The sequence below is a fragment of the Aegilops tauschii genome, chromosome 6, assembly GCF_002575655.3.
Source record: "Aegilops tauschii subsp. strangulata cultivar AL8/78 chromosome 6, Aet v6.0, whole genome shotgun sequence".
NCBI lineage: Eukaryota > Viridiplantae > Streptophyta > Magnoliopsida > Poales > Poaceae > Aegilops > Aegilops tauschii.
In genome coordinates this window covers 110,629,499-110,690,446 of record NC_053040.3, presented here as the reverse complement: position 1 = coordinate 110,690,446, position 60,948 = coordinate 110,629,499, and the positions used below count along the sequence as shown (strand labels likewise).

The 60,948-nt window shown below is 46.0% G+C and overlaps 3 protein-coding genes and 1 long non-coding RNA gene across 8 annotated transcripts; 2 read left to right on the top strand and 2 right to left on the bottom strand.

Annotated features, from left to right (window-relative positions):
* Positions 1–623: 623 nt before the first annotated feature.
* LOC120966237 (uncharacterized) lies at positions 624–9,626 on the top strand. Of its 5 annotated transcripts, XM_040392110.2 has the most exons (20): positions 624–778; positions 2,693–2,827; positions 2,926–2,985; positions 3,080–3,130; positions 3,490–4,139; positions 4,239–4,412; positions 4,502–4,609; positions 4,685–5,187; positions 5,273–5,354; positions 5,467–5,529; positions 5,615–5,817; positions 5,927–5,997; positions 6,100–6,177; positions 7,072–7,224; positions 7,348–7,613; positions 7,785–7,953; positions 8,078–8,167; positions 8,282–8,413; positions 8,509–8,621; positions 8,699–9,626. In XM_040392110.2, the coding sequence occupies exons 13-20, from the start codon at positions 6,112–6,114 to the stop codon at positions 8,937–8,939; spliced, it is 1,230 nt and encodes a 409-aa protein (XP_040248044.1). In that variant the 5' UTR covers positions 624–778; positions 2,693–2,827; positions 2,926–2,985; positions 3,080–3,130; positions 3,490–4,139; positions 4,239–4,412; positions 4,502–4,609; positions 4,685–5,187; positions 5,273–5,354; positions 5,467–5,529; positions 5,615–5,817; positions 5,927–5,997; positions 6,100–6,111; the 3' UTR covers positions 8,940–9,626. The 5 variants fall into 5 exon arrangements, with proteins under 5 accessions (XP_040248044.1, XP_040248052.1, XP_040248045.1 ...); XM_040392118.2 differs by having other exon boundaries at positions 2,693–4,139; positions 8,699–8,876; positions 8,970–9,626; XM_040392111.2 differs by having other exon boundaries at positions 2,693–4,139; positions 4,685–5,175.
* Positions 9,627–12,367: 2,741 nt separating this feature from the next.
* Positions 12,368–15,206, top strand: LOC123493475 (uncharacterized). Its single transcript, XR_006665120.2, has 3 exons — positions 12,368–13,374; positions 14,656–14,774; positions 14,911–15,206. It is a non-coding gene; the product is annotated as an uncharacterized lncRNA (long non-coding RNA).
* Positions 15,207–17,268: 2,062 nt separating this feature from the next.
* Positions 17,269–19,697, bottom strand: LOC109733858 (MADS-box transcription factor 16). The gene is made up of 7 exons (XM_020293069.3): positions 19,270–19,697; positions 19,068–19,134; positions 18,898–18,959; positions 18,667–18,766; positions 18,382–18,423; positions 17,757–17,801; positions 17,269–17,671 (listed from the first exon to the last, which is right to left on the bottom strand). Exons 1-7 carry the CDS (start codon positions 19,458–19,460, stop codon positions 17,459–17,461), a joined length of 720 nt encoding a protein of 239 aa, XP_020148658.1. The 5' UTR covers positions 19,461–19,697; the 3' UTR covers positions 17,269–17,458.
* Positions 19,698–23,274: 3,577 nt separating this feature from the next.
* LOC109733860 (uncharacterized) lies at positions 23,275–27,588 on the bottom strand. The gene is made up of 4 exons (XM_073501799.1): positions 27,381–27,588; positions 26,110–26,177; positions 25,902–25,991; positions 23,275–24,837 (listed from the first exon to the last, which is right to left on the bottom strand). Exons 1-4 carry the CDS (start codon positions 27,586–27,588, stop codon positions 23,368–23,370), a joined length of 1,836 nt encoding a protein of 611 aa, XP_073357900.1. The 3' UTR covers positions 23,275–23,367.
* Positions 27,589–60,948: the final 33,360 nt, after the last annotated feature.

Here is a 60,948-nt window from a genome sequence, read left to right as displayed (position 1 = left end):
AGAAGAGCAAAGTTGCGGCCGCGAGAAGGAGGAGAAGGCTAGGAGATGGCCGCGGTTGCAATGGTGATGGAAGAGGGGAAGGAGCACGGCGGCGGCTTTGCATTGGACGAGAGGGGCGGCGGTTTTGCATTGGAGGAGAGGGGCGGCGGTTTTGCATTGGACGAGAGGGCCCCACCTTGTCATATATTTCCTAGGACTAAAATGCCCCTAGACTAATAGTACTTTCGAGTACTTTCATCCGCGTACTTTCGAGTACTACGTATGTATGCACCGTTAGATCGAGACAAACGAACGGCTCCAAAAAATGCCAACTACTGTGAAAGTTTTTTTTTGCAGGGAAACTACTGTAAAAGTTGTATAAAAGAACGGATTTGCTAATTTACAGTCGGCTGTTTTGTAATTCGTTGACGTTCGAATTTCTGTCCGTTTGATCTCGCGTCGAGATTCGTGCTCGGTCCTGCTTTTTTTGCGCTGGTTTTCGGGTCGGTTTTGTTTATCGGGCGCGGTTTTCTGGATCCGCCCGTTTTTCCTCGACCTGGCCGAACCGGTGGGCACTGTTGGTCTTTGTCGCTTTTGAATTTGGAGCGGGGTGGGCACTGCGGCGGATGAACCGTTCCCCTTTCTCATTTGGATAAGGCAGAGGGAGTGAGAGGTCGAGCGGCGGCGGAGGGCGTGGCGATTCCTGGAGGCGATTCCCCATTTTCATGGCGATTTGGAGCTCATCCGCCATAGGATTTTGACGGCACCCTCTTCGTTCACGTCGGCCACAGCTGTGCTGGTTTGTTGCCTTGCCTTCTCGCCCGTTTGCCCTTGCTTTTTGTGCCCTGTAGCTTCAGATCTAGGTGATTTTTGGGTTTCGCGGGATGTGTATGTTGCTGCCGTGGTGTTCTAGTTCGCCGTGGGCGCGCGCGTGATATCTGGTAGGATCTAGTTGCTGCGCTGGTTTGTTGCCTTGCCTTCTCGGCCGTTTTGCCCTTGCTTTTTGTGGCCGTGTAGCTTCAGATCTAGGTGATTTTTGGGTTTCGCAGGATGTGTATGTTGCTGCCGTGGTGTTCTAGTTCGCCATGGGCGCGCGCGTGATATCTGGTAGGATCTAGTTGTGTCACCCGTAGTTTTGTACGCGCGTGATCTGTGTGTTCCTGCAGTTTTTGTGCAGGAGCGCCCGTCATGCGTTCTAGTTGTTGTTGTATAGGTAGGCGCAGAGGTTAGTTTTCTGTAGATGTTGTGGATGTACGTGTAGTTGTTGTTAGTTTTCAGCGGCGGATCCTGTAGCTTGTGGCTGTAGATCGAGTTGTGGTTATAGCGCCTGAATTTTGTCTAGTTTTGTGTTGTTTTTGTCCCATGTTGTTCATCCCGGTGGTTTATTAAGTCGTCCCTATGTATTTTTGTTCCTGTTTGCTGTGTACTTTTCATGTATTTTTGATGATTGTTTTTATGTTTTTTCCACCATTATATGAGTGTATCTAAGATGAAGGGGCTGCAGTATGCGCATGAAGTTCTGCTCTCCACTTTTTCTCACTGCATCTTGTCCTGCGGATATATGTTTTTGCAACCTATTAGTTGGCATTTTTTTGTTCACTGCATCTTTGTCCTGTAGAGTTTCATTGCTACCGTTTTGCGCCATGCCGTTGTCTTATGTTTTTGTTGTGGACCCAGCCCAAATGTTATGCCCCTCCCAAGTACGTTTTTGTCGTCGTTGATGTGTATTTTTTTATGCGGCCTATAGTTGATGTGGAAGTAGGCGTGGTAGGCAATAGGTTTCAGCGATGGATCCTAAAGCTGATGTTTCTGAAGACACTATAATATTTTTCTGAAGATCCTAAAGCTGATGCCAGCCTATAATTTTTGAATGTTGTTGTTTTGTTCTGTAGTTCATGTCATAGTTTCAGTATATCCACTTTAGTGTAATTATAGTGTATTTCTCTGACTTTATGTGTCCTTTTTGTTCCAGTATTATAATGTAATGTCTCTTAGGTTTTACAGTGTTCTTTTTATGGTAGTTTTGCAGTGTAAATGCACTCATTTACAGTATAATGGTTCTAGCCTTTTACAGTGTAAATTCTGGTAGTTTTTACAATGTAATTGTGCTAGTTTGTACAGGTGTAATCTCAGTGTATTTATTTGTTCTATTACAGTGTAGTTGTGCTTAGGTTTACACTGTAATTTATGTGCATTTTTTGTCCAATACTCACAGTGTAGTTGTGCTAGTTTTGCATTGCAAACCCACTCATTTACAGTATAATGGTGCTAGTCTTACAGTGTAATTTCTGTTAGTTTTTACACTGTAATTGTGGTAGTTTTTACTGTATAATCTCAGTGTGTTTTATTGTTCAATTACAGTGTAGTTGTGCTAGTTTTTACACTGTAATTACAGTGTAGTTGTGCTAGTTTTACACTGTAATTACAGTGTATTTTTTGTCCAATACGCAGTGTAGTTGTGCTAGTCTTACAATGTAATTTCTGTTTTTGTTCAATGCAATCACAGTGTAATTTTGTTCAATACTTACAATGCAGTTGTGCTAGGTTTATACTGTAATTACAGTATATTTTTTGTCCAATGCTTATAATGTAGTTGTGCTAGTTTTTACAATGTAATGACAGTGCATTATGTTGTATACTTACATTTGTATTTTTGAGTTTTAGTTGGATGCTTTTTCACTGTTACTTATGTTTTTGTTTTTTCCTTTTTTAGGTTTAAATGGGCAAGCTACAGAAAGTTTGCCATTGGGATGTTCCTGTAGTATCATCTTTAGATAGTGCTGATTCTGGAGGTGGAGCATTTGTGCCTGATGATTTTGCAGGAGATGGTTCTTTGCCTGTGTCTATGGTATTTATTTATTTTCTGCTTCTTTTTTATTTTGTCTATGATTTTTGCAGAAGATGGTTCTTTTTCCCTGTGCCTAATGATTTTCCTTTTTTCTGCAGGAATTATCTGGTGACGAAGGAGGGTTTGACAAAGCTCTTCTGAAGTTCTATCTTAACCGAGTATGTTTTATTTTATCTAGGACTTTTCATTCTTGTTTCATTTTTTTTACATTTTTTCTGATGCGTGATAGTTGTGTTTTTGTTACGTTTTCAGAAAGTAAAATGCCTCAAGAGGAAATTATCATCTGCTTCAAGGAGGAATTCGGTTAGTTCCTATTTTCTTTTTTGTTTTCAGCAGTTTTTACTTTCTGAAAGAAAAATGGTTGAAGTTCTATCTTAATGAATTTTTTTTGTAGTGTTAGTCCAATTATTAGTAACTGCATTTTTTCAATGTATTGCAATGTTCATTTTGTACTAAGTAATAGTAATCTGAAGCTATTTTTTGACTGGTTTGATATGTGTTTTCACTCATGTTGTTTTTGCTATTTTCTAGTGTAAGTCCAATTATTTTAGTAGCTGTATTTTTTGATGTATCTGTAAAGTATTTTCTGTACTTAGTAATAGTAATGCGAAGTAATTATTTTGAGTGGTTGATATGGTGTTTCTCTTTTGTTGTTTTTGTAGAGGCAGAAACGCTCTAGCGATTACCCTACTTGTGCTACTTTCACTAGATATTCTGGGAAGTTCTTCTCTGGTGTTGTTGATGGTGTTCTAGGTATCGAGATGTTGTCCAGACATATGGCATGGGCTGTCTCTTAGAGTTTTTTAGGACCGAGGTGCCCCTTAGGTTAGTGAAGTGGCTCGCCAGTAGGTTTGATGTCCTTTCATCTGAATTCCAGCTCAAAAAGAAATTTATCCCAATGACCAAGTATGATATTCATGACATCCTCGACCTTCCAGTAGATGGTGAGCCACTTGTGTGTGATGTTGAATCCGGCCGTGATTTTATCCTCTCTCACTTCAACTTGACCAGTATTCCTCCCGTGTCCGTCTTTGCTAACAAGCTAAAATCAACCACGGTCGAGTTGCCTGATGAAGATGTCTTTATCTGTTTCATGATTGTTGCTTTTTCATCATTCCTTTGTCCCAACTCTAGCCTCAGTCCTAGCCCAAAGTACCTTCACATCTTCCGGGATTGTCCTTCTGTGCGTAACTATGATCTGTCAAAATTTGTTTATGAGTGGCTGTTGAGTTGCATAAAAAAGTTCAAGGATTCCACTAAAGTTGCTTCCAAAAGATCAGTGACGTTTGGCGGTTGTCACTACGCTTTTGCTGTAAGTCTTGTTATTGTTCTTCTCTTTTTCCTTTTTTTTAGTTTGATTTTGTGATGTTATAGTCATTTTAATCTTTTTATTTTGTTCTTATGTTTCTAGGTTTGTTACCTCGACCAACTTAATTTTGGTATTCACTCTGTCTCTGATGTAAAGCCTCGGATCCTAGCCTGGAGAGGCAACAAAGTTAAGCAATTTTCAGAGCTCGATAGAAACAATAGCCGTTCTTTTGGTAAGAGGCCTCTAAAGCAGCTGTGTGCTTCAGTTCATCCGAAGGTTGGTTTTTTGCTTTTCTCCTTTTTGTTGTTTTTGATGTTAGTTTCTCTGTATGTTGTGATGACAACTTTTTTTTGTCATTGTAGCAGTCTATCGAGAAATCTTCAGCAAGCAAGGATGGTGATGTTCCCTTTTGCAATGCCAAACTTTTCGAAATGAATGTCCATAAATCATTTGGTGCTCGTTTTGGGTTAGAGGTTAGCATAGTTATGATTATGCTCTTTTTTGCCTTTTCTAACTTGTGGGTTTACTCAATTCTTTTTCTTTTTCAGGCTGCTCAGGTAGTTATAGACCTTGTTAAAGCTAGTAACAAAGACAAGCCTAAGCTATTTGTAGAATGGTCAGAATCTCTTGTAATTGATGTTCTTGATTGCATAGCAAACTCACCTTTGATTGCGAATTCTATTGCTACACCAAAATTTTCTCCAAGTGAATTTCAATCTCTGAGCAACTTCTCTTTTGGTTAGTTTCTTTTCTTAATGTTTCTCTTTGATTTTGTCTTTATTTTCTATTTTTTATGTAATTTTTTTATTGTATGATTTGTTTTGTTTTTTGCTCATGTTAGTGTTTGTTTCTTTATCCTTTTGAAAGGCAAAAAGTCTGTTTCTATTCACTCTTTCATTGCTGAAAAAACTTTGAAAATGTTGTCGAAAAGCCGTCTTCTCAAGCCCAGCCCCCAATCCCCAATCTGAATGAAAATGTTATTTCGGATGGGGATTTCGTCAATCCAGTAGTATTATCTAGCTCATCTCCAGCTCCTAAGGTGTGTGTTGAGGTATTTGTCTAGTAACAATAGTTTATGTTTTTTTATTTGTTTGATGCATTTTGCACTAATCATTTTTTGTGTTTTTGTTTGACAGAGTGTGGTGAATGAAGCTAATGCTGAAGGTGCAATTCCAATGGCTCCTCTATCTTGTGCAAAAAGTGCTTCTGATGCTATAGGTTTGATTTTTCCACTTCTTTTTCTTTTTTGTATTTTTTGCGTTCTCCCGTGGGTTCTTCTTTTTAGATTTTCTCTTGTTGTTCATGTGTTCCTGTTTTTTTCATTTTGTAGGTGTATCCCCTTCAACAATGCACTGTCCACTTCCTGCTGTAGGTTCTTCTTTGATGCAATCAGGTAATTGTTTGTTTAATTATTTCCAGGGCATAGTTTTCATTTTCTTTTTGTTTGTAGCTGACCATCTTTTGTGTTTTTTGTGCAGCCGGTCTTGATAAGAAGCGTGAGCGCAAGGTTGTTGTCACTGATTTTCGAAAACCAAGTTTTGCCGATTTCAGTCGCTCTCTTGGTGTCCAATCGCATCCTGAAGATTCCATTGAACAACCCAAAGTTAAAGAGGGTATCTCTTCTGTTGGTGGACTGTCGCCTCTGGTTCCTACTCGTTTGACGCAGCGGTTCCGTAATGTGGTTAGCATCTACCTCTTTTGTTTGTCGTTTTATGCTATTTTTTTGTTTCATTCGATTTTCCATGTTTTTTTCAGTATTGATTTTGTATGTTTCATTTGTTTTATATCAGGTGATGACGTTGAGTGCTCTCAGTATGTTGTTCAAAGATTCTTGAGTTCGATTGATCATGCGAATGATGAGGTAATTATTTCTGAACTTTAAGTCTTGTCTTCTCGTTTAGTAGATGTTTTTTTGTTTTTTATTTCTGATTTTCTGTTTGTCCCTTCTTTTTTTTGTTAACAGGATTGCATTGAAATGGTGAAGTTGCCTCCGTATGAAGTTTCAAAGTCATATTTCTCCTCAAGCCACATTAATGATCAGGTTTGGTGTTTTTTCTTTATGATTTTTGTTTATTGATTCTTTTTTGCCATGTTTTTTTGTATGCTTTTGGTCTATGATTCTCAGTTTATCTCTGTTTTAAATTGTATCCCCCATAGTTTGAGTGTTTTTTTGCATGATGACTCTGTATTTGTATGTGTGAAGTTCACTGTAAGCATGCTTCACTTTGCATTTGTGTGGTTGACTTAGCTCGATGGAGTTTTATACTGCAGTTAGCATGATATTGAATGACTGCTATTTGTTGACTGTAAATCTCCAGAATTTTTGTAATGTAATCTAATATAGTTTTTCCTTGCAATGTATGGTTTGGGGGTTGTTTGTTTTGCATTACTTTCTATGTAATTATCCATAAATTTACAGTGTAAGTTGTGTGTTTAGTACTGTAATTTGAGTGTGGCTGACAATATAATTTTTCAGAATTTTACACTGTAATTAAGTAGAGTTTTACACTGTAAGTTGTGTGTTTGAATGCTGTAACTCTGCAATGTAATTCCTGAGGCTTTTACATTGTAGTTTGGTAGAGGTTTGCACTGTATTTTTGAACTGTAATTATCCCTAGGGCTTACAGTGTAAAAATCAGCAGAGTTTGTGCCCTGTTTTTTGTGTGGACTGTATTTTGGTGGGGATTACAGTGTATTTTTCCTAGACTTCTTGACAGTGCATTTTCTTGGAGTTTTGCACTGTAATTCAGCATAGGGTTTATGCTGTAATTGTGTAGAGTTCTACACCGTAATTTTTGTGAGCTTATAGTAATTGAGTAGAGTTTTTTACACTATAGTCTTATGGTGTCTCTGTTGGTAGTTGCAGCATAGTTAGTTATTGCATCTCTTAATCTAATGGTATTTCTTCCATGTTTTTCTCAATGTATGTTTTTAGAAGGCAGTAGACGATGTTCAAATTGTTGGGAGTTCCAGTTTTGTTGATAGATGCAAAGACCTTTCAAGATCTAATGATGCTGCTTACAACAAGCTTAACAACTTCAACTTGGTAGAAGCTCAGTCAATTAGTCGTTTCCCTAAGAATCAAAAAGTAATTGCAATTTCTCTTCCTTTTTCTATTGTTTTCATCTTTTTTATAATTTAGTCATCCTATTTCCTTTTATTTTCATCCTTTTTTTATTTTTCCTTCTGCTACTTTTTGTGATGTTTTCAGGCTGCTGCTAGTCCAGAAGTAGAAATCTTGTCTTTCGGCAATGCCTCTAGAGATCTCTCTCCTGCTCAAGTTCCAAAAGCTGATGGCGCATCTTTCATTTTTCCTAGTGGTTCATCTGGTGGTCATCAACCTCGCAGGATGGTTTTACCAGGTAGATTTAACTCGGATCCTTATGTTGCTCAGGGTAACAAGTTTCCTGTTACTGCTAAAGAAAGGCGACACCACCTCGCAATGGTGCAAATTGGAAATCATGCAAGTTGGTGCAAGTACGTTTTGCTGGCCTTGTGTATTTTTCCTTTTTTCTATATGATTTATCAAATGCTAATGTTTGAATTTCTTTTTAGATTGGTAGTGTTTGTAGCTGTCATTTTAGTAGGTTCTAATTTTTACCTCCTTTCCCAGTGTGAATATATTTCTTCTTTGGGTTTTTTTCACAGGTATGAAGCAATTCGATATGACCGAGCCTACTGTAGCTATCGTAATCTTGCAACTTTGAAGTCAAGAGAACATGTGGATAATTTCTTGATTTTGTGCGTTTGTCGTTATCTGTTCAAACAAGCTCACCCGTCAGTATCAAAGAAACATTTCTTTTTCTCTTATGTCGGGGTATGTTGTAGTATGTCATTCTTTTGTTATTTTGTGGCATTTTTTATTTAAGCATTTTAACTGTGGTTTTATCTTCCTTTTCGTTTTTCAGATTTGTAGTTATAATCTCTTCTCTTTTTTTCAGGAAACCATCCTGAGAGGCACTGATGTTGATATTGTAGGCAACGCTTTTACTGGTGCTAACAGTGCTTTCCCAATGTGGAGAAGTGATCTGGTTAGTTCTTTTATGCTTCATTTTTTAGTTTGTGTGTCTCGTTATTGTTTTTTGTTCTTTTTAGTTATTTTTTTCACTGTTGAAGTCTAATTTGTTCTGGATTTTGGTCTGCAGTTATTCTTTCCCATTGGACAGGAGAACCATTGGTTTACCTTTGTTGTTTGCTTGAAGGAGAGGGCTTTTGCATTTCTTGATTCTCTGTACGGGGCAAAGAATCATTTTCATCTGGGAATCCGTGACAAATTGGTAATCAAACGTATTTTTCCCTTTTAGTTATTCATGAGTTTTTACTTTTCCCCTTGTGTTGTTGCACTCATTATTATTCCATCCTTTCAATCTAGATTGCAAATTTCATAACAATCTGGGATCAGTTTGTGACTCCTATACTGCGTAAGCGCATCGACTTTGAGAATTTTGACATTGTGTATCCTACTCTTCCTCAGCAAAATAATTGGTATGTATTTTTCCATTTTTCCATTTTGGGTGTGTCTTTTGTCCATTTATCTTCACGGGTTTCTTTTTCTTTTCCAGGGATGATTGTGGTGTTTTTACGATCATGTACCTGAAGCACTGGACTCCTAGGACCCCAATTGGCAATATGTTCGGCGCATCTGATGTTGACAACATAAGAATCAGATTGGCAAATGAGTTGTATTTCAGTGGTTTCAACAGTGTCGACAAGACTTTTGTCACACACTTCTTTGATGATGTGAGTTTTTTTTGGTATGCTTTTCTTTTGATTTTTGGTTTGATGTGTTTTATTCTTTGTTGAAGTAGTTTAAAGTCTGTTTTTTTTGTACAGGCCAAGGCTTAGGTGTTCCTGGAAGATGCATTTCCGGCATTTGAAGGCTTTGCTTAAAACTAGGCATTTCGAGAGATTTTTAGATAGTAGTACTGTTGGCATTGTTTTTTTTTCAATAGTGTGATTAAATGCGACAATTTTGTACACTTTGTCCTACATGTCATGTATGGTGTATTGGACGGCTGTTTTGATTTTTAATGTTGTGAATTAGTGACCTTTTTTACAGAGTAGTATGAGGAGGATGGTTTCATTGTCTCTTTTTTGTTCTATCTGTTGTTTTTTTGTTCCTTTTAGTGGTTGTTTGATTTTATTTTTTATTTTTTAATGTATTATTAAGCATGGTTGCTTCAGCGGCAGTTGGACGTTCTTGGGTTATCAAGGTTAATTTCCTCCCAACAAATTCTTTTATCTTTGTTTTTTCCTTTTTGGGGTGTTTAGTATATTCTAATCATTTTTTGTCTTTTTGTTTGTTATTGCAGGGTTGGTTTAATTCTTTTCTAAAGCCCCCCAATAATTAAATTCAGATTGTTAAAGTTACAAGTTCAATTTTTTTCAGGTAAAAGAATGCTTGCTAGGCTTTTTCATTTTTTCCTTTGTGTTTAAGTTTGGGCGTGCCTTTTTGTCCTACTAGCTAGTTTCTTTTGTTTTGCAGTGTAATTTTGGTTCTTTGTTACTGTATTTTTTTAGTAGTGTAGTTTACCGCAGATTTTTCTATGTTTATTCCCATGAATTTATGTAGGTTTTCCATCTTCTTATGCTTCTTTCCCACACTGTAAATTCAGAGGCTTGCTAGGACTTACACTGTAAACTTTTGGAAGTTACAGTGTAAGTCCTAGGAAATTTACACTGTAAGTTCATGCGTTTTTAGAGTGTAAGCATTAACAAAGTTTTAGAGTGTAAGTTCATGCATAAATTAATGTAAATTCCATTTGTCTTTTGTACATTGATTTCCACTGTATTTTCAATGTATTTAACAATCACTACAAAGTCAATGGATTTCAAAGTGTTACTAATGTTTTGGTGTCCACACTATATTTACCCCATATTTTACAGTGGAACCACTTCGGAATTTGAGTGTAATATCATTGTTCATGTCTTTGTAGTCATTGTATGTAGGATGTAAAGTTTATGTAATTTCCCTAATTTTCACAGTTTTTGACGTTGATATGTGTTTTGTAGGCGAAGAATCTGCATCCTCATTTGTTCTTTTATTGATCATCTCGTCGATTTTAACTCACCATCTTTGTTCTCTTCAGTCTTTGTCAGGTACATTCCCCTCTCCCACATATTTCTGAAATGTACTATAGGCTTCTTTTACATTTTTGTTGAAATGTATGTATTGTAGTTTAATTCGGTCAAAACAGATCGAAATTAGGTAGCAACACTCCTCTCAATTACAGTAAAACAACGAAATTAGGTAGCAACACTGATAATCGTTGATGACCAACAATGAATTCAAAAATAGGTAGCAACACTGCTTTTCCATCACAGTACATTCCTTGTTCACTACTAGTTTTTCCTAACACTTTATCCCTACTACTCATCTTCACTTTCTTGCCTTGTCATCTTGTCTTTTCACATTTCCCTCATGTCATGGTCAATTGTTTTCTTCACTTCCTCCGGAGGGTTGTGCTCCAGGGTTGTGTTGTGTTGTTGGTGTGCTCTTCTTCTTGCCGTTGCTGCTCTGGCTACTTCGTTTGTTTTCTCCACCTGTATCCAATGAGTGGTATTAAATTATATACTTGCAATCAAGTAGAGCTCATTTCAATTTTTTGTACTTACCTTTCTTGACATTCCTTGGGTTTGACTGCTTAGGTTGTTTCCCTTTAGGCTTGTTGTACACCTTGTCAAGGTTCGTGCAATTCTTTACTGTGTGTTTTTGCGATCCACAGTGTGAACATTTGTAGAACTTGTTCTGCTTTATTGCTTCACGAATAGTTAGCATCCTTGGTCTGCCTTTTGTCTTTGCTACATCTGGGTCTTGAATTGTGAATGTTGATGTTGTTCCTTCTCCCTCTCCCGCTGTTGGCACAAATGTAACTGTTCTTGTTGCTGCACTTTGCCCCTCATCCATTGTTTCTTCTTCATCATCCATTTCCCGTAACCTTTTCTGTATCCTGTCTAATTCTCCCAACAGATACTCATATTTCCTCTTCTTCCTCGAAGCTATTGATGCCACATGCACCAATTTCCTTGCTAACACATTGTACCTTAGTGTGGAGTTCTCAGCTGCAACAGCTGGTGTCTTTGTAATATCAAGCTTGTAGTCATTTTTCCTCCATCTGTCAATGATGTACTTTTCTGGTATCTTCTCGATGTTGAGATGGATCATCACTCGAAGTATGTGCGAGCACAGCAGGCCATCTTTTTGGAATGCGCAACAGATGCAAGAGTATTCTTCTTATTTTATTCCAACTTGCACTAGGTACAACCTTTTACGGATTTCCTTTTGGGGGTAGTTTTCAGCTTGTGTCACAATGTAGTATTTGTCCTTTTCTTGCTCAAAGACATGCAGCCTTATTGTGTCTGCCATTTTAAACTGCAATTTCCTGAATATTCCAATGTTGTATAGCTCATGTGCTTGCCTTTCTATGCTGTATTTTGACCAAAATGCTTTATGTGCAACTTTCTTGTTTCTACTAACATGGTCGCATTCTTCTTCCCTGTCATGCACAACATCAAGTATCCGGTCATACTCTCTCAAAAAGCTAGTAGCACTAAATTTAGCTCCAACCCCTTTTTTGAAAAGGGAATTCATCCCTTCGCTTCTTGATGTAGTTTGTACGAATGGGAAGAATTTGTCCTTGAAGTACACTGGGATGAACTTTTTCCTGTTTTCCCACATGTCGTTGAAGTACTTGATGTGATGAACTTGGTATTTTTCTATCATTTCTTGCCATTGTGTTTCAAATTCTTCAACTGTCAAGGAGTTGTCCACAATGTCCTGGAAATCTTCATAGAGTCCCTCATTAGCTTGGAAGCAGGGCCCGACTTTTTCCTCTGCCTTCTTCTTTATGTGGAAGAGGCAGCTCCTATGGGTAGCATTAGGAAAGACTTTTTCAATTGCTGCTTGCATTGCCTTGTCCTGGTCTGTAATGATTGATATAGGATGCTTTCCTCCCATAGCCATCAGGAATTGTTCGAACAACCAAGCAAATGTTTCTTTTGTCTCATTGACGATGAATGCACAAGCAAACAAGTATGTGTTGCCATGTGGGGATATGCCAACAAAGGGTCCAAATGGCAAGTTGTACTTGTTTGTTAGGAATGTAGTGTCAAAACTGATGCAATCTCCACATATGTCATACATCATTCTTGACCTCACATCTGTCCAGAATAAGCTCCTCACTTTATTCTCTCCATCTAGCTCAAACGAGTAGCAAAAGCCAGGATTTTCTGTTTGTTTCTTGTTGAACATTTGCACTACTTCCATCATGTCAGAGTTTGTGATGTCTCTGTTAATTGTTGCTGCATAGTTTGTGACATGTTTCTTTGTGTAGGGCAGATGAGCCATTCCTCCTCTCAAGTAAGCCAAGACAGCTACAATCCTTCTTGTTTCCAGGTTTGTATGCTTCAACACCCTTATCAAGCACTTCTCTTCATCCGACATGTACTTATGTGACCTGAAGAATCTACTGTTTGGTGTTAACTCATGGTTGTGTTCTAGTTGTTGTCTTGTGATTTCCCACATGCCTCCTTTTTCTGATATGACCATGACGACTTTACAATCTGTTTTAGCTATGACTGTAGATTTTCTCATGGGCACTATGCATTCCTTATCTATTTCTTTTGTCTTGCCCCACTTGTTGCACTTCACAGTGATCCTTGTCACCTCATTGTTCCTTTTTTTGCTTGATGTTCTTGAGATTGCTACTGTAGCCACTGAAAATCCTGCCACTTTCGAGTAGAAATTGAAATATTCCTGAGCTTCTTCCTTCGTTTTGAACTGCATGCCTAATCGAGGCTTGAAATTACTGCTAGTGTTCATCAGGTTTCCCTCTGACGCAGCTTCTTGTTCATTTTGCAGGAATCTTTCAACGTCTTCTTCGTCGAGGAATTCATCTTCTCCCTCTTGTTCTAGTGAGTGTTCTGGTTCTTTTCTTTCTCCTTCTTCATTGCTACAGCCTGTGCTTGAGTTTGTTTTAGCTGCTGCTCTTCTTATGTCAACATCCTCAGGCTCCTGCAACTTTAGGTTTTTGTGTTAGTTTTTTTCCTGATGTAATGTCTCAACTTTCTCATATGTTCATCGTTTGTTCTTTCTGAAGTTTTTGTAGTATGTACCTGTTGCAGATTCATGTTGTAGAACAGGTCTGTGTCCCATGGATTAGATTCTCCTCCACCATCTTCACTTGCTGCCACTTCGTGATGCAAGTCTCCCTCAAATGTCTGCAAAGTTTTTGAACAGGTTAGTATAATGAATGTTACTGCGTTTCCTTTGGTATTTTCTTGTAATTCTCATTCAGCAGATATCCTTGTTTACATTGGTGTCTATTGTTGTGGTGAAACTATCATCTGCTTTGGTCCTGGAGTTCTGCTCAATAGTTCCCATAATTTTCGTCGATGCATCTCCTGAATGTACCTGCATGGTTCATCCCAACTTATAATTCAGACTTTTTGGGTATCATTTTGTGCAGTAGTTGATTTTTTGTATTTCTTTGATTTTTTTTTACCTTGTATATAATGTCTGACTGAAGGAGGGCAGTGAATGAAAATGTGTCCTGCAGCATAATCATGTTAGCATTTTTTTTAAACTTAATGAACAAGCTCATGCAGCATAAACGAAGGGGGAAAGTTTAGCTACTGTATATTACATTGAGTATCAGTTCTTCCTGTGATAGTCTCAGTAGGTCATCTTCAGCTAGTGCCCTCATCGTGCTCCTGTCCTGAACCCATTTTTAAAAAGAAGAATGTCAGTGTTAGCGTAATCATGAGCAACCAAGCATTTTTTTTTTGGAATAGAATGTGAGATGCAGGTACTTTTCAATGTTCCGTGTCTTTTTTCGTTTGTGATTTGATTATTTACTCTGGAAGATCCTAGTTTCCCTTTTTGGAAGTACATGCATTTTGCAGTAGTTTTTTCACTGGAAATTTCCTGGAAATTACAAGTTACTTACAGCAGTTTTTACTGTGGGATTTTACAGGAATTTTGCATTGTAAAACATTGTAATTACATTGGAAAGTACTTACAGTAGTTTTTTACTGTTGGATTTACAATGTGAAAACATGGTTTTACACTGGAATTGCATTGGAATTTACAATAGAATTTACTAGGGTCTTACACTGGAATTTGTGATATTTTCACTGTAAATTGTTTATTTTCCCACAGTAATTTACTAGGGATTTACACTGGTAATTGTGTTATTTTCCCACTGTAAATATCTGTGGGATTTTACACTGTAAATCATGTTTTCACAGTGGAAAATTACACTAGAATTAGTAGGGATTTTTCTCTGGAAATTGTTTATTTTCCCACTGTAATCTTCTGTGGGATTTACATCTGCTTACAGTACAATGTAAATTATCAGCTACTTACACTAAAATGTTCTAGGGATTTTATACTGCAATTTTGTTTTTACTGTTCCAATGTTTTCAATGTTAATTTCCAGCTACTTGCAATTGATCACAAATTTGATGTAATTTTCTAGGAGAACAGCAGATGTTAATCTATCTTTTTTTGTTGATGAAGGAAATTCCTCCATGATCTGTTCATGTGAGAGGTGGAGAGAGAAGTTGGGACTTTTTTGCTGACCTGTGGATCCTGTTGTGGATTCCTCTCTGATGATCTTCTTTCTTGCTGCTCGTCAGGTACAACGTCTTCTTCAACTCTTTTCTGATTTGTGTTTGACCTCCCTTCTTCTTCTACCCCATCGCCCATGGCGGCCTCCATGTTCTCCCTTCTTTTTCTTCTTCCCCTTTCTGATTCGCTTCTCTGTGTTGTTAGGTGAGATCTGTCCAGTGGTTTGCGGGAGGGGTTTGGCCCTTTTTCGTGCGTTGCAAGTTGGGCACATGCTGTGTGGGCCTGGAGGTCGACAGAGGTTGGGGTAGGTCCCTGATTTTTGTGGAGTGGGTTGTTGTCGAGGGTTACCGGGTCAAGTATTTTCCCCGACCTGTTTTGGCGTTCTTTTTCCGCTGTTAGCTGTTCTTGTGGCTGTACAGGTGTCATCTGTTCATTTGTCAGGTTTTTTGAATGTTGTTGAATTGGAAAACACTCGAATGTCAAATAGACAGTCCCTAAAAGAAAAGAAAAACCCGGCGTGCATGCTGGTTGGTCTCGTCTCTTGCCGTGTGCGCAGGTGCGTTGGTGCTGCACGAGAGCAGTAGCATGCATGACAGGTGGATCGGCAAGCTACCTGTCAACTAGTCGAGCGCTTGCTGGTTGAGTGCTGCGACCTGAAGCCTGTAGACGCAACATGGTGGCCTCTCGTGCTTGATTTTACTTTGAAAACCGGCTGAAACGACCCGACGGATCGAGACTGATTGGACGCCCCTCGTGACCGAACGAACAGCCCGACGGATCGAGACCGAGTGGCCGTCCAGCATTTGTCGTGCATCCTGCTCGCCATCTCTCTCTCTACCCGCGGATTGGATGGAAGATCTCTCGTCCCATGAAGCTCAAGCAAAGCAAAAGATCCAGTGGTAAGGTACTTGCATCATTTCTTGCTTCGGCCTTCGTTTCCCAATGACTATGAATCCTCTACCTGCTGGTCTCGTTGGTGTAATCCCTTCCATTTCCGCTCTGATGGACGTGTCACCGATCGGGTAATGCGATGTCACACGTCGCAACCTCTCGTGGTAGCCTTGAGTCGCATTGAAGGAGCGTCACCTCGTCGTGCTGCAAGAGAGAACTTGCAACGGTAGGCAACTCGCCGTTCATTTAATGTGCATTTGTTTGGATCGATGCTTCGGATGCAGCTTTTACTTCATTTATTATAGCACGCCTACAGGTTGAATGTTCTTTGTTCAGGTGGTGAGAGTTTATGAAGATGGAGCACGCAGGACGTGCTAGCTAGGGGCACCAAATTGGGCAAACTTAAGAAAGCTTTTATTGCTTGTATAGACTTCCCAGCAGCTTTTATTTTCTTAAAAAGTGCCCATACTATCACATGGAATAACACGATGGTGTTAGAAACAAGATAAGTGTACATTTGTACAGCCGTCTTAACAGCAGCACTAGTTTATTTTGTAACCCTGAACGGCATCATTATTGGATAGAAATTGATAGGCCGCAGTGCGCCATGCTCCTACAAGAACGACCATCGTGGAAACTGCAAGGGAGAGTAGACCATGCATGCACACAGAATCCTAGATACACTGCAAGTCCGTGCAAAAAGACAACTATGCGACGCTGGCCAGTGCACGGGAGATGTTGCAAAGGCTGCTTGAACAGCTGCTGCAGACTACAGACCAGCTGCATGTCAACTTTTCAAAGTTTTTCTATAGTATTTTCATATAAGTGGCAACTGTTTGACCAACTCGCTTGCTTGCCTCCCTTGATGGCTAGTAGTACTACACAGCTTGTACGTAGTACCAAATAAGATACGTGAAAGAAATCAAACGGATGGAAACGACAAGCGACAACATGCATGCGGGCTGCTGCACAGGAGATGCCGTTGGTTCAAGCTCTGGCAGCAGCATGCATGCATGGCTGGCCCATCAGCTGGGTACGTGCCAACTTTTGGGGGGTCGTGGTCTGGTCTTTCACGGAAGAGGCAACTGTTTGACATGCCTCTTTGGTTGCCTCCTTTGATAGCTACCACAAAAATGGAGCTGGTGGTGGCTACCGATCTTATGGTCGTGCCGGCAATGGAAAATAGAGAAGCAAGCACCGGAGTCTTTTCTGCTTCCGATCCACGGACCTGCCTAGGCTAAAGCTCAACAAGATGACACCGTCCTCTCTCACGAAAAAGACAAACACAACAAGACACGTTATATTTGTACGAACACATCACAGATTGTGCAAGCTAGAGACCTAGACACACACACACACACACACACAGAGAGAGAGAGAGAGAGAGAGAGAGAGAGAGAGAGAGAGAGAGAGAGAGAGAGAGAGAGAGAGATGGAAAGGTTGAGGAGGACTAGAGAACGAGTTGTACTGTGACAACCATGGACTTGCATTGCTGCCTTGGCCTCCGTGTTGATGTTGTCGCACCAACCAAACGAAGAAAGGGGAAGAGAAGGCATGGCAAGAGCAAGCTTCGATTTGAACGTGCGACGCTACCACGATCAAGAGCATGCACGTCTGACTACTACATAAATTTGCCCACACCGTACCATAAATGCTCACATGCTCCCAACATTCAGAAAAACCAAATTTCAATGTTTCAGAAAACTTTGGACTGGATTTTTTCAATGTTCACGCAACATGTTTCTACAATCTCCAAAGTTTTCAAACAAAAACTCGAAACACACAAATTTTCTTTTGTTGTAGTACTAGTTATTACACGATCGGTCACTTGATATAAGCCAAGATCGACCGACAGGACCGATTAACCGAAGAGCGGGCAGTCGGAGCGGCCGTAGGCCATGCCGTGCAGATCGAGCTGGCTGGACACCGCGTGGAAGGCGTACATATCCGCCTCCGAGCCGCCGCCGCCCATCTCCACTGCCGCCACGCCGTCCCACCCGCCCATCACCGGATTATCCATTAACCCGAACGCCGGGTTGTCCATGAACCCGAACGCGGGGTCCTCGCGCATGCTCTGCATACATAGCACACATGATCGTCAAGCTCGGATTCATGCATGATCGTTGCTATAGAGATGGCTAGGGAGCGAGAGAGCTCACCAGCTCCTGCTGCAGTTTCTTGTATACCTCCTCGGAGTGCTTCACCTGCATGCACATATGGATTTCAAGAGAAAAAAGCATGAGTACACGAATGCAACAAGATTGTACACCAGGAGGCATCGAATGACAAGAGCTAAGAGTCTACATTAAAAGACATGTTACAGTCTACAGAAGGGGCACATACACACATGTTGCCATGCTCTTTGTTCCTAGTCTAACTGCATTGTCAATTTGTCATTGAGAAACCTCTCACGAAAAATTATGCATTCAGAATGAAATTTTCGGGAAAAACTCATGTTGGTCTCCATGCATGATTCAGGTCATGAAGTGCAGTTAATGGTCATACATATCTAGACGGACTATCAAACAAAATTATACAATGTGACCAAATGACAGCACCATTAGAACAAGATCTGGTGAACACATAGTTTTTGAACAGTGACATGGAGAACTAACCACATAACGTAACTGTAACAAGGGGCAGCCTACACAAGGCAAGGTAAACGAATTGGGGGAATAAAGATCTAGTTTTCTGGCACCAAAACGGCCATGTACACAAAATTGGGTAACTCCTGAAATGAACTAGTCCAATTCATAGAGAAGAACTGTTTGGGAAAGTTCTCACCTTCTTCTTGTAGATTTCAGTCTGCCTGGTGATCACATGATACTGCATGATCAAAACGAAAAATTAACAGAAAACAGAAGATTAATTAAGCTGTCATGTTGTTAAAGCAGGAAGCAATACATGTACTACATGAGTTGAAATTAAACAAGAAAACCCCAACCAATTCTTCAGAAGTAAATAAATCAATCACTTCTGAAGTCTCTACTGTCAGAGATGGAGAACTCGTATAGATCAACCAAAGAGCTAGCTAGCTAGGAATGTATCGAAGCTCGATGGGGTTTGTACCTTCCTCTGGCGAACCACCTCGAGAGCGGCGTCGACATTTTGCTCGAGCCCGCGCAGCTCCTTGAACTCCAGCGCGTCCAGATCTTCACCCATCCTTTGCCTGCGATCCATATACACAAACAGCATATTAACTCAACTCGATCTTGACATCAAATCAATCTAGCTAGCTTGCTGGAGATTCCCGATGAAAGAATCAAGAATGGTTCAGAAATAAAGAGGAACGTGATTGACCTGATCTCCGTGCGCAGGTTCCGATTGATGCTCTTGAGCCGGCTCAGGGTGCGCTGCATATTCTGCCATGATATCAAACCGAGAAAAATCAGCCAAATCGAAGAATAGAGAAAGTGTTACAGCTAAATAATAAAGGATGGATGGAGGCAAGGTAGAGAAGCAGCAGCAACCTCATACTGCTCGGTCCACAGGCTGGTCCCGGTGGCCTGCTGGTAGCGGTCGAAGATCCCTTTGATGCTGCAAGCAGCACATGAAGAAGAAGAAGAACAAGACGAAGGTGCCTTAGAGATGCAATCAATCAAGCAAGCAGCCAGCTATGGTGCTGACCAAGCAGCGAGACATATGCATGGAGTGAGTTGGTTGCGTGCGTACTCGGCGCCGTCGCTGCAGAAGTGGTGGTGCTTGCCGGTGGAGGAGAGCATGACGACGGCGACCTGGGCGTCGCAGAGCACGGCGAGCTCCCGCGCCTTCTTCATGATCCCCGACCGCCGCTTGGAGTAGCTCACCTGCCTGCTGGTCGCGTCCTCGATCCGCTTTATCTCGAACTTCCCCAGCCGCCCCATCTCGACCGACCGATCCAGCAACCGCGCGCGCGCGCGCACAGGTCGCCGCGCGCGGGCTAGCTGGGCGAGGTCGACCGACGCAACGTACGACGGGGAGGAAGAATGAGATCGGCCGGCTAGCTGCTTCTTCTTCTTCAGCTGTCTGGGTTTGGTAGAGGAGAGTGGTGGTGTGAGTGTCCTGTGTACTCTGTGTCTGTAACTCTGTGCGCGCGTTTCGGGGAGGTGAGCAGAGGAGCGCTGCTTGTTGTGCAAGTCCACATGCACAAAAGCCAAATATGCGATGCTGGCCGCTGCACGGGATGGGTGCTGTGCAACTGCAGATTGGAGGTGAGCTGCGTGTGTGAATTGTGAAATGAGAGGCAACGAACGCTCTTGTTTCCTCATGCCAGGTTCAGGCTTGGAGCTGCAGCAGGAGGATGCGTGTCTGCATGGCTGGCCGAAAAACCATCAGCTCGCTGCATGCATGCATGCGCGTCTAACTTTTGGGGGTCCTCTTTCCACGGAAGGGCCAAATGTCTGCATGGCACGATGCGTTTTTTTTGCGGGAAATTACTTGTATTACTCACGTAGCCGAGCTACTAGCAGAATTACACAGTTTGACGATCTCATCAGGTCCAGATCTGAGCCACACCATGGTACGACCCGTAGTTCTACCAAAAGATGCCAACAAATGGCTTACATTGTTTTGACTACGATAAATGTGAGTAAGAGCAACTTTAATGGGGCGACCCATTTCGTCTGCCTGCGTCCGTTTGGGTCGGTGCGGACAAAATAAACTACCCAACACAGAGACCCATTTTTATTTTGCGTCCGCTTTGTGTCCGCGCAGACCCATTTCCGTCTGAAATTTGGGTTGCATTTGGGTCGGCGGCGGACACAAAGCGGACGCTTTCTCTGCTCTCCTCGTCCGCTTCTGCCCACTGCATGTGCTGCGTGGCCCACATGTCATCCAACCACCCATCACATCTCTCTCCTCCTTTCCTCTCTCTCTTCTCCCACCCATCCACCCACCCTGCTCCAGACCACCAACCACGCCGCGGGACAGCGCCGGAGAAGGGCCGGAGCCGGGGCAGCGTCGAGGAAGCGCCGGAGCCGGGGCAACGCAGAGGAAGCTCCTCGTCGATGCACGGTCTCTTCTTTGGGCGCAGCTCGCCGGTAAGCAGAGCTCCCGTGTGTAGTGACGAGCGCGCGTATAGGCATGCCATGCATGCGTGTATATGCACAAGTAGAGCTACGCCCAAGGCTCGTCCGTTCTGGTCCAGCTAGCCATGCGTGCATGTACATGTGTGCGTGTACGCGCACATGCCCTTCGGCTATGCACGCATATGCTGCGAGTTGCGGTTGCGGCGTGGCGCGGGAGCTCGCGAGCTGCGGCCAGCTGCGGCACGGGTGCCGCGAGCGGGGCGGCGAGCTGTGGCTGCAGCATGGTGCGGGAGCTCGCGACTGCGGGGCGAGCTGCGGCGGGCCGTCGAGCGGGCGCGACGAGGTGCGGCGCCGCGAGTGGGGCGACGAGCTGCAGCACTGGCGCGGCGTGGTGCGGCGCCGCGAGCGGGGCGACGAGCTGCAGGGCGAGCTGCGGCACTGGCGCGGCGAGCTCGGGGCGGCGAGCTATGGCACGGGGCGAGCGCCGGGGCGGCAAGCGGGCGCGGGGGCGGGGCGAGCGCCGGGGCGGCAAGCGGGCGCGGGGGCGGGGCGAGCTGCTGGGCGGCGAGGACGCGAGCGGGCGGAGGCGGGGTGAGCTGCAGGGCGAGGCGGCGTGGGAGCTCGGGGCGGCGGTGCGGAGCTCGCACACCAAATGTTCGACAGAATGCCGCCGCGGACATGTCTAAAATGCGTCTTCCTTCATTGGGCGCACAGGCCGACCCATTCGAAAAAGCGGACATGGACAGGCGGACGGGCGACCCAAACGGACAAAATCGATGTCCGTTTGGGTCGGCCCGTTGGAGCCGCTCTAATACAAGAATTTCGTTGATCCATGAGTAATACGATAAATGTGACACGATGCGTTTTTGCTTGCCTCCTTTGATGTCTACCACGGAAATGGAGCCGATGGCACAGAGGTTGTACTGGCACAGGCACGGCAGCTAGAAACGAGATTTACATGTGTGCATGCTATGCTTTGGCAAGATGGGGAAGCACCAATATGATACAAACTAGAGAAAGAGTGCTGCTCTGGCATCCAAAGAAACTGAATTGCAGGCTTCGCCTCCGTCTCGTCTCACCAAATGAGATAGGGAAGGCATGGCACTTGACCGTGAGACGTTGAGTCCATGACACGCTGCACGCACTGTGAGTTGAATTATTACTCATAGCGCCAAGTACTGCAGAGTGCAGACAAGTTTCGGGCCATTAAACTGCCATGCTAATCACACACACACACACACACCATGTCGAGTGCTCCTTCCATGGATGACCGCAGGTGAGCAGAGGCCAGGCTGCGGTGCAGGGGCAGCGAGCTGCGAGCAGAGCAGACAGGCCGGGGCAGGTGAGCGCGCGCCCCATGTCATCCTGTCACCGGCCGGCTCGTCCAAAGCACACACAAGAACCAATCCGTGTCCTCCTCCCTGGTCCACCGTATCCGCAAAGTCTGAAAGGCTGCAGCAGCCAGCCAGCCTGCTTTCCTTCCTCTCTTCTACTCCAAGGCTCATGTCATCTGGTTGCTTGCACACAAGAATAACGCAGTTTTTACTGCTACTTTACTACTAGTACTAATTAAGATCTGCTTGCAGGGATAATAGTATTGGCAATGGTCTAGCATCATGCAGTAGTACGCCGTTAAATTGCCACGTACATTCGTGACATGCAGGAAACAGTTTCCGTCAGGAAAATAGACATGAAATAACGTACGGGCAACGGGCAGGAAGGACTAGGAGGTAGACGTTGGTACGTACGAAATCGCAGCAAGTCCGTGACAGACATGCGGTGCGATGCATGCATGCGACCTCCTCCTGCACAGGAGATGTGGTTGCTTGCAGATCGGCCGGCCGTCTGCTGCGACCACGGACACAGAGGGCCCATGCCGGCCGTCTGCTGCCACCACGGACAGAACAGAGAGGGGCCGTACGCTTTTGCTTTGCTGCTTCGATTCTATGGCTACCACAAAAGCCAGACGAACGCATGCACAGAGGTTCTGGAGGTAGCATCCGATCCGATTTGCACGTACTACTAGCGACGATGCAAATTGCAGAAGCACCTGCACTACGAAAAGCAGTACCCGATCCTGCAATGCCAGACTGCCTGGGCCACATACTACATCAGCAGAACAAGACGACAATAGTTCTTTCTCCGGCAACGGACGACACCAGTTCATTGTTCAACTGTGCAGCAAGAAACACTTTTGCCTGCGCTCTTTAATAAAGAAAGTAGTATTGGAAAAGACTAAAACCAAATCAAACACATGCACAGGACCGCAGGGGTTCTAGCTACAGGCCGGTACACGCTAGCTGCATGCATATGCTACGTCGTGCTAGCTGGTACAACTGCCGGTGCAGGGCTTCCTGGTTCCAAATCAAACAAGACATTATTTTGATGCATGGGGAGGAACAACACAAGACGAGCCGAGCCAGCCAACAGCCCGTACGTACGTCACCTCCGTGGAGTAGAGCTAGCATTGTTACCGCCATGGAATTTGCACACGGAAAAATGCTAGACTTATGGAACTCCCGTTACCATCAATCGCATTTGTTTGTTTGTACAACCGTCTTAAAAATGACATAAGTTTTGTTTCATTTTAACCCTTGAACATAAACATTGTCTTCTCGCGATCTTAACAAAAACATACGTTCGTTTTGGATTTTAATCTTGAACATAAAAATTGGTAGAAAAGGTAGAAATTTGACAGGTTGCAGTGGGCCTTCCATGCTTCACCGCTCGCTCGCTGTTGCATGCAAAAAAGAACGACAGTTTTCTACGACTGCTGCAAGCTGTGATCTGCAAACTTGGGAGAAGCATTGCTCCATGGCGGCGGGAACCAGCGCGAGTGATGATGAGCCGGCAGGAGACGGGGTCCGTGCGCCTCTTCCTGCGTCGTTTCCTTGTGCTGTGCCTGTGGTGCTTGCGGCGGTGGCAGCCATTGGAGCGGAGCGGCTGGGATGGGCTGCGGCTGGGGCGGCGACGTGGCCCGCCGCGGCATCAGCTTCTGTCGAGGTTGCGGCGGTGGCTGGCGTTGGAGCGGCGCGGCTGGGACGGGCTGCGGTGTGGCCTGACGCGGCGGCGGTGTCTGGAACGGCGTCGGCGTGGGCGTGGGGAAGACGATGGGCGGGACCTGGGCGGCCTGCCCGCCGACGCGCTGGATGAAGGCGATGATGGAGGCGTGGCGGGAGGCCGCCGCGGCGCGGTCGTGCGCGCGCTGCGCCTGCTCGCGCTTGAGCCGGGCCACCTCCTGCCGGCGCCAGGCCTCCTCCCGCGCCGCGCGCTCCGCCTCCCTCTTCTCCATTGCCGCCAGGAACCGCTGCTGCATCTCCTCTTGCCTCTGGACGACCTGCTTCATCAGCCCCTCCACGAAAGCCATCATCTTCTTCCTGCCGCCGCCACGCTTGCGCTTGCGCTTGCCGAGGCTGTCGCCGGTCGCCGCCGTCATCTCGCCAACCTCGGGCCCGTCGTCATCAGACTCGGACTCGGACATGGACGGGAAGCTCAGGCCTTGCAGACAGACGGGAGGTGGCTGGGGAAGCTCCGCAGGCGCCGCCCAAGAAACAGGAGCCGACATGATCGGGAACCTCGGTGGCGGCGGCGGCGGCATTGCGCTCATCGGCCGCGGCGCCGAGAAGGCGTGCGGCTGCGGGGGGCCGCGGCCGCCGAGGACCATCAGCAGCTGCTCCTGGTGCTTCTGCAGCCACGCGCGGGCGGTGGCAGCGTGCAGCGCGTCGAGCGCCTGGGAGAAGGGGTAGCTCCGGCCGTCCTGCCTGCCGGCCCGGCTCTGCTCGGCGCGCTTGTAGGACCTGTTCAGGCCCCCGAGCTTCTCCCTGCACTTCTTGGCGCTCCTCCTCTCGTAGCCAAGCTCCGCGAGCTTGCTGGAGACCTCTTCCCAGATCCAGAGGGGAACCTTGCCCCTGACGGCGGCGTCGCGGAAGGCGGCGGCCATCTCCGACCGGATCCTGATGAGGGCCAGCGTCTCCTCCCGCGCCCACTGGTTGCGGACAGGCCACGGCCCGCCGCCGCCGTTGCCGCTGGAATCGCCGAGCATGTCGTCGGCGGGGAAGCTGCTGGCGTCGGCGGTGGGCGGCTTCTCGGCGGCACCAGGTCCGGAGAGGAGGCGACGACGCTGGCTGGGGACGGGAGGGGAATAGGGGACGGATGCACGGGACGGGTGGTGAAAAAGATGCGAGCGTGGGGAGGAAGGTAAAGGTAAAGAGAGAGAGAAAGTAACAGGATGCCGCTGCAAAAGTCTCAACCCTACGACTCTTCCATTTTTGAATTTGATCTTGATCTCCCAACGAGCAACGAAAAGTACTGCTCCCCATACTAAAGCTAGTACAAAATTGAGTCATCTATTTTAAAACAGAGGGAGTAATACCTTTAGCGCTAAAACGTCTTACATTTAGAAATACAGGGTGTATAAAACATTTTGGATATTACAATATGGACTAAATACGAACTAAACCGAGCGAATATACACACGAAAACATGTCTATATATGTCCAGCTCACAAAAAAGTTCGAACATCTTATATTTCTGAACTGAGGGAATCCTGGCAAAAAAAACACGAACAGAGGGAGTAGAATAGATAGACAAAAAAAACACACACACACAGACCAAAACAGGCCCCGTCGCCTCCCCCGAGGGCGACTCGGCGCAAACCCTAGCTGCCACTGGACACAACCCCTCCTCACCGCCGGCGGCGACAGGCCTTGCCTACCTCGCTCGCATGGCGGGGGGTTGTTTCATTATGTGTTGGTGCGGGTCATTGCGGCGTGTGCCCGGGGTCTGACCGATGTTCGCCTAAGTGCTAGGCTCGCACAGAGAAGCGCACATGGGCCACGATCGCGTGGGGAGGGCAAGCACCACAACCCCCCATGCGATGACCTCGCTACGGCCACCATGTAGGGGGTGCTCCGATTTTCTCCTGCGTTGACGGTGGAGTTTTGGAACCTGCCGGCGGCTCATGGCACTAGTAGAAAACAGGGTACTAGTCCCGGTTCCAGAGGGCCTTTAGTCCCGATTCTGGAACCGAGACAAAATGATCGGGACTAAAGCCCAATATTGACATCATCTACCGAAAATCAGCTTCAATTTCCAAATGGTATTCTCCGTCTTTATGTATGACGTGGTCAAGAAAGAATTCCGTCAATTCCTCTTGAATTGCTCGTAAGCAATCATGTGGTAGGAGTTCATCCCGCATCTACCACATCTAATTCAAAAAAGGGGGTCAATACATATATATGAATGAAACTCAACACAATTGATGGTAATAAAATAAAATTGTGAATATTGTTTACGTACTTCAAATTGTTTGTCAGAGTAGCCCCGCTCGGAGGTCGAGTGGCGGATGAACTCGCAAATGTAGTATCCACATAAATCATTCCCGGGTGCCTGCCACAAGCACTTTACGAGAAATAGAGTTCAATCAAACTGATAATCAAGCATGATAAATGGTATTGATGAAACTAGAATCAATGAGAGATGCGCGGAACTAGTTAGTACTATTTACTTTGGGGTGTGTAAATCGTAGCTCCTTCTGCAGACCTGGAACCATTCCGGTGAACTTTTTTCCAAACCCTGTCAGGCAAATAAAATGATTACTTGATATCAGAAAATTAATGAACGAAAGTTGCCGATATGGTGCGATAATGATCGAACTTACTTCTGGAGCATTGCAGTCATGTCTGCATACTCCTGGGGATCTTTGCGTCTCGAGTCTAAGACAGTTACTATTCTCCCGTCAAGCTTAATGGATAGCAAAATAAAGTGGAACCTGCGCACGCATAACTCATCAATTACCTTACTTAACCTCGAGTAAGCGAAACCAAATATACACAAGACAGTAACACTCACTTGAAGTTGTAAGGAAAGAGTATTGTCCCTTTATTTTGATGTCGAAGGAACGATTTTAGCAAGTTTTCCTCAGTAAGTCCAGCTCTGTTTCCTATCGACCATTCATTTACGGTATTTGGGCTAATGAACCCAATGTCATATATTTGTCCTTTTTTGCATTCGACGATCTTCAATCTGCATAATATAGTGAGGATAATTATATATACATGCAATGAACGAGCTGAGCTAGAGACGTAATTACAGAAGTAATACTTACAGACAGTAGCAAGTCATGAGTTGTTTGTCGAGGGCATGTTGATTGAATAACTGAAATAATTCCACAAATTCAACAGGCAGCAGGTCGACTCCAATGAGGTTGTTCTCTTCTTTAATTCTCAGCAATATACTGTCGATCCCAGACTTCCTGCAGGTTTCCATGTACCAGTCATGCAATCTTCGCATCATCGTTGTTAGAGGAGGATGATCAGGTTTGACGAGAGGCTTCCCGTGCTCGTATCTAAAAATCTCTACTACCTCTAATGTTTCAAACTGGACATCATCGCCTAGGTAATCACCCAGATTGGTACCGGGCAGTAGCCCCGGATGATTAGCGATATAGCTAGACACCTTGAGCGGGGGGGGGGGCATTATTGCTTCTCCTGTTCACCGAGCTGGGGAATTGTTTTCCCACTTCTTCGTTTTGCTTCTCTTGCAGCACTGGCAGTACTTCCCGACCGCTGCGCTTCCTTATATGTCCTTTCAATACAGCGGTCATAGTTGGATTGCGGCGGAGACGGTGGTGCTCACTTAAGGGCATCCAGAGTGCGCTTTGCTTTCACCAGATCTACTATTTCCTTCGGAGGTCGACGTTTCCTCCGTTCAAAATGGGCCCGCACTTTGGCAGCACTGATGTCCGCGTTTTCCTCGTCGGTCCTCTCATATGTTAACTTTTCTGGAGCCTTGAGGCTTGGACCATATTTGAATTTCTTCCCGCCTCTTGTACTGCTAGCCGCCGGAGCGGCGGCGTCCCTCTTCCGCCGTTGCTGAGTCGGCGGAGTCCGCTGACGCGCCGGAGGAGGCGGAGGAGGAGGAGGCGGAGGCCGCTGACGTGCCAGAGACAGGTGAGGCGGAAGAGGACTCTGCCGAGGGTCCTCATCCGGCTGAGTCTTCTGAGGCGTCCAGTTTGAAAGCTTGATGTACTCCTTTCTCCATAGACAGGCACTCTTTCAAGCATTTTCCAAATGAATCTCCCCTTTACCTGTAGGTTAGTCAAGCTCCAGCTCCTCAAATCCCTCCATTATTTCATCGACTGTCACAATAGCATAGCCATGTGGAATCGGACGGCAATGGAAAGTTTCCTCGGCTCGAGGAGGTACAACAGAGCCGAGCGCCGCCTTCAAGGTCAGGTTCAGGCATTTCGCCATTAGCACACAATGTTCAGCCTCCGTGATACTATCCACGGGGTACCTAGCTAGGAGTCGTGAAATCAGGCTGAACGAGCTCCGTGGAAGCCACGCTGTTTCTCTGCTGAGATTGTGGGGTAGCTTCTGGGGCAGCGTCAAAGGAAGGATCTTCGTGCCACTGAGATGGTTGGCTGGTAGCTCGCTGGCTCTCAAGTTCCTCTAGTTTTGCTAATCTTGCAGTGAGGCTCTGCATTTCGGTTGCTTCCTCTTTCTTCTTTCTCTCTCGGCTTCTATAACCACTGTTGTTGGGAAACCCATGCACCCAGGGAACGGAGCTTGATGTGCCTTGTGTTTGTCCAGGGTGTTTAGGATTCCCGAGGGCCTTTGTCAGCTCGTCCTTCTCTCTGTTGGGAAAGAACGTCCCTTCTTGCGCTGCCTTGATTGCTTTCTCAAGCTTCTTGATGGGTATTGCAAGTTGCTCGTTCGTCCAAACACACTTCCCTGTTTCTGGGTCCAAAGTTCCCCCAACCCCTAAGAACCAAATCCTTGACCGATCTAGCCAGTGCAATGTCGCTGGTTGGACCCCTTTAGCAAGCAGGTCTTGCTAAGCTTTGTCCCACAACGGCCGAGCTTTGTAGTAGCCACCTGCCCGTGTGATGGTGATACAACTTCTTTGTAGCATTTTGCTTGTTTATCAGTGACCTTTGCTTACCCTTCTCCGATGTCTTGTAGGCCACAAATGCGGGCCAGTGATCTCTTATCTTCTCATATGGGCCGATGAATTCTGGAGTCTTGTTTTTCTCGACAAACCTTTTGTTCAACTCTTTCTTCCAGTTGTTGAATAGTGCTGCCATCTTCTTAAGAGCAAACGCCTTGACCTTTCGCTCTATAACTGGGTTATTCGGATCCTCCTCTGGCGGTAGACTGAAATTTGTCATCAGCGAGGTCCAAAGATCATCTTTCAGTCTATCATGTACATAAGAAACTTCAGGGTCCTTCTTCTTATTTCATTGTTCAATGCTGATCGGGACGATGTCCCTAACAACAACTCCGCACTGATGTACAAATGCGTCCTTGGTCCGCTTGGGAGCAATCGGTTGGCCATCTTTCACGACTTTTATGATCGTGAACCTTTCATCCTAGCGCAACCTTTTCTTCGTGCCTCGTCTCCTTACGGTAGTTTGGCTCGATCCTGAGGGCTAAAAGAAGAAAGAAGCGCGTTAACATATGTACATACCAAAACAATTAATGCACCAGGTCAGCACAGGCTTAATTAATATATATATATATATATCTATACCTCGCCGGACTTTGCAGCAGTTAAGGCTCCATCCTCCGTTCGGTCACCGGAGCCGTGATCATCATCTCCTTCCTCCGTCGTTCGGTCACCGGAGCCGTCATAACCTCCTTCCTCCTCCATTGTTGGATCACCGGAGCCGTCATCCTCTCCTTACTGACCATCGGTGTCGTTGAGAAACGACAAGGGATCACCTCCGTCGCGGATTATATCCCCCCAACAACTCTTCTTGTTCCAAGTCTCTATCCATAGTTTCTGCAAATATTACAACATGGCATATACAAACATGAGAGATGGATTAGTGGCAAACATGGACCTAGCTAATCACAACAAGGAATCATATGCATATGAGCAATGGATTAGTGGCAAACATCGTCAAGGACTCCTCCCCCTCATGTCTGATGAGTCGTCCTATATATCTTTCGAGAGAGGATACTTTGCGGACCGCCTCTCTCATGCCTGTCCAACGTCCCTCCTCATGTCGAAGTTATCGGGGTTATGTTTTAACGACCCCCCTCATGTTGAAGTTATCGGGGTTATGTTTTAATGACACCCCCCTCATGTTGAAGTTATCGGGGTTATGTTTTGATGACCCCCCTCATGTAGAAGTTATCGGGGTTATGTTTCAATGGAATAGAATTTGTTAAATTGACATTAGACGTCAATAGTAGTATACATAACAATAGTATTATACATAACGACCCCCACCCGCCACCTTCGACAAATGGGTAGGGGCGGGAGGGGTAGGAGATTGGCAACGCTCTTTCTTCTAGGATTTGGGTGGCCTCCAATTTTGAATATATGAGTTGTTACTCCCTCTCTCCCATTTAATAAAGTTGCCTCTCCCCGATTTAGGCAAAGTAAAACTTAGTAAGATCATCCATATACATAATTGCTCATATATTCAAACTTAATATGAGTTTTAGCAAAAAACTTTCTATGAACATCATTGCTCATATATCAATGCATACATCCATGGATCATCATTGCTCATATATCCATGGATCATATATAAAAACTTTCTATGAACAAAAAAAAGTTCTATGAACAAAAAACTTTCTATGAACATCATTGCTCATATATCAATGCATATATCCATGGATCATCATTGCTCATATATCCATGGATCATATATAAAAACTTTCTATGAAGAAAAAACTTTCTATGAAAAAAAAGTTCTATGAACAAAAAACTTTCTATGAACATCATTGCTCATATATCAATGCATACATCCATGGATCATCATTGCTCATATACCCATGGATCATTATAAAAACTTTATATGAACAAAAAACTTTCTATGAACAACAAAAAGCATACATCAATGGACAAAAAAATTCTATGAACAAAAAAAATCATACATCAATGCATACATCCATGGATCATCCATACATCTGCATATACATACATACATCAATGGACAAAAAAATGTATGAACAAAAAAGGCAGAGCAGGCCGGGCTGGCGGCGGCGGCGCAACAAGCAGAGCAGGGGCAGCGGCACGGGGGAAGGGGGCTCACTAGGGGGCGTCAGGGCAGGGGCGCGGGGAGCGGCGCCGGCGTCGGGGCAGGGCGCACGTCAGGGCAAAGGCGTCGAGGGCATCGGCGAGGGCGTCGACGGCGAGGTGGAGCAGCCTGACGGCGTCGACGGGGCAAAGGGCGGCGAGGGCGTCGACGGCAAGCTCGGGCAGCCTGGCGGCGTCGATGTTCTCGGCGTCGTCGGGGGCAACTGCAGATGAAATCTGAAAAATTCCTAAGTGTTGCTTATATACACAAAGCATTGGTCCCGGTTGGTGGCACCAACCGGGATGAAAAGCCACCTTCCGTCCCGGTTGGTGCCACCAACCGGGACTAAAGGTCTATTTTCAGCAGCCCAAAGGGCGGGAAGCAGAGACCTTTAGTCCCGGTTGGTGGAACGAACCGGGACTAAAGGGGGGCATTGGTCCCGGTTGGTGGCTCGAACCGGGGCCAATGCCACCCCTTCGTCCCAGTTCGAGCCGCCAACTGAGACCAATAGACTGGCATAGCGGTGTGGCGGGAGTTTAGTCCCACCTTGCAAGTTGAGAGAGCGTAGCACCGGTTTATAAGGCGCGCTGCGGAAGAGCTTTCGAGCTGCTCTATAATGCAGACAGTACTTGCCTACCCTTGTCACTGCCATGTTGGGCCTATTGGGCCCGTGGGCCTGCATCCTGGCCCATGTACAGATGGGTTTCTAGTCGTATGCAGGCCGTGGTGGCCTAGTAGGCGGCATTTTTTATTTTTATCTCATTTTAGTTTCCTATTAAAGTTTTTAACATAAAATACTTTATGAAATACTTTTTGCTACCAAAGTTTTTAACAAAAAATACTTTGATAATTTTAGTTGCATAAATTTACCTTTAAGTTAATATTATTTTGATAATATTTTTTTATTTTTTATGTCATTTTAGTTTGCTATTAAAGTTTTTAACATAAAATACTTTATGAAAATACTTTTTGCTATTAAAGTTTTTAACAAAAAATACTTTGATAATTTTAGTTGCATAAATTTTATATAATTTTAAGTTAATATTATTTCGATAATAACTAGAGGTTTATAAAAACTTTTTAGTTGATTCTTTTTGCTATTGAAGAATATTATAGTTTTGTTTTAGTTGATCATAACAAAATATTTTAGTTGATTCTTTTTAGTTCATTCTTTTTGCTATTAGAGTTTTATAAAAGCTTTTTAGTTTATTATTTTTGCTATTAGAGTTTTATAAAAGCTTTTTAGTTCATTCTTTTGAAAAGCACTACAAATGGACTCTGAAAAGGTTGAAAGTTGACATGGTATCATCATATCACCCACATAGCATGTGCTAAAAAGTTGAGAGGGGTTACGGCAAAAGCTGGATGCACTTCGTGTACAAAATGGACAATCTCTTTCGAAGTATCAGGGTTTCGGATAAAAACTCATCTGTTACAAAACGATATCATTTGTTTGAACTTATTATAACTCCAGACTTTTTGTGTGTTCAAAATGCACCATTCAGAGCCGCATCATCAATTTTCAACCCTTTCTGACTTCGTTTGGTATTTTTCATGCATTTACCGACTAAATGACCCTGAAAATTGAAAAGCACTACAAATGAACTCTGAAAAGGTTGAAAGTTCGCATGGTATCATCATTTCACCCACATAGCATGTGCTAAAAATTTGAGAGGGTTATGGCAAAAGTTGGATGCACTTCATGTACAAAATGGATAATCTATTTCGAAGTATCAGGGTTTCGAACGAAAACTCATCTGTTGCAAAAGGCATTTCATTTCTTGACATGTAACTATAGTGATATTCTAGATAAAAGCCATCTTCAGAATTGTTGTGGAGAGAAAGTCTTCACTTTTTCTTCGCGTGTGTCCCTTGCTTATTGCGCCATAACCATGGATAATCTTCATTGTTTAACAAGGTGCTTGGGTCAGTCTTCACTTTGATGAGAGGAATTTCATGAAACTTCTCATAATCTTCAGACATGTCTGTCTTGCCCTCCACTCCCACGATGTCTCTTTTCCCTAAAAGAACTACGTGGCGCTTTGGCTTATCGTATGATGTATTCGCTTCCTTATATTCGCTTTTTCACATAGAAAACCCGCGCCACATCATTGGCTAGGACGAATGGTTCGTCTGTGTACCCAAGATTGTTGAGATCCACTGTTGTCATTCCGTACTGCGGGTCTACCTGTACCCCGCCTCTTGACAGATTGACCCATTTGCACCAAAACAAAGGGACCTTAAAATCATGTCCATAGTCAAGTTCCCATATGTCCACTCACTACTGCAGGATGCTGCTAACGCGACACTACGATCAGAGACCCTTTCACGAAACTGTGTGCGATGCATTAATCGCAAACGGGGATGTAAACACCCGTCAAAAAGGGTGCAAAACGTTTGCGATGGTGGAACCATCAAACACGGTTCAGATTTTAGTTGCATGTGCGATGCAGGGCACACAGTTAATCCATTCGAATTGTTTGCGATGAGGCAGAACAACAGAAGGGCAGCCATATCAATGTGTGTGCGACATATGGCATAGAGTTCGCTTCGATGAACTGTTTGCTATTAGGGAGTGCAACAAAAACGATTAGCCAGATCAAGGTGTGTGTGATATACGGCAAACAGTTCACTCGGACGAACTGTTTTCGATTAGGGAACACAACAGAAATGGTTCAACTTAACAAGATGTGTGTGATACATGGCAAACAGCCGACTCGGATGAACGGAGCGCGCCGCGGCTGCCTCAATGGCGAGCAAAACGCTCGGACGGATGCGAGCAGAGCACGCCGCGGCCACCTCAACGGCGAGCAACCACGTGGTCAACCTTCTGCCATCAATAAATTTTGACCTTGTTTCTCGTCACATTGCGGATTACAACGCAATAAGTAATTGCAAATCTGTTCACACCTATCAAACTAATATGTATTCACACTTAGCACCGGGCTATAAAAACTACCCACTCAAAAATTACTTCACAGTTCCTCTACTCATCACCCACAAAACTGAAGGAAATATGCCCTAGAGGCAATAATAAAGTTGTTATTTTATATTTCCCTATATCATGATAAATGTTTATTATTCATGCTAGAATTGTATTAACCGGAAACTTGATACATGTGTGGATACATAGACAAAACACCGTGTCCCTAGTAAGCCACTACTAGACTAGCTCGTTAATCAAAGATGGTTAAGTTTCCTAACCATAGACATGTGTTGTCATTTGATGAACAGGATCACATCATTAGGAGAATGATGTGATGGACAAGACCCGTTCGTTAGCATAGCATATTGATCGTTCAGTTTTACTGCTATTGCTTTCTTCATGTCAAATACATATTCCTTCGACTATGAGGTTATGCAACTCCCGAATACCGGAGGAATGCCTTGTGTGCTATCAAAAGTCACAACGTAACTGGGTGATTATAAAGATGCTCTACAGGTATCTCCAAAGGTGTTTGTTGGGTTGGCATAGATCGAGATTAGGATTTGTCACTCCGAGTATCGGAGAGGTATCTCTGGGCCCTCTCGGTAATACACATCATAAGAAGCCTTGCAAGCAAAGTGACTAATGAGTTAGTTGCAGGATGATGTATTACGAAACGAGTAAAGAGACTTGCCGGTAACGAGATTGAACTAGGTATGAAGATACCGACGATCGAACCTCGGGCAAGTAACATACCGATGACAAACGGAATAACGTATGTTGTCATTACGGTACGACTGATAAAGATCTTCATAGAATATGTGGGAACCAATATGAGCATCTAGATTCCGCTGTTGTTTATTGACCGGAGAGGTGTCTCTGTCATGTCTACATAGTTCTCGAACCCATAGGGTCCGCACGCTTAACGTTCATTGACGGTTTTGTATTATATGAGTTATGTGATATGGTGACCGAATGTTGTTCGGAGTCCCAGATGAGATCACGGACATGACGAGGAGTCTCGAAATGGTCGAGAGGTAAAGATTCATATATAGGACGATAGTATTGGGACACCGGAAGTGTTTCGGGGGTACCGGGTACGTATCGGGTCACCGGAAGGGGTTCCGGGCTACCCCGGCAAACTATATGGGCCTATTGGACCAAGAGGGGAAACACACCAGCCACAAAGGGGCTGGTGCGCCCCCCCCATATGGGCTTGCCAAATTGGAGAAAGAAAGGGGAAGGAGGAAAGGAAAAAGGGAATAGGATTCCCCCTTCCCCCTCTTCCCTTCCTACTGCAAATAGGAATAGGAAAGGGGGGAGGCCGAATTGGGAAGTGCCCAAGTAGGATTCCTCCTACTTGGGGAGCCCCCTTGGCTGCCTCTCCTCCCCTCCAACCTATATATATGAGGGGGGCACTGCTAGAACACACAACAAACATTGTTAGCCGTGTGCAGTGCCCCCCTCCGAAGTTTACGCCTCCGGTCATATTCATGTAGTGCTTAATTAGGCGAAGCCCTGCGTGGATCACGTCACCATCACCGTCACCATGCCGTCGTGTTGATGGAACTCTCCCTCGAGACTTTGCTGGATCAAGAGTTCGAGGGACGTCATCGAGCTGAATGTGTGCAGAACTCGGAGGTGTCGCACGTTCGGTGCTTGATCGGTCGGAACGAGAAGAAGTTTGACTAGATCAACTGCGTTGTCAAATGCTTTCGCTTTCGGTCTATGAGGGTACGTGGACACACTCTCACCCTCTCGTTGCTATGCATCTCCTAGATAGATCTTGCGTGAGCATAGGAATTTTTTGAAATTGCATGCCACGTTCCCAAACAAAAACTGGTCTTTCCTGTCAAGTCGTTCCGCCATGACCGGTAGGAGAAGTTTAGGGTGGACATATAACCAGGCAGCAAAGACCAAGGCCGCAGAAGCACTAGAGCCTCCGCTTAATTTCGAAATATACCCAGCCTTTTGAGTACTGGCCGCGAAGCCGCAGCAGAGATGTCCCAGCGCGCCGTGGAGCCCTCGAACGAGCTCTCATAGGCACGCGAGGGCTCTCACAAGCGCACTCGTGGCGTCGGCCATCGCGACGAGCTGGCGTTCCTGAAGTCCTTGCCCGGCGAGGACGACATTCTCGCTGGCGTCACTAAGCAGCGGGAGCTGGTTGACGGCTTGATGAAGCTGCTCAAGATCAGCGATGCCTCGGTTGACAAGGCGACCGGCCTCGTCGAGCAACTCATGGGTGACAATGCGAAGCTCCTCAAGGCGCTCGCCGAGAAGGAGGAGGAGGCTACCGGCTTGAAGATGCTGCATGAGTAGAGCAGTGCCTCGGGGACGCTCACAGCGATCGTCGAGGAACTGATGGGTGACTTGAGGAAGCTCCGGATCGAGCGCGAGCAGGAGGTGGGGGGATCTGTGGCTGCTTTCAAGCAAAGTCGTGAGGAATTGAAGAATAAGCTGGAGGATGTCGTTGCCCGGCGATCCATCAACGAGTAGAGACAGTAGCGACCCAGATCGTTGTCTGCAATTTCCTTCTTCTCTTGCCCTCGTGTCTTCCGGGCTTTGCCGCATGTGGCAGTTTAAATTATCCGGAATATGTAAGACAATTATTATCTGCGCCATTGTAAATTTTTCGTCGTATTATCCGTTGCCATTTTGTTTGTGGTCATATTATCCGTTGCCCTATGTGGCAATTTAAATTAAGCCGGAATACGAGTTGAAAACACGAACAAATTAAATGTGGCCATGGGATCACAAGCAAACACTCTCCGTCCAGGTGCTTTAATTAACCAATTAATGGAGAAGTTGTGAGCGAGGCGGGTGGCGGCTGGTGCATGGAGGTCAAAGAGCTCGCTTCCCGGTGAGCATGGGCGGCCTTGCTGCTCGCACGTGTCACGTCGAGCCTATGATGTGGACAGGATGCACGCATCCCGTCGAGCCTGTGTGGCGGACTGCTCGCACGCGTCCCGTCGAGCCTGCACGGCGGACTTCTTGCGCTCGTCCCGTCTAATCAAACAGCTGTACGCACGCCACCGAGTAGGGTTAAATTTTGACATGGTTAATATAATACAACCGTTTGCTATATTAACGTGTCAGCCTTTTGTTTCAAAAAGGACTTCGTTGGTTACTAATGTGTGCGCCTCTTCTCAAACTGGATGATTTTTTACCACGGCATATATGTGCCATGTCATGAAACCATGCCAAGTTTCATGTTTTTTGGGTGAGTTTTTGATTTACTGGGATTTAAAAACCAAGATTCTCAATGTTTCGGGATGAAGACAAGTTTGTAATTCATTCCCATTCCTTAAATGAGACCTAAACATGCACCCAATGACACATGTACGATTTCCCACCCATTTTGCTTCCCTGGAGCATGTGCTTGTAGTTCAAATTTGAATTGTGGACTACATTAAATGCCTAGAAAACTTAATTAGTAATATATACAATGGCCAAACGAACCCTGAACAGTTTCAAATTTCACCACGACACTCCTGTTATTCTATGTTGCCTGTAGAAAACAAAGTTCAAGGCGAGAAGAGGCAGCGATTACCGTGTGGCCCACAAGAGGGGCATGTTTCCCTACTAGAACCACGAGTGTTGCGACAGGCTCCGGTTTGTAAGAGGCTTGTAATATAGCTTCGCCCAAATTGGACAATTATATGTACCATGTAGTGACACCATGCCAAGTTTCAAGATTTCCTGGTGAGTTTTGGATTTACAGAGATTTAAAAACCGAGATTCACAATGTTTGTGGCCAAGCCAGGAAGGCGAGATGGTTGAATTCGTTCCCATTCATTCCATGGGACCTAAACATGCACCCCAAGGAAACATGTATGTTTTTTCTAGCCATTTTGGTGCACTGGAGCATGTATTTGTAGTTCGGATTTGAATTATGGACATTAAATGCCTAGAAAACTCAATTAATGAATAAAAAAGGTGAAACGAACCCTGAATAATTTCAAAGTTCAGCGTGAATCTCCCGTTGTTCCGTGTTGCATGTAGAAGAAAATACAAGGCTAGAAGAGGGAGAGATTATCGTTTGGCCCACAAGGGGACACGTTTCCCTATCGAAACCATGAGGGTTCTTGCGACAGGCTTCGATTTGTAAGAGGTTTGTAATAAAGCTTGGCCCAAATTGGCAATTTTTTTACCATGACATATATGCGCCATGACGTGACACCGTGCCACCTTTGATGACTTTCTGGTGAGTTTTGGATTTATGGGGATTTAAAAACCAAGATTCAAAATGTTTGAGGACGAGCCAGGACACCGGTACGGTTGTAATTCGTTCCCATTCCTGGCATGGGACCTAAACATGCACCCAAGGACACATGTGTAATTTTTCTAGCTATTTTGGTGAACTGGAGCATGTATTTGTAGTTCAGATTTGAATTATGGACATTAAATGCCTAGGAAACTCAATTAGTGTATAAAAAGGCCAAACGAACCCTGAATAAGTTTAAATTTCAGCACGGACATCCTGTCGTTCCATGTTGCCCGTAGAAGAAAATACAAGGCAAAAAGAGGCAGTGATTATATTTCGCCCACAAGGGGAACACGTTTCCCTATCGGAACCACGAGGCTTCTTTGAGAGAAGCTCCGGTTTGTAACAGGTTTGTAATAAAGCTTGGCCCAAATTGGACAATATTTTTACCATGCCATATATGTGCCATGACGTGACACCATGCCACCTTTGATGACTTTCTGGTGAGTTTAGGATTTACGGGGATTTGAAAACCGAGATTCCAAATGCTTGAGGATGAGCCAGGACACGGGTACGGTTGTAATTCGTTCCCATTCCTGGCATGGGACCTAAAGATGCACCCAAGGACACATGTATAAATTTTATATCCATTTTGGTGAACTGGAGCATGTATTTGATTGAATTATGGACATTAAATGCCTAGAGAACTCACTTAGTGTATAAAAAGGCCAAACGAACCCTGAATAAGTTTAAATTTCAGCACGGATATCATGTCGTTCCATGTTGCCCGTAGAAGAAAATACAAGGCGAAAAGAGGCAGTGATTACATTTCGCCCACAAGGGGGACACGTTTCCCTATCGGAACCACGAGGCTTATTTGAGAGAAGCTCCTGTTTGTAAGAGGCTTGTAATAAAACTTGCGCCAAAATGGACGAAAAAAATCCCTCGACATATATGTGCCATGTCGTGACACCATGCCAGGTTTCACGATTTTCGGGTGAGTTTTGGATTTACGGGGATTTAAAAACCGAGATTCTTCTCATGAAATGTTTTCAAATAGCACACGGTTCACTCACGAAAGCCGTGTGCCTACCAAACTGTGGCCGATGCCCCCTCCCCCGCCCCCCTTGTTGCGCGCGCGATCTGAGTCGTGCATTCTGATTGGCCAGAACCCAAACCCCACGGATCGTACGTGTGCACCGTTGGATGCTCCCAGATCGAATGGCAACCCTGAGCCCTTTCGACAGCACATGCAGTATATGGGTAAGCACTGTGCGCATGTGTCGTGCTAGCTCACGCTTCCTTCTCTACTAGGTTTTCTAAACAGGCTACTGATACGTCTCCAACGTATCTATAATTTTTTATTGTCCCATGCTGTTTTATTATCAATCTTGGATGTTTTATAATCATTTTATAGTCATTTTATATCATTTTTTGGGACTAACCTATTGACATAGTGCCAAGTGCAGTTGCTGCTTTTTCCATGTTTTTTACATCGCAGGAAATCAATATCAGACGAAGTCCAAATGCCACGAAACTCCATGATGATTTTTTATGGCCAGAAGGAAGTCAATGGGCCCTAGTTGCACCTAGGGGGTACCCCGAGGGGGGCACAACCCATCAGGGCGCGCCCTGGTGGGTTGTGCCCACCTCGGGTGCCCCCCGGACCGCCTCTTTGCTCTATAAATACCCGAAAAATCCACAAACCCTAGGGGAGGCGATGAAATATTCATCCAGCCACCGCAGAGTCCACAACCACCAGATCTAATCTAGACACCATTAGGGAGCGGTTCACCACTTCCATTGGCGCCTTTCCGATGATGCGTGAGTAGTTCTTTGTAGACCTTCGGGTCCGTAGTTAGTAGCTAGATGGCTTTCTCTCTCTCTCTCTCTCTCGCTGAATTCTCAATACAATGGTCTCTTGGAGATCCATATGATGTAACTCTTTTGCGGTGTGTTTGTTGGGATCTGATGAACTTCGAGTTTATGATCAGTCATATCTTTTAATATCCATGAAAGTTATTTGAGTTTCTTTGATCTCTTATAAGCATGATCTCTTATAGCCTCATTTTTCTTCTCCGATATTTGGGTTTTGTTTGGCCAACTTGATCTATTTATCTTGCAATGGGAAGAGGTGCCCGATAGTGGGTGTTCGATATTACGGTGCTTGATCCCAGTGACAGAAGGGGAACCGACACGTATGTATCGTTGCTACTAAGGATAAAAAGACGAGATCTATATCTACCGCCATATAGATAAACGGATCTTGTCTACATCATGTCATCATTCTTATTGCATTACTCCGTTTTTCCATGAACTTAATACACTAGATGCATGCTGGATAGCGGTCGATGTGTGGAGTAATAGTAGTAGATGCAGGCAGGAGTCGGTCTACTAATCTTGGACGTGATGCCTATGTATTGATGATTGCCTGGATATCATCATAATTATTTGAAGTTCCATCAATTGCCCAACAGTAATTTGTTTACCCACCGTTTGCTATTTTTCTCGAGAGAAGCCACTAGTGAAATCTACGCCCCCCGGGTCTTATTTCTCATATATTTGCCTTGCGATCTATTTTTCCTTTGCATTTTTATTCAGATCTATTAAACCAAAAATACAGAAATATCTTGCTGCACTTTATTTTACTTGCGATCTATTATTTCAATCTTTATAACCTTCTCCCGTCCACGCACCGTTTCTGGTGCCGTTGCCCGAAAGGGATTGACAACCCCTTTAACATGTCGGGTTGCGAGGTGTTGTTATTTGTGTGCAGGGGTTGTTTACATTGTGTTGCTTGGTTCTCCTACTGGTTTGATAACCTTGGTTTCATTACTGAGGGAAATACCTACCGTTGTTGTGCTACATCTCCTCTTCTCTTGGGGGGAAACACCGACGTAGTATTGGCAACCATCATCAAGGGAATTTTCTGGCGCCGTTGCTGGGGAGGATCTTCAACATATACCAGGTTCCTAATCACAAACCTCATTTTCTTGCAATTTACATTATTTGCCATTTGCCTCTCGTTTTCCTCTCCCCCACTTCACAAAAATTTGTCGTTTTATTCGCATCTCTTCGCTTGCCGTTTTCGCGTTCCCATGGACGATTCTAAAAAGGCTAGGGGTTTACTCCCGAGTTTTAATGCTTTGAATAGCCCCTCCGTCCTCTCCAAGCTCATAAAAAATGATGTTGTGGAAGGACTTACCAGGGTTGTTAAGGAAAATCTTGACAATTTTGATGAAGATGATCCCGGAATTTTTCGTTACTTACTTGATGAATCTTTGAAAGATGCTTGGGATAGGCTGTTAAGAATTCGAGAGCTATGTGCCCCAATATCAGATAGAGATATACTTGAAAAGTTTTTATGCTGGTTTGCCTTCCTCCTTTAAGATAGTTTTGGATTCTATATTTGAAAATGGTTTTCTTGAAGGGGATGCCGTTGATACTTATGAAAAGATGAAAACCATATTTGGGCATCCCAAGGGATATCATGTTGAGCCAACTACCCTTCTATGCTTTTATCAGAATGAAACAATCAAAGAGATGAAGGCTAGTTTGGATACGAACTTTCGCAATATGCTTAATCTTTCTTCTGCTATCAATGGTCATGTGCTTTCACAAAATAGAAGATTGAATACCATTGATAGAAAACTATCTATTTGTCTTCAAAAGTACAAAGATGACAAAACATAGATCCTTGCTATATGCCTAGCTAAGGGCATAAAACTATAGCGCTTGTTGGGAGGCAACCCAATGAATAAAATTTATTTTTGCTTTTTTGCTTTCTGTTCTTGTGTGTTTACACAATTATGCTACTGGTATGATTTTAGCTTTTTATGTTTTAATTAGTGTTTGTGCCAAGTAAAGCCTATAGGATCTTCTTGGGTGATAGTTGTTTGATCTTGCTAAAAAAGACAGAAACTTTGCGCTCACGAAAATAATTTTCATAAATCATAGAAAAGAGCTTTTGCTCTGATTCTTTTTGCAGAAGATTAATATACTTACCCTGGTCGTCCTATTTTGGTAGAATTTTTGGAGTTACAGAAGTATTCGCCAAAGTCAGATTACTACAGACTGTTCTGTTTTGACAGATTCTGTTTTCTTTGTGTTGTGTGCTTATTTTGATGGCTCTATGGTTTTCTTTGATGAGTTTTTGCCATAGAAAAGTTGGAATACAGTAGATATAATACAAAAACAACGTATGAATTGATTTGATATAGCACTTATAGTAGTGGTTTGCTTTCTTATACTAACGGATCTCACGAAGGTTTTGTTGAGTTTTGTGTGATTGAAGTTTTCAAGTTTTGGGTTATCTTACGACGGATGAAGAAAGGATGTAAGAGCCTAAGCTTGGGGATACCCCGGCATACCAAGCTATTATCCAAGAATGAACAACCAACTAAGCTTGGGGATGCCCCCGAGTGGCATCCCCGCTTTCTTCCAACAACCATCGGTATTTTACTTGAGACTATATTTTTATTCATCACATGATATGTGTGTTGCTTGGAGCGTCTTGTATGATATGTGTCTTTGCTTGTTTTATTTTGTGTTTTAAGTCGTCAATCTTTGCTGGACACACCTATTTGAGAGAGCCAAAATTATATCATGACTTGTTAGAATTGCTCTCTATGCTTCACTTAAATCTTTTATGAGCTAGGACTTGCTCTAGTGCTTCACTTATATCTTTTTGAGCACAGTGTGCAATATTATTTTTGAAGAAACACTCGCTTGCTTCACTTACATTTATTTGAGAGTTAGTAAAATGTTGAAGAAATTCTCTCTTGCTTCACTTAAATTATTTTGAGAGAAAGAAAATTTGTTATGCTCATGATCTTCACTTATATTTGTTTGAGCTTATGAAAAGCAACACATAAAATTAGTCCCAAAGTGATAGATATCCAAGAAGGATAAAGAAAAAAATATGTCATGAAGATCATTGGACAAAATAAACTTGATTCTTAGTAATAGTTTTGAGTTATGATGATGTGATATGTGAGTTATGTTGATGAGTAATTGTGCTTTAGTAAGAATATTGGTGTTAAGGTTTGTGATTCCCTATGCATGCACGAAACTCAGTAATCATGCAATGAAAATTATATCCTACTTGTGGTGCATTATTCGGTGTTAATTATGCTTAATGCTTGCTTCACGACATTATTCGTTTCTTGGTTGGTCGCTTCTCAATCTTTTTTGCTAGCCTTCATTTTGCACCAAGTATGATCTCTACTTGTGCATCCAAAATCCTTTAAACCAGTTTTGCCACATGAGTCCACTATATCTACCTATATGCGGTATTCTTTTGCCGTTCTAAGCAAATTTGCATGTGCCATCTCTAATTTTCAAAATAAACTTCTTTTTTGCGTGTTTGTTTCGCTCGCGGAACGGTAACGGGTGGCTAATATTTTCCATGTTAGATGCGTTATTCTCAAGATGAGTGTTTATTCACTTGTCATTGCACGAGAGCAAGGCAAAGGTTTTAGGGATGCCGAGTTCCAAAATGCAAAAAAAAAATTTACTTTATGTTGTCAAATAATAAATTCCTTGGAAAGTGTTGGTATGGAAGCCACCCGTGGAGACGGCTAGCCATGGAAAGTGAAAGAATGGTGGAAAAAGGAATAACCTTTATTTTCTGTTTGGGAACCGCCTATGGCATATCTAGCATGGAAAGTGTTCGTAGCTCTACGTCGTTTTCGTTGGTGGGATGGATACACCTCCCAAAATGTTTTTATCTCTAATTTTTTCGCTTTGAGCTTTGGCACCTCTACAAATCCCTACTTCCGTCTGTGAAGGGCCTTTCTTTTACTTTATAAAATTTTTATTTTGAGTCTCCATCTTCTCTTATAAAAGCACCAACTAAGAGGCAATATGATCGTGCTCAAGTATTGGGTGTAGTTAATATTCGAGTGTGTTTCATGAATGGATCAATGTTTGAGCATGATGGGCAAGGGATAACTTGTTTTAGCATTTATATTTTGAAAGACATGGTTGCTTGTTGATATGCTTGAGTATCTAAATTATTATGTCAAAACTAGACTATTGCTTTGAATCACATAAAAGTCCAAATGTCCATGCTATAAAGAAAAGAATATGATATGACTTTCTGAACAGCACTCCACATAAAAAATCTGTTTTTATCACTTACCTACTCGAGGACGAATAGGAGTTAAGCTTGGGGATGTTGATACGTCTCCAACGTATCTATAATTTTTTATTGTTCCATGCTGTTTACTATCAATCTTCGATGTTTTATAATCATTTTATAGTCATTTTATATCCTTTTTTGGGACTAACCTATTGACATAGTGCCAAGTGCCAGTTGCTGTTTTTTCATGTTTTTTACATCGCGGGAAATCAATATCAGACGAAGTCCAAATGCCACGAAACTCCACGATGATTTTTTGGGCCAGAAGGAAGTCAATGGGCCCTGGTTGCACCTGGGGGGTGCCCCGAGGGGGGCACAACCCATCAGGGCGCGCCAGGAGGCCCAGGCGCGCCCTGGTGGGTTGTGCCCACCTCGGGTGCCCCCCGGACCGCCTCATTGCTCTATAAATACCCCCAAAATCCACAAACCCTAGGGGAGTCGACGAAATATTCATCCAGCCGCCACAGAGTCCAGAACCACCAGATCCAATCTAGACACCATCACGGAGGGGTTCACCACTTACATTGGTGCCTCTCCGATGATGCGTGAGTAGTTCTTTGTAGACCTTTGGGTCCGTAGTTAGTAGCTAGATGGCTTTCTCTCTCTCTCTCTCTGAATTCTCAATACAATGGTCTCTTGGAGATCCATATGATGTAACTCTTTTGCGGTGTGTTTGTTGGGATCTGATGAACTTCGAGTTTATGATCAGTCATATCTTTTTATATCCATGAATGTTATTTGAGTTTCTTTGATCTCTTATATGCATGACCTCTTATAGGCTCATTTTTCTTCTCCGATATTTGGGTTTTGTTTGGCCAACTTGATCTATTTATCTTGCAATGGGAAGAGGTGCCCGGTAGTGGGTTCGATCTTACGGTGCTTGATCCCAGTGACAGAAGGGGAACCGACACGTATGTATCGTTACTACTAAGGATAAAAAGATGAGATATATATCTACCGCCATATAGATAAACGGATCTTGTCTACATCATGTCATCGTTCTTATTGCATTACTCCGTTTCTCCATGAACTTAATACATTAGATGCATGCTGGATAGCGGTCGATGTGTGGAGTAATAGTAGTAGATGCAGGCAGGAGTCGGTCTACTAAGCTTGGACGTGATGCCTATGTATTGATCATTGCCTGGATATCATCATAATTATTTGAAGTTCTATCAATTGCCCAACAGTAATTTGTTTACCCATCGTTTGCTATTTTTCTCGAGAGAAGCCACTAGTGAAATCTACGACCCCCGGGTCTTATTTCTCACATATTTGCCTTGCGATCTATTTTTCCTTTGCATTTTTATTCAGATCTATTAAACCAAAAATACAAAAATATCTTGCTGCACTTTATTTTACTTGCGATCTATTATTTCAATCTTTTACAACCTTCTCCCGTCCACGCACCGTCTCTGGCGCCGTTACCCGAAAGGGATTGACAACCCCTTTAACACGTCGGGTTGCGAGGTGTTGTTATTTGTGTGCAGGGGTTGTTTACGTTGTGTTGCTTGGTTCTCCTACTGGTTCGATACCCTTGGTTTCATTACTGAGGGAAATACCTGCCGTTGCTGTGCTACATCATCCTCTCCTCTTGGGGGAAACACCGACGTGGTATTGGGAAACATCATCAGCTACCGTTTCTCGCCACTCCTCTCATCGGTTTCCCGCCTCTTCTCCCATCGTTTTCCCGCCTCTTCTCCCATCGTTTTCCCGCTACCAGTGTCAGTGCTCCTTGAAGGCTAGTGGCGACACACCGGCCATGTAAATATCCCACACAGTTTCTAAAAGCACAGATGTGTGTGATAGGAGGGAGTAGGTCCCATAGGGTGACCAGCGTGAAACGCCTTAATGGCAAGGATGCAATTCTTATCAGCAAGGGGCGGCTTCCCATCCGCTAGCCTAGTCGAATAGAACGCAGAAGTTAAGCGTGCTTGGGCTGGAGTTGTCCAAGGATGGGTGACCCGGTGGGAAGTTGCATATCTCAAGCTTCATTTAAATGCCATGACACGATCATTATAGAGATATAGTATATCTCTATAGTGACCTATCATGGCAACTATATAAACCTTGGGATCCTTGTTTTCCTAATTTGTAGACTATGTTTTTATGGGTTATTTTTTGCTCTAAAAAATTAAAGGATGATTGACTTGACCTGTCATGGCGATTATATAAACCTACTATGTTTTTATGGGTTATTTTTTGCTCTAAAACATTAAAGAATGATTGACTTGACCTGTCATGGTGATTATATAAACCTTTTTCAGGTTGCATGCAGGGTATAGGGGGCAGGGTGTTCTTCTCGAGCATGTCTCCCTTGTGCGGCTTATAGACGCGGCACATATTTGTGGGCTCCCCGAGGTATATATACTATACTTTACCGACAATTAGGGGGGCCCACACAATCTATCCCTTTGACCCAACAACCAGAAGGGTTTGACCATGATGGTTTCCTATTGATACTAGTAAGGTACACGTGCATTGCACGCATGAGATTTGGTAACCAAATTATGAATAAATACCACACTATAGCATGTAAGCTTTGAGTCATATATGCATGATGTAGATGTTCGTTTAATTCTTATAGTTCATCTCATCCAAAATCAATTAGTTTTATAAAAAAATCTATTTTAAGATTCATGGAATTGTGCATTGTAAAGCATAAAGTAAAAAACAAAAAGTGACAATTCATTTAGAAAAAAATTGGGCAATTAAGATATGGAAGATTGTAGAACAAAGGAGAAGTGCTTGTGTTTTGAGGTTTGTGCATTATATATGCTTAAGTTCAACCATGGAGTCTTCTAAATTGTACATGTGGCAGATTCTGCTGTAATGTAGATGATATCCAACGGCCAGTAGTTCTCGGATTTGCCATCTCTGTACCGTCGGATTGGCTTCATCCAATGACCAACTTTCAAAGCTATTCGCACACTATATAGGGGTATAGATATAGATGTGTCCCATACTAGACCAAATAAAGTCTGAGCGCATGCGTGGGACGCCCCCCCCCCCCCCCCCCCCCCGCGCCGCCACCTCGAATTTGGGAAACCGACATCGTACGTATTGAACCAGGCTTGGAGTCGGGTACGGTGTTCGGTTTGTAATGTAGTTGGTGGCCCATCGAAGTTGTGCATTCAAGATTTAAACACATCACACACCACCGTACCCATACATATTTTCGGGCCGCATGCAGTGTATACGGGGTCTTCTGATCGACCACGTCTCCCTTGTGCGGTTTTTTGTGATGACACGCATATTTGTGGGCTCCCCGAGTGTATATATATCATCCTTTTGACCGATAATGAGGTGTATGTGTTGGCCATGAATGGATTCCTCCTAGTTCGTGTTAGGGCCGGTCACCGTCACATGTCGCTCAACCAAAGCTCGACCTCATGCGTTGTCAGGATTCCCTCCCACATGCTCGGATTGCTGGGTTCGACCTACATCATACCCTACGTATCTCGTCCTTAACTACCTTGCCTTCATGGTTGTTTTCTGTATCGAGAGGTAGGAACCACAAATAAATTGTACATTATTCTATATTGAAAACACACATCACCCCTACATCATTTTGGGCCGCATGCAAGAGGTGCTGGTTTTGTGGTCCCTCTCGTGCGATTTTTATGATGGTTCAATCTATTTGCCCAAGAGGTTTATCAACAACAACAGCTGTCGTTTGACCAAATGATAGATTCATTGGTCCGTCTTATGGTAGGTCATGGCGACATGCATGTATGACCAAAGTATCGATCATTACATGCATCCGCCCCGCTGACACAAAGTAGGAGGTGGTGGGCCAAGCATCCTAGCTAGGTACGACATTATGTCATTATAGATATATCTAAGGGTGCTTTCGGGTTTGCGAGGCAGGTGCCACCAAAGTTATGCATTGTGTATTTAAAGTTTTAAACATCCCCAATGTTCCTACATATATTTGGCCACTTCCAGGTGGTTCTTGACTTCTGGCCCATCTCGTCGATCTTCGATGACGCGCCCAACCGCGGGCCCACGCGGTCAAAGTTGTGCATTGGAATTTTGAACATCACAGACCATCCTTTTCACTCATATATATTTGGGCCACATGCTGGTGTGGCTGTCTTCTGACCCTCTCTAATGTTTTTTTTGTTGCAAAGACTGATGACGCTCAATGGATACGGGTATAATATCTTAACCATGTGTGATACAAGTGCGCTGTGAATCACCACGCCTGCGCAAGCGCGAGCAAAGGTGGAGGTACTGGCTCAACCGTGTGCGATGCAAGTGCGCTGTAAAATCACCACTACCGCGCAAGCGTGAGCAAAGGGTGGAGGTACTGGCTTAACCGTGCGTGATGTAAGTGCGCTGTAAAATCGCCACCCGTGCAAGCTAAAGGCGGGTAAGTTTATTTGGAAATTAGGATGAACCGTGTGCGATAGACCAGCTAGCTAGAAATATAAAAATAAACTACCCGCCTTGAGCGTTGCAAAAATCGGCGGTTCCGCGCCACTTTTCCTTATTATCATAAACGCATATTATTATTGGACCATGCGCGATCTTGGGCACTCCCGCCCCGCATCAATTCCTTTACCCAAATTTAAGTAGCCGCCATACTTCAACCATCGCCCACACTTATCCAGCACCGACCTTATAGTAAAATTGCAGTAGCCGAGGCATTTGAACCGTCGCCCTCCCTCGTCCACCACCATTACTAAAATTTTCAGTAGCCGTGGCGTATCCTCAAACACCCCCCTCCATAGTCCCCCACTCGCCCCCTCCCCCCTCGAACCCTAGCTCGCGGCCGCTGCCGGCAACCCCTGCGGTCTGCCCGTTCCTCCTAGCTTAGATAATAAAGTTCAGGTTACCCAGCGATTCCCATACCGTCGCCCCACTCCCCTGAGTTTTTAGATGAGGCCTGCGGTGTCCCTCGCTGCCAGATCCGCATCCCCTACTCCAGAATGTCGCAACCTAAGCTCGACCACGTATCCCAGGGAGCCTAGTGAGCGTTCGGCCAAGAAGAGGTTTATCATGGCCTCTCCGGCGGACGTTGGCGAGGTGGCCACCATTCTCCCCGACCTATCGATCCCGGAGCAACACGTCGCGGTGGAAGCCGGCGAAGATGTTGACTATGTTGCCATGTCGAAGGCTTCATGTCAGCAGGCTAGTGTATTACTGTATCTCGGGAAAGCTGGCTACGACATCAAGCTCGTCCACAGTGACGGCTTCGTGCGGGCCATGTCACAAGTTAAGTGGTCCCCAACCCCTCTGGTTCAACCGCCATCGGTCTCTTCGACGGCCCTGTTGATCTCCTCCGCCAAGCGGTCAAGGATTTGCGATCTTGGAGATGATGTTGTTTACCTTTGCTATATTTGTTTGATGTTAAGGTTGCTGTACTTATCATTCATTTCCACTACTTATGCAGGACAACAATGGGAGTGGCCACCATTTTCCGCCGAGGTTAGCTTCATCCCTCGGCTTGTACTCCCCCCATCGTTCCATAATGTAGTGCATATAGATCCAGGCCTGGACACTTGTTAGCTTCTAATATTGACTTGTTGCTTGTAGGTACATATGCCCTTGGCAAGGATCCACGCATCGACCCTTTTTGCGTATGGGGCAATGAGATATTCATGAACAAGCATCAAGTGAGGAAACTGATAAGGATTATTAGCAAAAAGATACGAATGGTGGCAAGCAAATTAATTTTTATGCTCTATCCAACACAGCAGTGAGCTGTAGGATGGTAAGTACAAACTCTGCAGCCTTCTCTTTTTACTGCCCATAATGAGTTGTTAGATAACAATGTCTGGATCTTTTTCGTTCGCAGTGGTTCCCGAAGCAGTTCACTCAATATTACCTCACAAAGTACATGATTGGTGGACAGGCAATGAAGGTTAAAGTATTTCATTCAGACTACAATGAGCATCGAGAAGTCGTAATGAAGACAGTGAAGGATGGACGGGCAGCCATCACAAGGGGTTGGCCTAGAGTCGTGTGCGCATTACGCATGGAGGAGGGCACAATATGGGCATTCCGCTTCACCTTCTCCAGCAACCAGAATGTCTTTCGCCTCTCTCTTTACAGTCTTTAGTACAACTGTGGTTCATCATTCTTTACTTGGTGCTTCTGTAGTTATTCAGTATATGTACCTGTGCATCAAATTATGCATTCATGGTTGAACTATATTTGTAATAAACATGGTTGGATATGAAATAAGTGATTGCCTACTTTCAAATTCAAAACATGTGATTTTTAAATTAGGGATTAATTAGGGATTACACTTCACACGGTCAATAGACGTGGAGATCCTCTTCAAAACTGTTTGCGTTAGGCCACCTTGTGCAAACGTTTACCACATAAAAACTATGTGTGATGGACAGCCTTTGCCACACAGTTTCTTCTACGCACTGTGTGTGATGCATTCAATAACGCAAATAATAATATTGTTAATATCGTGTGCAATGGCAACGCTATCACAAACGATTTAACGGGGAAAATTGTGTGTGATGTACCTGTGAACGGAAACGTTTTCCTTGGAGCGACTGTGTGGGATGTACATATGAACGGAAACGTTTAGCTGGGGACTGACTATGCGGGATGTACTTGCGACCGGAAACAATTTCGCATGTATAATTGTATTTTTAGCTGTACTATATGTATTACCGTATTTGAGCGCTCGCCGGTCGCACACGACCTCATTTTGCCGAGCGTGTGCGCCAGGAGGGCATATCCCCGACGGTTTCTGGCTCGTGTGGGAAGGACCCCCCTATCACCCCCACTCACTTGGCGACGGTTCCAAACATCGTCGCGGAAAGGGGTTAAAAACCGTTTGTATAGCACCGACGCGTACCAGTGACTATGTAACCATAATATGTGTCCTTTCCCCTCTTGGTTGCTGCATCAAAGCAGACACCACTGTTTTGGTTGGTGCTATTTGATCTTGGGCGATCATGTAAAATCTATTCCCATTTATCTCGTACCCTTTGTAAGTCAATACAGTCGAAGATGGTCCCCTGGCCAATGAGTATAGCTCATCTGCAACAGTATTGTCACCCATGAGATGTGTTTGCAACCAACTGACGAAAGTCCTGATGTGTTCACATGTAATCCAGTCATCACACTACTCCGGGTGTTTGGAGCGCAGAATATTCTTGTGTTCATTGACATACGGGGTCACCAAGGTAGAATTCTGTAGAACTGTGTACTGTGCTTGAGACCAAGAATGCCCGTCCCTACATATTATTGAGTCTGCTCCTAGCATGCCTTTTCCAGTCAGTCTTCCCTCATACCGCGATTGAGGGAGACCAATCTTCTTAAGGTCAGGAATGAAGTCAACACAAAACCCAATGACCTCATTTGTTTGATGGCCTGTGGAGATGCTTCCTTCTAGCCTAGCACGGTTACAAACATATCTTTTTAAGACTCCCATGAACCTCTCAAAGGGGAACATATTGTGTACAAATACAGGGCCCAGAATGGCAATCTCGTCGACTAGATGAACTAGGACGTGCGTCATGATATTGAAGAAGGATGGTGGGAACACCAGCTCAAAACTGACAAGACATTGCACCAAATCACTCTTTAACCTTGGTAGGATTTCTGGATCGATTACCTTCTGAGAGATTGCATTGAGGAATGCACATAGTTTCACAATGGCTAATCGAACGTTTTCCAGTAGAAGCCCCCTCAATGTAACCGGAAGTAGTTGCGTCATAATCACGTGGCAGTCATGAGACTTTAGGTTCTGGAACTTTTTCTCTGGGATATTTATTATTCCCTTTATATTGGATGAGAAGCCAGACGGGACCTTCATACTGAGCAAGCATTCAAATAAGATTTCCTTCTTTTCTTTGGTAAGAGCATAGCTGCAGGACCTTGATACTCCTTTGGATGCATGTTGTCTTTTTCATGCACACGTTGCTGGTCCTCCCGTGCCTCCGGTGTATCTTTTGTCTTCCCATACACGCCCAAGAAGCCTAGCAGGTTCACGTAAAGATTCTTCGTCACGTGCATCACGTCGATTGCAGAGCGGACCTCTAGGTCTTTCCAATAGGGTAGGTCCCAAAATATAGATTTCTTCTTCCACTTGGGTGGGCGTCCCTCAGCGTCATTCGGAATAGATAGTCCGACAGGACCCTTTCCAAAGATTACTTGTAAATCATTGACCATAGCAAGTATGTGATCACCAGTACGGAGGGCAGGCTTCTTCCGGTGATCTGCCTCGCCTTTGAAATGCTTGCCTCTCTTTCGACATTGATGGTTGGTCGGAAGAAATCGACGATGTCCTAGGTACACATTCTTCCGGCATTTCTCCAAATATATACTTTCGGTGTCATCTAAACAGTGCGTGCATGCGTGGTATCCCTTGTTTGTCTGTCCTGAAAGGTTACTGAGAGCAGGCCAATTATTGATGGTTACAAACAGCAATGCATGTAGGTCAAATTCCTCCTGGTTGTGCTCATCCCACACACGTACACCTTTTCCCTTCCACAGCTATAAAAGTATTTCAACTAATGGCCTTAGGTACACATCAATGTCGTTGTCGGGTTGCTTAGGGCGTTGGATGAGCACTGGCATCATAATGAACTTCCGCTTCATGCACAACCAAGGAGGAAGGTTATAGATACATAGAGTCATGGGCCAGGTGCTATGGTTGCTGCTCTGCTCCCCAAAAGGATTAATGCCATCTGCGCTTAAATCAAACCATACGTTCCTTGTGTCACCTGCAAAGTCCCCCTACCTTCTCTTGATTTTTCTCCACTGTGACCCCTCAGCGGGTGCTCTCAACTTCCCATCTTTCTTACCGTCTTCTTTGTGCCATCACATCAACTTGGCATGCTCTTTGTTTATGAACAGACGTTTCAACTGTGGTATTATAGGAGCATACCGCATCACCTTGGCAGGAACCATCTTCCTGGGGCGCTCGCCCTCAACATCACCAGGGTCATCTCGTCTGATCTTATACCGCAATGCACCGCATACCGGGCATGCGTTCAATTCCTCGTACTCGCTGTGGTAGAGGATGCAGTCATTAGGGCATGCATGTATCTTCTGCACCTCTAATCCTAGAGGGCAGACAACCTTCTTTGCTTCGTATGTACTGTCAGGCAATTCGTTATCCTTTGGAAGCTTCTTTTTCATTCTTTTCAGTAGCTTCCCAAATCCCTTGTCAGTTACACCATTCTCTGCCTTCCATTGCAGCAATTCCAGTGCGGTACCGAGCTTTGTGTTGCCATCTTCTCAATTTGGGTACAACCCTTTTTTGTGATCCTCTAACATGAGATCAAACTTCAACTTCTCCCTTTCACTTTTGCATTCTCTCTGTGCATCAACAATGACCCGACGAAGGTCATCATCGGGCACATCGTCTGGTTCCTCTTGATCTTCAGCTTCCCCCGTTGCAGTATCACCGTATTCAGGGGGTAGCTGTCATCATCCTCTTCTTCTTCGTTGTCTTCCATCATAACCCCTCTTTCTCCGTGCTAGGTCCAAACATTATAATGTGGCATGAAACCCTTCTCAAGCAGGTGGACGTGAAGGGTTTTCAAGTTAGAGTAATCCTTCGTATTCCCACAGACAGTACATGGACAATACATAAAACCATTTTGCTTGTTTGCCTCAGCCACTTCGAGAAATTTATGCAGGCCCTCAATGTACTCGGAGGTGCGTCAGTCACCGTACATCCATTGCCGGTTCATCTGCGTGCATTATATAATTAAGTGTATCACAAACCATTACTGAACATCATGAATAGAGAAGTGACCAAATTAATACAAGTTCATCATCACATTAAAACCAAAGTACAGTAGTGATCAAATGTTATTACTGAAAAAATAAATACATAAAGTTCATATGTAGTTCTCATAGAACAACATACAGCTCTCTAGAGCATCTAATTAAAACATACATTGAAACTATGTAAAATATTTCAATGCAACAACAAATGCGATATAATCGCAAGTAAGGTAACAATTGATCCAACGGCATAATGATACCAAGCCTGAGTATCAATGGCATATTTTTTAATATTTCTAATCTTCAAGCGCATTTCATCCATCTTGATCTGTGATCATCGACGACATCCGCAACATGCAACTCCAATTCCATCTTCTCCTCCTCAATTCTTTTCAATTTTTTCTTCAAGTAATCATTTTATTTTTCAACTAAATTTAACCTCTCGACAAGAGGGTCGGTTGGAATTTCTGGTTCACATACCTCCTAGATAAAAACATCTATTGTCAGCTTTCTTGGAACGGGGGTACCCATCGACGGCCTGGTACGGCCCAACTTCAGCGACAACAACACAAGACCCTCGCAAGGGGCCAAGCCTCGTGAGGCGGACGACACCAAGGCCTTCAGCAGGAGCGGCCTCCTCAGGCTGGCTCCTGAGGAGCGGAGATTCCTATGCAAGCCTCACCTCGCGAGGTTCAGATGACGTGAGCAATGACGACCAAGGCTAGGCGGGTGCCAGCGGCGCGCAGTGTACCAGTTTCCTCTTTGGTGCTAAGGAGGCAAGCGCAGGCGCGGGGTCCCAAGGAATCAGCCAAAGGTTTCCATTCCCGCGCAACAAGACGAAGACCGCCAGGACAGCAGCACGGAGGTCATCACCAAGCCCACCACGGCGTCACGACCAAAGGCTTTTGCAGGCGAAGACTACTTTTGTCAGGATAGCATGTACTAGTTGTCTCCCTTCAAATTTGGCCGTTGTGGGATCCCTTCGCGCCTTCATTTGGGAAGAGGGCCAACGCCACTATAAATAGGACTTAGCCCTCACCATAGAGGGGGACGTAACATCCATTCCACCCTCACACTCACCAGCTCACCCGAGCCCAAGAACACCTCTCCTCCTGAGGCTGTTCGCCACTGTACTAGTTCATCCTCAGCCCCCCGAGGCCAATCCACCACAAAGCAGGAGTAGGGTTTTACACCGCAAGGTGGCCCGAACCTGGGTAAACTGTTGTGTCGCTTTTCCTTACAGTTTGTCGAGCTAGGCCGAGAGATTAGCGAGTTGGCAAACTAGGGAGGACGAGTTCTTCGCACGCACCCCAGAGTTCAAACCTCTCAACGGTTTGCGAAACCCGAAATCCGACATTTGGCGCGCCAGGTAGGGGTGGGTCGAAACTTCGCCCCTCCATCGACCGACCTCCGCTCACGCCGTTCAGCTCTCATGGCGGACGCCGCTTCTCTGACTGGATCAACGGGTGCGCACAGAGGCGACGGGGGTCTCCGGGCCTTCACCCCCGCCTTACGGCGAGTGCAGTGGCCGCCCAAGTTCAGGCCAGAGATGCCACCTCGCTACGACGGTGTGGCAGACCCGGTCGGGTTTCTCCAGGCGTATGAGGAGGCGGTTCTGGTGGCCGACGGCGACGACAAGGTCATGGCGAATTAGCTCCCCATGGCCCTCACGGGCGCGCCGCGCACCTGACTCCTGGGTCTGCCGGAATCTTCGGTGGCCTCCTCGGTGGAGCTGCGCGACCTTTTCGTCACGCGCTTCGCGGCGCCGGCACCTCACGCCGTCGCAGCCATCCTCGGCGGCTCGCATGCGCCGCCGTCAGATCGCCACATCAAGCAGTTCTTTCGCCAGGCGGGTGCCGCCCACATGCAGCGGGCGGCACCGCCGGGTTGGGCGGCGCCCAATGCTAACCTCACCTTCGACTCTGGGGACCACCCCGCGGTCACGGCCGGCGCAGGCACGCTACCGATGCTCTGCACCCCCACCATCTGCAACATGGCGGTCACCAAGACCCTCATCCACAGTGGAGCCGGCCTCAATGTGCTCTCGGTGGAAGCATTCGGCTTGCTTCATGTGCCCCATGGCCGGCTCCGCCCTACGAAGCCCTTCTCTGGAGTCGTCGACGGCTCCACCAGCCCCCCTCAGGCAGATCCGCCTCCCCGTCACTTTCGGCACCCGCGACAACTATCGCACCGAGCTTATCGACTTCGACATCGCCCGCATCAGCTTCCCGTACAACGCCATCCTCGGGTACCTGGCCCTGGCCAAGTTCATGGCAGTGACTCGCCCTGCCTACAGCCTCATGAAGATGCTGGGAAGCAGCGGCGTCCTCACTGTGGCAGGAGACACCAAGGACACGTTGTTGGCCCTCAAGCTCGCCTTCAGGGCCGCGGTGGCCGCGCGTCCAACTGAGGAAGGTGCCCCAGAGGTTCCCGGGCTGCGCCAGCAAAGAAGAAGCAGTTGTTCTCTCAAGATCGGGCCGAGACGAAGCAGGTGCCGGTCGATGCAGATGGGGCATCGGGTGCCACCTTCACCATAGGTGCCAACCTCTCTCCAGATCAAAAAAAGGCATTGGTCGACTTCTTACACGCGAACAAGGAAGTGTTCGCATGGGAGCCCAAGGATCTAGTTGGGAGACCGAGGGGAATAATCGAGCATCACCTAAGGGTGTGCCCTAATGCACGACCGGTGAAGCGAAAGGCGCGGCGGCAGTCCACAGAGAAGCAGTCATTCATCGTCCAGAGACCCACAAGCTGCAAGATGCTGGTGTCATTCGGGAGGTGCAGTACCCAGAATGGTTGGCGAACCCGGTCATCGTCCCCAAGAAGGGCGGAAAGGAGCGCATGTGTGTCGACTTCACCAACCTCAACAAGGCTTGCCCTCAAGACCCCTTTCCACTTCCACGTATTGATCAGATCGTCGACTCCACTGCCGAGTGCGACCTGCTGTGCTCCCTGGACGCCTTCTCAGGCTATCACCAAATCAATATGGCGGTGCAAGATGTTGAGAAGATGGCTTTCCTGACCCCATGCGGGGTGTATTGCTACACCTGCATGTCGTTTGGGCTGATTAATGCCGGAGCAACCTTCCAGCGGCTGATGCACATCGCTCTAGGCCAGCAGCTCAGGAGGAACGCTGCGGCATATGTCGACGACATAGTGGTGAAGTCTCGGGATGCAAGGACCCTTATTGAAGACCTGGAAGAAACATTTGCCAGCCTGCGCAAGGTGGATCTGTGACTCAACCTGGAGAAATGTGTGTTCGGCGTCCCATCCGGCAAGCTGCTGGGTTTCTTGGTGTCGCACAGAGGGATCGAGGGTAACCCAGAGAAAGTCAAGGCCATAGAAAGGATGAGCCCGCCGCAGACTCTCTAGGAGATGCAGAAGCTAGCGGGCTGCGTGACCTCGCTGGGGCGTTTCATCTCCAGGTTAGGAGAACGCGCCCTCCCGTTCTTCAAGCTGATGAAGAAGAACGCGCCCGCTGGTGATGGTGGCGCCACGTCCCCTTTAGCCCCTGGTGCTCTACTTGGCTGCCACGCCTCACTCAGCCAGCGCAGCACTAGTGGCGGTGAGGGAGGAGCGCCTGGTCAAGGGCTCACGGCTGGGCGCCCCGCCACCAGATGGGGCGTCGCGGTCTCAAGATGGCGCTCCTGAGGCTCTGACTGCACCACTAGCGAACAACGCTCCTGAGACCTTGGCCAACCCCCCAGGCAGTGGGTCTCCTGAGGACGATGCTCCTGAGGGCACGGCTGCCATGGCGGATGATAAGGTTCCTGAGGGCCCACAAACTCAGGAGTTGCAAGACCTCACCAATGCCTCCTCCCTCGTCGAGCACCCGACATACTTCGTTAGCACGGTGCTGCGAGACGCGCGGGCGCGCTACCCCATGCCACAAAAGCTACTACTCGTGCTCCTCGTCGCCTCCCGAAAGCTGCGGCACTACTTCCAAGGCCACCCCATCAAATTAGTTGTCTTAGCTTACCCTCTGGAGAGGGTGCTCCGGAGCCCCAATGCTGCGGGAAGGGTTGCCGAGTGGAACATTGAGCTGCAGGCATTCCAGTTGGAGTTCAGCACCACCAGGATCATCAAGGGTGCGGCCCTCGCTGACTTCGTGGAGGAGTGGACAGACGTTCCTGACCGTGAAGTGTGCGAGGACCGCTCCCTCATACCCGGCAATGAGGCACCAGATGGCTGGATCATGTACTTCTATGGCGCGTTCTCATGCCAGGGCGCGGGGCCTGGAGCTGTGCTTATTTCGCCCACCAAAGGCAAGCTCTACTACGCCGTGCAACTCTGCTTCCAACATGGAGAGAAGGTCTCCAACAACATTGCAGAGTGCGAGGGCCTGATCGCAGGACTCAAGGCCGCCTCAGCACTGGGGGTCAGGCGCCTCACCATCAGGGGTGACTCGTAACTCCTCGTCAACTTCTCCAACAAGGAGTATACATTGAAGGACGAGCACATGGAAGCATACCTTGAGGAGGTATGCAAAATTGAGAAACGATTCTTGGGCCTGGAATTGTAGCACGTGCCGCGAGGCACAAACAAGGAGGCGGACGACATCGCCAAGAGGGCGTCCCGGCGTCTGCCTCAGGAGCCTGGCGTCTTCGAGGAGCGGCTCTTCAAGCCGTCTGCAGCTCCACCCAACGCAGAACCAGCACCGCCTCATGAGGACCTCCCCCAGGCTCCTCCGTCGGGCGCCCCGGCTTGTGGCCGGACCTCAGGAGCTAGCCGCCTCCTCGCGCTGGAACCTCGGGAGGGGTGTTGGACCGAGGAGTTCAAGGCGTACCTACTTCGGGGCACCCTGCCGGAGAAGGAGGAAGATGCGGAGAGTGTGGCCCGCCAGGCCACAACATGCTGCATCCTGGACAGTGAGTTCTATCGGAGGCGTCCAAACGACGTTTCTTTACGGTGCACTTCCAGGGAGCAGGGATGTGAACTGCTGGCCGATATACATGGTGGGGACTGTGGGCATCACTCTTCATCGCGCACCCTCGTGGGCAAGGCACTCCGCAGTGGGTTCTATTGGCCCACATCGCTCAACGATGCCACCGGGCTGGTGAAGTCCTTTGAAGCCTGCCAGTTACACGCCAAGCAGATCCACCAGCCTACCCAGGGCCTCCAGACCATCCCGCTCACATGGCCGTTCGCGGTCTGGGGGCTGGACATCTTGGGACCATTCCCACGGGCGCGCGGGGGCTACCGCTACCTCTACGTCGCCATCGACAAGTTCACCAAGTGGGCGGAGGTGGAAGCCGTCCGCACCATCCTGGCTGGCTCGGCCGTCAAGTTCATCAAAGGCCTCGTGAGCCGGTTCGGGGTCCCTAACCGCATCATCACCGATAATGGCTCACAGTTCACCAGCAACCTTTACAAAACATATTGTGCTAACCTTGGAATGCAGATATGCTACGCTTCGGTGGCACATCCCAGGAGCAATGGATAGGCTGAGCGCGCCAACGCGGAGGTCCTGAGAGGCCCCAAGGCAAGGACCTTCAAGAAGAAGCTCGAGGCCTGCAGCAGGGCTAGCTCGATGAGCTCCAGTCCGTGTTGTGGTCCATCCGCACCACTGCGACCAAGCCAACGGGCGAGACTCTGTTCTTCCTCATCTACGGAGCTGAAGCGGTTCTCGCTAACAAGCTCAGGCATCGCTCCATGCGGGGCTTGGCATTTGACGAGGCACGCCAGGACTCCACGCAGGGGATGGACCTCGTCCTGGGGGAGGAACGCCGCGGTCAAGCCTCGCTCTAGGCGGCAAGGTACCAGCAAGCGCTGCGGCGGTGCCACTGCCACAGCATCCGCTCCAGGACGCTCGAGGCGGGTGATCTCGTCCTGAGGCGGGTGCTCTCCAGGAAGGGGCTGCATAAGCTCTCACCCATGTGGGAGGGCCCGTTCAGGATCGCCCGTGTCTCCAGGCCTGGCGACACGCGCCTGGACACACAGGACGGGGTCCCCATCCAGAACGCCTGGAACATCCAGCACCTCCGGAAGTTCTATCCATGAAGCAAGGCCCCGTGCCTGTGAAGGTCTCCGCTCGTGACACTCTCACGTAATAATGGGTGGGGCTGTACACGCCCCGGAGTCTCTTGAGTGTCGCCCGCGGGCCTCACAGGGGCTCCCTCCCACGTCCTAGTGGCAGCACTTAGCTCCGCGCTGGTGAGAAGACTAGACTAGGTGCTGGACGCGGCTGTTCTTTTGCTTGCTTTCTGTAGTTTGTTTGCAACTTCTTAATGGAATTTGGAGTTTTTGCGTTTCTCGTTTGCCAGAGCTGGAGTTTTTCCTCTTATTCGTTCGCCTCTCCAGCCTTGTCCCACGAAGAGCGGTAGTTCCCCGTTGCTCCTCCTCGCGCGTCCCGTGCGCGGAGGCTAGGCAGGTGTGTGTGCTTGGCGCTCGCCCGCGACCAGACCTCACCGTAGCCCTGTCGCCCCAGAGCTTCGGTCCTTAAATCCTCGCGAGACGCTCTCAAACGAGCTTGTGGGAGCGCGCACCCTCTCAAGTTCGTGCCTTCGGGCATCGCGACGCGGTGCACCAGCCACAACCAACCCATGCCCGGGGGCTCGCGCGAGGAAGGGCATGACACCATGTGAAGTTTTCTAATAAATTCAGCAGCTGTACAATGCCCCCTGAGGCCCGACGGCTCCTGAGTCGTTAAGAAGCATCTTCGCCAGATGTTGCTGGAGAGGTGCACCCTCGCGAGGCGGGAAACTACAGCAAGCATAGCAAGCTAAGTTATCTTAACCGCACCTAATCGGAATATCGGTATCTCGGCACAATATCAAAATAAAAAACATAGCATAGTGGCACGAGTGCCATAGTTCATTACACGCCCCAGTGGGGCACCTCTACTTTTTTCAAATGCAGCAGAAAGGAAAGGTTAAACAAAAGTGCCCCGCATGACCGCAGCAGCTCCCGAGGCCAAGCCCTGGCTGTCCCCGGGCTTACTCCGAGTCCTCCTCCCGCTTCACCGGAGCGCGGCGATGAGACGACCCGTCGCCCTCCCCGATGCGAGCCCCGCGGCGTGCTGGTTGGTCGTATCTGCCGCTGCTGGTGCTCCCGCAGGAGGAGGAGCCGCCGCTGCTGAAGGAAGCGCGGCTGTCGCCAAGGGCAAGCTCACCCTCGTCGCCGTCGCGGTCGTCAAGGCCAAGCTCATCGTCGTCGCTGCCGTCTTCCGGGCAGCATCCCGCATGACGGCCGTCCTTCCTGAACACCCTCACGTAGAGGGTCGCAAGGCCATCATACCTGAAATGAAGGGTGCGCCTCCCGCTCAGGCCTTGCGCGCGGGCAAACGCTTCCCAACGGCGGGTCAAGGACACGCTGCCCGTCGCGGTGATT

Excerpts from the sequence above, each read along its gene's own strand:
- LOC120966237 (XM_040392110.2), top strand. The coding sequence starts at position 6,112 with ATGGTGAAGTTGCCTCCGTATGAAGTTTCAAAGTCATATTTCTCCTCA. Across the intron at positions 7,614-7,784 it reads AATCATGCAAGTTGGTGCAA|GTATGAAGCAATTCGATATG; the intron begins GTACGTTTTGCT and ends TTTTTTTCACAG. Across the intron at positions 7,954-8,077 it reads TCTTTTTCTCTTATGTCGGG|GAAACCATCCTGAGAGGCAC; the intron begins GTATGTTGTAGT and ends TCTTTTTTTCAG.
- LOC109733860 (XM_073501799.1), bottom strand. The coding sequence starts at position 27,588 with ATGAGGACCCTCGGCAGAGTCCTCTTCCGCCTCACCTGTCTCTGGCAC. Across the intron at positions 26,178-27,380 it reads AGCCTCAAGGCTCCAGAAAA|GGTTTGGAAAAAAGTTCACC; the intron begins GTTAACATATGA and ends TTTGCCTGACAG. Across the intron at positions 24,838-25,901 it reads ACTCTGACAAACAATTTGAA|CGGCATCCTGTTACTTTCTC; the intron begins GTACGTAAACAA and ends AGACTTTTGCAG.
- LOC109733858 (XM_020293069.3), bottom strand. The coding sequence starts at position 19,460 with ATGGGGCGGCTGGGGAAGTTCGAGATAAAGCGGATCGAGGACGCGACC. Across the intron at positions 18,960-19,067 it reads TGTGGACCGAGCAGTATGAG|AATATGCAGCGCACCCTGAG; the intron begins GTTGCTGCTGCT and ends ATATCATGGCAG. Across the intron at positions 18,767-18,897 it reads AACCTGCGCACGGAGATCAG|GCAAAGGATGGGTGAAGATC; the intron begins GTCAATCACGTT and ends TATGGATCGCAG.